At 40.1% G+C, this 68208-nt stretch overlaps 2 protein-coding genes and 1 pseudogene across 19 annotated transcripts; 2 read left to right on the top strand and 1 right to left on the bottom strand.

Annotated features, from left to right (window-relative positions):
- The first annotated feature begins 24231 nt into the window (after positions 1-24231).
- Positions 24232-32468, top strand: LOC114311155 (putative serine/threonine-protein kinase SIS8; annotated as a pseudogene). Its single transcript, XR_014365201.1, has 15 exons — positions 24232-24248; positions 26592-26644; positions 26794-26867; positions 27161-27255; positions 27864-28955; positions 29870-29912; positions 30035-30103; positions 30204-30310; positions 30715-30787; positions 30876-30974; positions 31181-31249; positions 31327-31376; positions 31486-31656; positions 32181-32227; positions 32347-32468. The product of XR_014365201.1 is annotated as a putative serine/threonine-protein kinase SIS8 (transcript).
- A 1266-nt stretch (positions 32469-33734) lies between these two features.
- On the top strand, positions 33735-46710 carry LOC114311888 (protein SIEVE ELEMENT OCCLUSION B-like). Its single transcript, XM_082901216.1, has 8 exons — positions 33735-33997; positions 34107-34217; positions 34340-34366; positions 43788-44227; positions 44328-44437; positions 44556-44698; positions 44790-45281; positions 45908-46710. Exons 1-8 carry the CDS (start codon positions 33785-33787, stop codon positions 46556-46558), a joined length of 2187 nt encoding a protein of 728 aa, XP_082757342.1. The 5' UTR covers positions 33735-33784; the 3' UTR covers positions 46559-46710.
- On the bottom strand, positions 34900-43789 carry LOC114303447 (serine/threonine-protein kinase Nek3-like). 17 transcript variants are annotated; one of them, XM_082901148.1, is made up of 12 exons: positions 43342-43783; positions 43053-43256; positions 40448-40578; positions 39642-40353; positions 38327-38808; positions 37928-38165; positions 37609-37812; positions 36335-36667; positions 36134-36180; positions 35974-36019; positions 35470-35551; positions 34900-35270 (listed from the first exon to the last, which is right to left on the bottom strand). In XM_082901148.1, exons 8-12 carry the CDS (start codon positions 36359-36361, stop codon positions 35119-35121), a joined length of 354 nt encoding a protein of 117 aa, XP_082757274.1. In that variant the 5' UTR covers positions 36362-36667; positions 37609-37812; positions 37928-38165; positions 38327-38808; positions 39642-40353; positions 40448-40578; positions 43053-43256; positions 43342-43783; the 3' UTR covers positions 34900-35118. The 17 variants fall into 17 exon arrangements, 7 of the variants coding, with proteins under 7 accessions (XP_082757274.1, XP_082757273.1, XP_082757263.1 ...); XM_082901147.1 differs by having other exon boundaries at positions 37928-38143; XM_082901137.1 differs by having other exon boundaries at positions 37928-38808.
- Positions 46711-68208: the final 21498 nt, after the last annotated feature.

Raw genomic sequence — 68208 nt, 5'->3', positions numbered from 1 at the left:
TCAACTTATTCCGTTGTTACATTTTCTTGTCAGTATCGCTTCGTGGTGATCTCTTCCTTTGTCCGCTGGTTTATTTCTACCCCAAATATCTCTATTATATTTTTTTTTACTCGCAATCCTTTTTGTGTGTGTGTGTGTGTATGTATGTGTGTGTTTCTGCTCCACTCTATCTTTCCCTCTACTTCAACCTCAAATAGGTTTCTATCTTCAAACCTATTTGACTTTGAGGAGGAGTATTATACCTATATCATAGTGAACATGGTTATACACCATGCAAACCACCTAAGCCGTCCCTGTGGGGCACAACTCAAGCCGTCCCCTATGGCGTACCACCGAAGTCGCCTCCTCTGGCGCATATATCATGGTGAACATTGTTATACACCATACAAACTGCCTAAACCGTCCCTGTGGCGCACAATTCAAGCCGCCTCCTATGGCGTACCACCCAAGTTGCCCCCTAGCGCACTACCCAAGTCACCTTATCTGGTGCACAATCCAAGCCGCCCTTTCTGGCGCATAACCCAAGCCGCCCTTGGAGTACCACCAAAGTCGTCCCCTGGCATACCATCTAAGCCGCCCCCTAGCGCACTCAGTCATCTGTTGTCATCATCGTTCAGCATCATATCATAAGTTATGTATGTGTCACGCTTGCTAGTTCAACATCCAGTCTCTACAACGGTTCGACATGACCCCGTGAACTGTTCTGACATTGATTCCAACCAATTCCTACAACGGTCCGGCATGACCTTAAACTGTCCCGGCATTAGTTTCGGCCAGTTCCTAGAACAGTTCAACACGACCATAAACTATCTCCTAGCATTAGCTCTGGCCTCTAATATATCTCAAGCGCCTTTACGTTCCCGTTTAGACTTTGCAATCTATTTGCCCATTTTATTTTATTTAGTTTTATGTTATGTTTTAGTTTCTCTCTCCAAGCTTAAGATGTTTATCCTCCTTGAGTTTAAGGGGGGATGTTAATGTATATATGGTATTCCTAGATATATTAGGTATTGATTTCTTAGATATATTTGGGAATAGCCATAGTTAAGTTTCTTGTAGAATAATCTTTCTCATAATTAGGTTTTTAGTAGGACACTCTTTTTCAGCTTATATATACAGGCCTTCTATTGTATAGGATAATATTCATTGAATACAATACATATTATTTCATTTCTCTCTCTCTCTCTCTCTCTCTCTCTACTATTCTAACAGATATAAAAGAGACAATTTGATATTTATGGTACAATGTATGTATTGTTTGGAAGGCTGGTGTGAGAACTCGACTATAAAAATAAAGTAAATAATTAAATAATAATAATTTTACAATCTCAAATATTTTGATGGTGAATCCTAAAGTGCAAATTAAATATTTGGAGGGTCTTTTAATTAATTTTAAACATAAAATAAATTTATGGTGAAAGTCTTTAAATTAGAGACAAGATTTATTATTAAAAAATAGAGAAGAGGGTGTGACTTGAACTTTAAATCACAAATTTAATAAATAATGCTCTTACCATTTGAGTTGCTTACTGCATATATAAATATTTTGTATATTATTTATTTATTTGACCTACACATGCTTTTGGTGTGCACTACAACATATAAGAGTTTTAGAGATCAAATGTTTTGGTCTCTAAAAGTGAAAATTTTGTTACAAAAGACATTTAGAAACCAATTTCCATCGTCATGAAGATAGTCACTAAAACGTCATCCCGAAAATTATAAAATAAGGCTTTTAGCGATAAAATTTTGAAAATGTCACTAATAAATAGACTTTTAGGGACAAAATAATTTAGTCTCAAAATAGTTTGTTTTTAGAGACAAAAAATTCGGTCCAAAAAAGATAATAATTCATCGCTAATGTCTAATTTTTATTACTAAAAATATAATAATGACATTTTTCGCAACAAAATTATTTGGTCCCTATAAAAAATAATTTTGTCCCTAATTTTGATCTCTAAAACCTTAATTTTTTGTAGTGGTGCCCACTACTATTATAAAATAAAATAAACACAAACCCTACCCTCTTATTTGTTCACCACAAATAGCAGCAGCAGCAGCCACACTACCACAGGAGAAAGATTGAGAGAGAAGAAAAAAAGAAGAAGTTACAATCAAAGAACTTTTGGGTGTGGTAGGTTTCTAGCTTTCTTTTTTCCTTTTTGTTTTTGTTTTTTTCATCCTTACTCTATTGTTATTTAATTCATTGATGGAGAGGTTGTAGGTGTATGTATTTTGTGTATATATATCCTGTTAAGAAATCTGAGGAGTTAAATTTATGTATAAAGAATATAAGTAATTCTTAGTTTAAAAATTCTGTACAAAATAATAAAAAAAAAACTTTAAAAATCAAGGAATCATATCAAACGGATGAATTTTGAATTGAAAATTTTATGTCAGATTAATTACATATTGAATTGCATACCAGAATTTTCTTATAATTTTTGGGATTCAAAATCTATATTAAATGGTGCGTTCAAATTTGTCTAGAAAATTGGTGTAAAATAGTAACTTTGGAAGTGTCATTCTCTTTGAGTATAAATCTGAAAATTATCAAATCAGCATGTAGACACCCCATTTTTGACCGCCCTTAAGACTTGGGCGTTACTGATGGTTTACTTGGTGGTGAAAGGTGTGCAGGGCAAAGGTTCGGTTTCTTCGGCATGCAGAGGGACAAATCTCAACTTCACACCCCATTTTGGATCAAAGCTATTTTGAATGGTTTTTAGACCTTAAAATCCTCTCTTTCAAAACATTTTTGAAATAAAGTTTCTGCGATGTTCCGAGGCTCGCATTTTGTCAAACGTTGCGCTTTTCGGTAAACCGAGCAAGGACAAAGTGGAAATGAATGGAAGAGATTAAATCTTTGAAAAATCTTTCAAAACAGCTTGCTTAGGGGTTTGAAGTTGAAGAAAGGAGGGGAAGAGAGAAGAAACCAAGTTGGAGAAGAAGATAGGCAAGAATCGCTAAGAGAAAGTCGAGCGGTCCTCGCTAAATCAGGATTATCTGTCTATACACATGGAGTTAAGATATGAGGCCACCACCGTTGGAAAGAAGACTTTCGAGGCTTCATTTTCCACTCAAGAATCTCCTAAAGCCGAGTCCGGATGGGGGAGATATGATTGGTTGAAGTTGGGCATCATCCGTTTGGACCGAAACTGAGCAACCTTTACCAAAACAAGCATAGCTTTTTTGATAGTTTTAATTTTGATGCAAAGCTGGTGCCATTGGAAATCTTACTTCTGGGGCTTCAATTTGGACACAAGAAAGACCTGAAAAGGAGTTCATTTGAAGAGGTTATGCCCGTTTGAAGTTGGACCTGCAGAGCAGATTTTTCCTGCCGACTGACCAGAACAGATGGCCGACCAGCCAAATAGATCGCCGACCAGAACAGATGGCCGACCGACCAAATAGATGGCCGACCAACCATTTTTGCTGGCCGACAACCTTCCGGTGTATTCTGCAGGCTGAGTGGATGCCAGCTGTGCCAGCTGTTTTGCACCAGACCCCTGTCCAAGGATCTGCCCTTTTGGGGGGGAAATTTGAACTTGTTTTTCCCTCCCTTTTCCCTTGCCTCTCTCCCTCTATGTAATACACCCTTAAGCCTCATTTCTAAGGGTTAGAAGACCAGCTGGAGCATACACCCTTCCCTCCTCCATTGCTCCCCATTTTCAAGCTCAAAACACCCTTGGTTCTTGGCCATTTCTACACCACCTCATAGCACCACACCTCCATACTCCATTCCAGCAAATTGGAGGTTATTTCCAGAGGTTAGGAGCACCATTTCTTCAACCAAAAGCTGCTGGTTCATTGGTCTTCAAGGGTGAGTCCTCTTTCTCCCTTTTCTAGTCTTTTCTTGCTCTATATCTAAGCCTTTCTTGCAAGCATTTTTGGGCTCTGACCCAAACTGAAAATAGTCATATTTTGAGCTCATTTTCATGTTTGATCAAGGACCTCTTGCTGTTTGACGTCTCCTACTGCCATTTGCCTCTTTATCTCTCTTTTAGGCCTGTTTTTGCATGGTATTTTAGGCTCATTTGTAAGCTTTTTTGGAATTTTCCATAAACTGTAAAATGCCTTTTTCTGAGCCCCTCTTCAACTTTGTTGAAGGGTTCTCCTCTGTTTGAGGACAGAAGCTACCACTTGCCTCTTTATCCCTCTTTTAGGCCTTTTTCTTGCATGGTGGTTTAGCCCTATTTGTAATTATTTTCGTGGCCCGGTATAAACTGTAAAGTGCCTTATTTTGAGCCCCTCTTAAACTTTTTTGAAGGGATATTTTCCATTTGGGGCCAGATGCTGTCCCTTGTCTCTATTCTCTCTTTTAGGGCCATTTTTGCATGATAGATTAGCCCTATTTATGTTCATTTTTGGGACTTGTTATAAACTGGAAAAAGGCTTGTTTTGACATCATATTCATGTTTCATTGAGGGCATTTTATTATTTGAGGTCACATGCTTCCTTGAATGCTTGATTGTCCTTTGTTTTGAGCCTTACACCTAAGCCCCAATGGCTTGCTTTGTTTGGTCTTCTAGCCATTGGAATCCAGTGGATTTCCAGTGGTTTTGATGCTATTTTGAGCCTCCAAATCAGAGGGGGGTCCCCCCCTCTCACCTTGACTTGTTTGGTGGTCATTTTGGCCTTCCAAAGAGGGCCTATCTTGCATGCTTGTTGATTGATTTCAGGGCCAAATTGGTGAGTTTTAGGGCTACCATATTTAATTTCCAGAGTTAATTTTTCCACGCTAAGTGTCCTTGATGTATGTGCTTAATAATCCATTGCATGGCCCTCTAAAGGAGCTCATCATTTTTGCATGTATTGGTTGCATCTCCATGGTTATTTGGGCATATTTTCACATGTTTTATTCACTGATTTTTGCTGTTTGGTAAAATTCCATCTGCATCCTATACTTTCCATATAACTCATGTTTGCTAGTCAAAGTTGCATGCTACTTTAGTCCAACTTGCTAGCATCTTTTGGCCATGCTTTGAACTAGAAATGTTCATGTTTTGGGACTGCCTTGGTTCTGTCTTCATGCGTCATGATCAAATAATGCATGCTTGGTAGAGCTATAGGTCAATGCATGTGCCTAGTTTTGTGTTTCGGGACCATTCCATGCATCGGGTGCCATGTTTCCATATTTCGGGACCATTTTGCATCACATTTTAGTGCTGGAAATTACATGCTTGTATGCTATATTTCATGCCTTGCCATGCCTTGCTACAGTGGCATTTGATGCCTTAGGTTTGGTCCTCGGTTTGCGTGCATGTGTGCACGCATTTTGAGTGTCTCATTTTCATCTAATGGCCACTGATTTTGGCATGCTTGCGAGCTATCCATGTTAGTTTAAGTCCATCATCGCATGTTGTTGCATGCCATGTTTGCTTACATGTTTAGGTTGTGTGCCTAGTATACAATGCTCATTTGCATGTTCATGTTGCATACTTAGCCTCCATGCCTAGGTCGCATTTCATTGAGCATGTATCCCTTGCCTCTTGATCAATCATGATAGGGGTCGAGGCCCTTTGATGTGTTTTGTGCTTGCATTTCATTTGATATTGAAGTTGCACACTTGACTTTTGGGTCATCATGCATTGAAATGCGTGATTGATGGCCCGAGGGTCGAGGGCCACACTCCCTTGAGTCCATTAGATGATTGGGAGACTGGCCATGCACACATTGCTTTGAAATTCCATACCATACACTGCTTGCCCTCTGCTGCTGTCAACTACAGGATTCTACAGGAAACAATGGCCGACCGGCCACATAAAGTGCCGACCGGCCACCAAAGTCCAGCCAGTGACACCATCTTTAGCCGATAAGCCCATTCCCATGGCCGGTGGTCTCCTGTTCTGGCCGGTGACATCCCAGAGCACTCAGGAGGAAGTTCAAATCCGTTCTGGAGACTTCCATAATTTTCAAAAGGGTGAGGCAGCGTAAACAGAGGCAACAGTGGCATGGTACGGGTTTCCAGGCAAGTTGGATTCGAGCATGCATCATCTGCGCATTCCGAGGCAGGGCTGCGGCCTTTCTGCATTTAATTTGTTAATTAAATTAGAAGTTCTGTAAACAATTAATTTAGTATTATTCACTTGGACTGTAATATTTATTCGGACCCTCCGAGCGAGGGCAATATTGTAATAAGTGTGCGTGTGTGTGATGTATGTCTTCCAACCCCACGTCTTTCTCCCTTTTATTTACCAGCTTATGATGGTTAGATTAGGGCATGTTTCGATTAGCATACTGTATGATAACATGTTTGCATTCATTCATCTGTATTGCATGCACTGGGCTCGGCGCATCATACTAACTGCATTGTATTTTCAATTCCAAGTTGAATACATGTTAACTGTAGCATTTCATATGCCATGTTTAGAATAGCCGAGCCTGCTATAGTTGCATTTTTGCATGTGTTGCATTAGGCATTTCCGTATAGTTAGGATCATGCATGGATTTCTAACCTAGCTTCTGTTTTGGCTTGGAGTACTCGGTAAGTTTTATGCTTTAGCATCCTTCCATGTGTGTGAGTGACTGCCATGATAGCATGCTTACCATGAGGCTAATTGCTTATGTGACATAACTGCCTGAATGCCTGTGGGTGAACGTTGGGTTATTTGGATTGGAACAAATCATCAACTGTGAGTTTTAAGCCCACCAGATAGTGGCAAAACCATGTTTTCTTAAGCCCACCCGAGGGTGGCAAATCCACGTCTTAGCCTACTTGCAGGTAGCACCACCAAACCATCTTTCAAACAAACAAACATGAAATGTTTTGCTCCAATTCAGATGACCCAGTCTATACTTGTATGCTGTGCGCATCACATAGTAAATCTAGGCTAATAACCGGAATAAGAGTACATAATGTTTTCAAGACTAGATATCACGGTTAGTAGAGGCCGATCTTTGATCGGGCGAGCGAGGGTGCTTACGAAGTGACCTTCCCCAATCGTACCCAAGTTCCCGAGCCGAGGCAACTTTGGTGATGACAGACACGTGGCCTTTGGCACCGAGTCAGGGTTTCCTAAATTCCCTCATAAAAAAATATTTAGGTGGCGACTCTGTATCTGGCAAAGCAGTCCATGTTTGGCACTTCTTTTCTAAAAATCTGTTTTCTCAAAATGATTTGCCAGATTTGGACTCTTTGGTTCAGATTAAGAACCGTGACACAAATTGAGTCCTGAATTGTAGTAAGGCCCAAGGGCGCGTCTACAGTTTCTGGCGACTCTGCTAGGGATTAATAGAGAACTTGACTCGAACTCATGATATCTTCTTTTGACTGCACTTATGTGTTTCTTTGCATTGCATGTGCATTGGTGCGCCTAGACACCGTGTTTTCCATCTTCCATTCCTGAACGGTTTGCCAGATGCTTGTCTTGTCAAGGCATGACCATAAGGCTAACCGGTTATGGGCTCTGACAGTATGGGAACACAAACCCCAGTTTTACCAGGGCACCCTTTTTGACCATTCGACCTAGTGTATATTCGGAATCCATAGTGACCATCCCAAAATTAAGACAGGTTGCTTACCCGATCATAGGTTGTTTGAAACCGCTGTGTGCGCAGTGAAACCCTAGCTCCTGACAAAATAGGACAGGGAAACCCTACCCCAACATAAGGGTGTTTTGGCTCTCACTTGTTTGTTATTTGCTTTTAGAGTGCGTCTATATAGGAATTCATGTATCAGTCTACAAGTTTGGGCATCAGGCCTGCGGGCACCAGTTCAGTACTTTGGGATTCAGTTCACCTGAGGGTATCAGTTTACCGGCAGAATTTTGGGCAGAATTCAGTAGAGAGCACACTCATTCAAACTATGCTCATATCTGTTCAGGTGAAATCAGGCTGAGATGCTGTCTGTTTTCTCTTTTGCTAGAGGGGGTAGTCTTGGAACCATAGCTTCAGAAGGCTCACCGAACTTGTATTGATAGACTTTGTCGGGTCAGAGATTCAGTTCAAGGGCAATCAGTGTTCCTTTACCAGAGGCATGGTGAAAAGGTCGGTCAGGCACAGATCACCAGTACAGCAGCTACTAGCTCAGTGGTCTTTGAACAGCCAGGTTGAGATTTCTGAGTCTACTGCAGGGATAGATATACTGGTGGTTCAATCAGATTAACGACAGTATGTCAGGGATAGAGGAAATGATGCGTCAACTCCAAGAGAGCATGAAAACCATGCAGCAGGATGCTGCTCGTCAAGCAGAATTTGCCAAACAGCAGGCTGAGATCATGGCCCAACAGGCAGACTTAATTGCCCAGCTGCAGCAGCAAACAGGAGTATCCGCTTCACATTAGGCTCCTCCCCCACCTACAGTTCCAACACTCGGGGAGACAGCTAATGTTCAGGAAGATACGGACATTCCGACAGGGCTACCTCCGCCCCCGATCCTACCCCAGCTATCTAAAGCACCGATCAATCTACCGGACTCTCCCTTCGAATTCGATGTGGACCCCACGGCATTAAAACTGAACAAGCTTGAAAAGATGTTTAAGAAATCCCAAGGAGTGAAGTCCATCCCGGACATCGAGGATGGGTATACCGACGCAACCGTGACACTGCCAGACAGATTTAAGATGCCGCATATTGACCGATTTGATGGATCTGGGGATCCCATGGTGCACCTGCGGCTGTTTTTAGACATACTAAGGCCGATGGGCCTTACCAGACTACAGAAGCTTTCTTTATTCGGCCGGACCTTGTCAGGTGTAGCGGCCATCTAGTATGCAAAACTGGAAGACAATGTTAAGAGGAATTGGGATGAGATGGCCGAGGCTTTCATTGATCAATACTCCTATAATACACAAATCGAGATTACAACCCGTGATCTCGAGACGACTAGGCAGGAGCCAAAGGAGGGTTTCTCCGATTTTGAAACCCGGTGGAGGGCCAAGGCCTCGATGATGACCATTAGGCCAACTGACAAAGATCAGATTCGGATGGTTGTGCGCAACCTCCAACCCAAGCTCATACAGAAGATGATCGTTCTTTCCTTCCCCACCTTTTTCAGATTTACATGAGATGGGAATATAGATCGAGGATGCTTTGAAACAAGGCCTGATTGACAATGACAGGGAGCAGCCCAAGAGGGCATTTAACCGCAGTTCAAATGCGACCATTAGTGGTGATGCAACTGCAAGATCTTCCGAAGTGGGCATGGTCGTTACCACCGCATCAAAAACAGCTACCCCATTCACCGGTGCGTCCGGAAGTAGCTCACAAAAAACCAAATATCCACCTCGAGTTAAGAGGGTTTTTACCCCACTTTATATGCCTTTGTCAAAGGCTCTAGAGGCCTTAATCCGAAAAGGACATCTGAAACCATTGGAACAACGGCCTCTACCTGATCCTCTCCTTCCAAAGCATGACCAGACTAAGTACTGTGCGTACCATCAACAAACCGGTCATGAGACCGATAGTTGCTTTCGTCTGTGCCATGATGTACAAGATTTGTTTGACAACAAGGTCATTGCCGCACCAGTCTAGCAAAGTCTATCGTCATTGGATCAGTGAACTTATGGGGGATAATGTGATTATGTGATCAGGGGATGAACCACCTGCGGGCGACACTCAGTTTACTCCAGATATGGCGTGTGGCACGCACTGTTTTGAGCATTTGCAAATACTGGTTTTTGTAGCTTCTGACTTGGGTGTTGAGTCAGCTTTGTGGTTTTGTTTTGAGTCTGTCTCTTTGTTTTGAGTCAGTCTTTTTGATTAAGGGTCTGTCTTGTTGTATCGAGTCAGTCCTATTGTACAGAAGCTGGGTGATTCGGGGGGTGTTACTTCGGATATCACTATTTTGCTTTGTGTTTGTCCTTTTGAGTCTATTTCTGCCGGGAAGCCAGTTATATCAGAAGATTTGAATGAAACAGCAGCGATTTTCACATTCTTGTATTCGCTTCTACCTTGTGCCAGTTATGCCAGAAAGTTTGAATGAAGCGACAGTATTTTTCACTTGCTCTTCTGTGCCTTGAAATCACTGTATTGACCTAAGCTTTTCAAAACTTTTTCTAACACTGCGGTGAAAACAAAGAGGAAGGAATTCCTCGGGTTTTGCAAAAATTTGATCAATTAAGAGAAAGGGAGACGTGCTAAGCCCTTAATGAATGAGATCATGTTTGTTAATGTGAGTACTGAGAAGGACCCTGGCTTGATCCAGATTGGTTCTACACTGTCCTCCGCGTGAGCGATTAGTCGCTTTCTTAAAAGATTTCAAAAAATGTTTTGCGCAGTCCTGCGAAGACCTATGTGGAATCGCTCTTGAGATTGTGCAGCCTAGGATCGCTCTCAGCCTCGAGGCTCGACCCCTCACTTTCAAACCTTGAACTTGGATTCAGAATGTTCAACGGTCAACCACCATGTAAAGCCTGTGTGGCCGGATCCGAAGTAGCCCTCGAACCAGGGGCAAGAAAGTCAACGGAAGCTTGCGAAGCTAGATCAAAAACCCTCGAACTAGGGGCAAAAATGTCAGATGTGCTCGAAGAGTCAAAAAAAATTGGGATGTTTCTCAAGCTAACAAAGATCGGCAAGAATGCCAAATCCCAGAAGGGAGGAAGGAAGAAAGTATCGCTGAAGGATAACTGAGTTCCTATCCACAACACTAGGGGAAAATTCACCCTCCATTTGATGGACTTCTACATCGTTAGGGAATGACAGCCATTCTCCTGGATTTAGATGATTTCAGGATCTCAAAACCATTTGACATGGACAAAGCTATACTTTTACCCTTGAGAGGCTCGCTGGGCCGAAAACCCGGAAGGGCGACCTAGGCAAAAGTTAGAGCAAGAAAAAGAAAAAAAGAAAGGAACAAAGAAAAAGAAGAGAAAAGAAAAGAAAAGAAGAAAAAAAAAATGAGAATGAAGAAAATGAAAAGAAAAGATGAGAAAGAAAAGAAAACAACAAAAAGAATTGAAAAGAAGAAAAACAGAGCTCGCAAGGTTGAAAACCCAGAAAGGGCGGCCTTGGCAAAAGTTAGAGCATAAAAGGAGAGGTTAATACCCGAGTGTACCTTAACCCCGAACTACGTAAGGCTATATTCCCATCTTTGGGATACGTAGGCAACTCCATTCTGAAGTCCAACCGTAAAACACTTCAAATTTGACTGTGTCCATGTGATGGTTCTGATCATCGTTGTCTTCTCTGTATCCGAGAGTTCGGTTGCAATCGTCACCTTGAAAACTGGTTACAGTGTGCTGCGGTGCCATTCAAACAAGGGGCAACTTTCCGTTGCAATTCAATGCGCTGCGGTGCCATTCAAACAAGGGGCAACTTTCTGTTGCCATTCAATGCGCCGCGGTGTCATTCAAATAGAGGGTAACTCTCCGTTGCCATGCAGCTCTCTTCAAGCAGGGGGCAATTTTCTTTCGGATCTGAGGTTGTGCATCTCAAGAGTAGGTTCCGTGCTCGTTGAGCAGTGGCCGTTTGCAATTTTTACTGAGGTTGACTAATTTCTCGAAAATTATTTCATTTTCCCAAACTAGACCATTTCTTGGACCCAAAAGAGGAAAATTTTCAGTGCTCATAACCTAACTTGTATGATTTCAAATCAAAAATCGAACAAGTATGTTAATCTAACTCTCATATTGGTCAAAATTGTTTTAGTAGAAAACCAAAAAAAAAAAATGGTCAAAATGATAAACTAGGGGCACAGTTGAGTCAAGTGTTCTGTCTTTCCCCCATTGTCAACGTGCTTGCCAAGAAAGGGCACTTTACCTGCTAGAAACGGCACAGCTGAAGCTATCAGTAAAAAGCTAGAAGCTCTCTCACCCTCCAAGTAGTAAGGTATCAAATCAAGTGCGAAGCAAGAATTGGAATGGATCAAGATAATCCACTCCCTCATCTCGAATATCGACTAGACGTCGCCAGAGGAAGTAGCTGCGAGCTAACAATGTTGGGCACAAACCCACAACTTTCTGTTCATTCATCAACCACCCAGGGGAGGGATGAAAAATGAGAGATTGAAGAATAGAGAGATGTGCGATGAGAGAAAAAGTGAGAAAATAGCTTTTTCAGAAGAATAGAGCCTGAGGGCTGTGTGATGTGAGAATCACAAATTAGAAAGGGTGGGAAATAATACCTAGAGAAACTGGCTCCTCGTGCACTGAGAGGTCTCTCGTCTTTGTAACACGTCTGTGTGTCATATCTTTTGTTTTGTTCGCCTCGATTCCTGCTTTGAGTCGTTCCGAGCATGTCTCGATGTGTTTAGGTTGTTTACCTTTGTTTTCCTTTGTTGAGTCGTGAAGCGCTGTGTCCAGTCGTAGACTCAATACCCAGTTGAGAATTCATTTTCAATTTCGATTTCAAAATGATTTGTTTTATGTTCAGAGTGTTGTGTCATTCTCTACATTTGTGCAAAACAGGATTCGTTCTTTCATAAAAACCGCGGGTTCAACCTAGGTCATGTGAAAACAATAAAACCAGGACCTATTTGAAGCTATATGGGTTCCAGACTACAAAGCAAAAGAAAAGAGGGAAAATGTCGGGTATCTGAGTTTGTTTTAACTTCAGTAAGTTCCGAGACTACATTCCGTATGTACCTCTTCCGGTCTTGCCAATGCTCCGATGTATGAGTGTGCCTCTACCTCAAGCTCAAGATCAAGTCTGCTTCAAGCCAGAATGGCGATCAAAAGTGCTCTCCTCGAGTACCGTTTCGTGCCAGGGACATCTTGGTCGTGTTTGCAATGAGTTCCTAGGAGACCAACTGCGACGGTGGAAGCTAGAGTTCGAATGGCTGATGCCTAGAATGTAAAGGTTCGGGATTTTCGGGACTAAAGTCTGGTTTAAATACCCAGGGGTGTATCCCCGGCTTAAAACCTGTATGGGAGCCCCATAGGTTGAGATAGCGTTTATGCACCTCAATTCTGGATACTGAACCAGCCTAGTCTGTCACCCCGTTGGAGAATAGGGAAAGTTGTGAATATGATTAGGAAGAAAGGTAGCACCCAAAGTGTTCTACGTGAAGAACCCTTGTCAGCATTTCAGAGCCTTTGTACTGCAAGTTGAAGGTAAGTGTTCGAAGAGCACAAGGGGAGATCCCCATCGGAGAAGAGCGATTCACCGCCATTCACCTCATGAGGTGCTTTCTAAAGCGCTGCTTTGTCCATTTATTGCTTTCCTTAAGCTTAATGCATTGTACCTATCAAGTTTCTTTCTCAATCATGCACGATATTGTATGTACGGTTCATTCAAAGAAGTTCCGTTTGAGATCATTTATTTAGTGTATCAATCACACTCCATTCAGTTAGTGTATCGATCACACTTCATTTATTTAGTGTATCAATCACACCTCATTCACCCTTAGCATATCTATCACACTTTCTTATTTCATTCAGTGTATCAATTACGCTCTCATTTATTTAGTGTATCAATCGCACTTCATTCATTTTGTGTATCTATTACACACATTCTCATTTTGTGTATCTATCATGCACATATTCACTTTTCTGTATCTATCACACACATTCTCATTTTCTGTATCTATCACACGTATTCTCATTTTCTGTATCTATCACACATATCCTCATTTTGTGTATCTATCATGCACATATTCACGTCATTATCTTTTGTGTATCAATCACACCTGTTCACTAAGTGCATCTATCACACTTCACCTTTAGTATATCAATCATACTCTATTTGCTAAGTGCATCTATCACACTTTGTGTTCACCTTTAGTATATCAATCATACTCTGTTCGCTAAGTGCATCTATCACACTTTGTGTTCAATCATACTCTGTTCACTAAGTGCATCTATCACACTTCGTGTTCACATTTAGTATATCAATCATACTCTGTTTACTAAGTGCATCTATCACACTTTGTGTTCACCTTTAGTATATCAATCATACTTTGTTCACTAAGTGCATCTATCACACTTCGTGTTCACATTTAGTATATCAATCATACTCTGTTTACTAAGTGCATCTATCACACTTCGTGTTCACTTTTAGTATATCAATCATACTCTGTTCACTAAGTGCATCTATCACACTTCGGGTTCACATTTAGTATATCAATCATACTCTGTTCACTAAGTGCATCTATCACACTTCGTGTTCACTTTTAGTATATCAATCATACTCTGTTCACTAAGTGCATCTATCACACTTCGTGTTCACATTTACTATATCAATCATACTTGCTCACTAAGTGCATCTATCACACTTCGTGTTCACCTTTAGTATATCTATCATACTTGTTCGCTAAGTGCATCTATCACACTTCGTGTTCACCTTTAGTATATCTATCATACTTGTTCGCTAAGTGCGTCTATCACACTTCGTATTCACTTTTAGTATATCAATTATACTCTGTTCACTAAGTGCATCTATCACACTTCGTGTTCACATTTAGTATATCAATCATACTCTGTTCACTAAGTGCATCTATCACACTTCGTGTTCACATTTAGTATATCTATCATACTTGTTCACTAAGTGCATCTATCACACTTTGTGTTCACTTTTAGTATATCAATCATACTCTGTTCACTAAGTGCATCTATCACACTTCGTGTTCACATTTAGTATGTCAATCGTACTTTGTTCGCTAAGTGCATCTATCACACTTTGTGTTCACATTTAGTATATCAATCATACTTTGTTCACTAAGTGCATCTATCACACTTTGTGTTCACCTTTAGTGTATCCATCACGCTTGTTCACTAAGTGCATCTATCACACTTCATGTTCACCTATTATGTATCCATCACACTTGTTCACTTAGTGCATCTATCACACTTTGTGTTCGCCTCATCACACTTTGCTCACTTCACCCTTTGTGTATCTATCACACGCTCACCTAGTGTATACATCGCACTTTGCTTCATATAGTGTATCCATCACACTCGCTTCACTTTGTGTATCTATCACACGCTTACCTAATGTATCTATTACACTTTGTTCACTTTGTGTATCTATCACACGTACTCACTTTAGTGTATATATCACACGCTCGCTTTGTGTATCTATCACACTTTACTTGCTTTGTGTATCTATCACACGCTCGCTTTGTGTATCTTCACAGTATGCTCACTTAGTGTATCTATCGCACATGCTTACTCACTTTGCGTATCTATCGCACATATTCGTGAAGATTTCACAATTTTCAAACCGGCTTCGCGTAGCGTATAAGTCCAATTATCAAAATTTTCCTGCATTTCATTTGCATCCTGCCCCTGAACTACGTTGGTTTGACTCCTTGCAAAGGGATACGTAGGCAGCCTGCGGGCACAACCATTTATTTACATTTGTATTTTGTTTGTTTGTCCAAGTCTTCGGCTTCGCCATAAATGGGTCGTCTCTGGGCTTTGACATTCACTCACGTCATTTCATGACTCACAAGTTCTGTCAAAGAGGGGCAACTGTAGACACCCCATTTTTGACCGCCCTTAAGACTTGGGCGTTACTGATGGTTTACTTGGTGGTGAAAGGTGTGCAGGGCAAAGGTTCAGTTTCTTCGGCAAGCAGAGAGACAAATCTCAACTTCACACCCCATTTTGGATCAAAGCTATTTTGAATGGTTTTTAGACCTTAAAATCCTCTCTTTCAAAACATTTTTGAAATAAAGTTTATGCGATGTTCCGAGGCTCGCATTTTGTCAAACGTTGCGCTTTTCGGTAAACCAAGCAAGGACAAAGTGGAAATGAATGAAAGAGATTAAATCTTTGAAAAATCTTTCAAAACAGCTTGCTTAGGGGTTTGAAGTTGAAGAAAGGAGGGGAAGAGAGAAGAAACCAAGTTGGAGAAGAAGATAGGCAAGAATCGTTAAGAGAAAGTCGAGCGGTCCTTGCTAAATCAGGCTTATCTGTCTATACACATGGAGTTAAGCTATGAGGCCACCACCGTTGGAAAGAAGACTTTCGGGGCTTTATTTTTCACTCAAGAATCTCCTAAAGCCAAGTACGGATGGGGGAGATATGATTGGTTGAAGTTGGGCATCATCCCGATTGGACCGAAACTGAGCAACCTTTACCAAAATAAGCATAACTTTTTTGTACAGTTGGAATTTTGATGCAAGGCTGGTGCCATTGGAAAGAATACTTCTGGGGCTTCAATTTGGACACAAGAAATACCTGAAAAGGAGTTCATTTGAAGAAGTTATGCCCGTTTGAAGTTGGACCTGCAGAGTAGATTTTTCCTGCCGACCGACCAGAATAGATGGCCGACCGGCCAAATATATGGCCGACCGGCCAAATAGATGGCCGACCAGAACAGATGGCCGACCGGCCAAATAGATGGCTGACCGACCAAATAGATGGCCGACCAACCATTTTTGCTGGCTGACGACCTTCCGGTGTATTCTGCAGGCTGAGTGGATGCCAGCTGTGCCAGCTGTTTTGCACCAGACCCCTGCCCGAGGATCTGCCCTTTTGGAGGGGAAATTTGAACTTGTTTTTCCCCCCCTTTTTCCTTGCCTCTCTCCCTCTATATAATACACCCTTAAGCCTCATTTCTAAGGGTTAGAAGACCAGCTGGAGCATACACCCTTCCCTCCTCCATTGCTCTCCATTTTCAAGCTCAAAACACCCTTGGTTCTTGGCCATTTCTACACCACCTCATAGCACCACACCTCCATACTCCATTCCAGCAACTTGGAGGTTATTTCCAGAGGTTAGGAGCACCATTTCTTCAACCAAAAGCTGCTGGTTCATTGGTCTTCAAGGGTGAGTCCTCTTTCTCCCTTTTCTAGTCTTTTCTTGCTCTATATCTAAGCCTTGCTTGGAAGCATTTTTGGGTTCGGACCCAAACTGAAAATAGTCATATTTTGAGCTTCTTTTCATGTTTGATCAAGGACCTCTTACTGTTTGAGGTCTGCTACTGCCACTTGCCTCTTTATCTCTCTTTTAGGCCTGTTTTTGCATGGTATTTTAGGCTCATTTTTAAGCTGTTTTGGACTTTGCCATAAACTGTAAAATGCCTTTTTTTGAGCCCCTATTCAAATTTGTTGAAGGGCTCTCCTCTGTTTGAGGACAGAAGCTACCACTTGCCTCTTTATCCCTCTTTTAGGCCTTTTTCTTGCATGGTGGTTTAGCCTATTTGTAATTATTTTCGTGGCTTAGTATAAATTGTAAAGTGCCTTATTTTGAGCCCCTCTTAAACTTTGTTGAAGGGCTCTTTGCCATTTGGGGCCAGCTGCTATCCCTTGTCTCTATTCTCTCTTTTAGAGCCATTTTTGCATGATAGATTAGCCCTATTTATGTTCATTTTTGGGACTTGTTATAAACTGGAAAAAGGCTTTTTTTGACATCATCTTCATGTTTCATTAAGGGAATTTTCTTATTTGAGGTCACATGCTTCCTTGAATGCTTGATTGTCCCTTGTTTTGAGCCTTACACCTAAGCCCCAATGGCTTGCTTTGTTTGGTCTTCTAGCCATTGGAATCCAGTAGATTTCCAGTGCTTTTGATGCTGTTTTGAGCCTCCAAATCAGAGGGGGGTCCCCCCCTCTCACCTTGACTTGTTTGGTGGTCATTTTGGCCTTCCAAAGAGGCCCTATCTTGCATGCTTGTTGATTGATTTCAGGGCCAAATTGGTGAGTTTTAGGGCTACCATATTTGATTTCCAGGGTTAAGTTTGCCATGCTAAGTGTCCTTGATGTATGTGCTTAATAATCCATTGCATGGCCCTCTAAAGGAGCTCATCATTTTTGCATGTATTGGTTGCATCTCCATGGTTATTTGGGCATATTTTCACATGTTTTATTCACTGATTTTTGCTGGTTTGGTAAGATTCTATCTGCATCCTATACTTTCCAAATAACTCATGTTTGCTAGTCAAAGTTGCATGCTACTTTAGTCCATCTTGCTAGCATCTTTTGGCCATGCTTTGAACTAGAAATGTTCATGTTTTGGGACTGACTTGGTACTATCTTCATGCTTCATGATCAAATAATGCATGCTTGGTAGAGCTATAGGTCAATGCATGTGCCTAGTTTTGTGTTTCGGGACCATTCCATGCATCGGGTGCCATGTTTCCATGTTTCGGGACCATTTTGCATCACATTTTAGTGCTGAAAATTACATGCTTGTATGCCATATTTCATGCCTTGCCATGCCTTACTAGAGTGGCATTTGATGCCTTAGGTTTAGTCCTCGGTTTGCGTGCATGTGTGCACGCATTTCGAGTGTCTCATTTTCATCTAATGGACACTGATTTTGGCATGCTTGCGAGCTATCCATGTTAGTTTAAGTCCATCATCGCATGTTGTTGCATGCCATGTTTGCTTACATGTTTAGGTTGTGTGCCTAGTATACAATGCTCATTTGCATGTTCATGTTGCATACTTAGCCTCCATGCATAAGTCGCATTTTATTGAGCATGCATCCCTTGCCTCTGGATCAATCTTTGTGCTTGCATTTCATTTGATATTGAAGTTGTACACTTGACTTTTGGGTCATCATGCATTGAAATGCGTGATTGATGGCCTGAGGGTCGAGGGCCACACTCCCTTGAGTCCATTACATGATTGGGAGAGTGGCCATGCACACATTGCTTTGAAATTCCATACCATACACTGCTTGCCCTCTGCTGCTGTCAACTACAGGATTCTACAGGAAGCAATGGCCGACCAGCCACATAAAGTGCCGACCGGCCACCAAAGTCTAGCCGGTGACACCATCTTTAGCCGATAAGCCCATTCCCATGGCCGGTGGTCTCCTGTTCTGGCCGGTGACATCCCAGAGCACTCAGGAGGAAGTTCAAATTCGTTCTGGAGACTTCCATAATTTTCAGAAGGGTGAGGCAGCGTAAACAGAGGCAACAGTGGCATGGTACGGGTTTTCGGGCAAGATGGATTCGAGCATGCATCATCCTCGCATTCTGAGGCAGGGCTGCGGCCTTTCTGTATTTAATTTGTTAATTAAATTAGAAGTTCTGTAAATAATTAATTTAGTATTATTCATTTGGATTGTAATATTTATTCGGACCCTCCGAGCGAGGGCAATATTGTAATAAGTGTGCGTGTGTGTGATGTATGTCTTCTAACCTCACGTCTTTCTCCCTTTTATTTACCAACTTATTATGGTTAGATTAGGGCATGTTTCAATTAGCATACAATATGATAGCATGTTTGCATTCATTCATCTGTATTGCATGCACTGGGCTCGACGCATCATACTAACTGCATTGTATTTCAATTCCAAGCTGAATACATGTTAGCTATAGCATTTCATATGCCATGTTTAGAATAGCCAAGCCTGCTGTAGTTGCATTTTTGCATGTGTTGCATTAGGCATTTCCGTATAGTTAGGATCATGCATGGATTTCTAACCTAGCTTCTGTTTTGGCTTGGAGTACTCGGTAAGTTTTGTGCTTTATCATCTTTGCATACGTGTGAGTGACTGCCATGATAGCATGCTTACCATGAGGCTAATTGCTTATGTGACATAACTGCGTAAATGCCTGTGGGTGAAGGTTGGGTTATTTGGATTGGAACAAATCATCAATTGTGAGTTTTAAGCCCACTAGATAATGGCAAAACCATGTTTTCTTAAGCCCACCCGAGGGTGGCAAATCCACGTCTTAGCCTACTTGCGGGTAGCACCATCAAACCATCTTTCAAACAAACAAACATGAAATGTTTTGCTCCAATTCAAACGACCCATTCTATACTTGTATGCTGTGCGCATCACATAGTAAATCTAGGCTAATAACCGGAATAAGAGTACATAATGTTTTCAAAACTAGATATCACGGTTAGTAGAGGCCGATCTTTGATCGGGCGAGCGGGGGTGCTCACGAAGTGACCTTCCCCAATCGTACCCAAGTTCCCGAGCCGAGGCAACTTTGGTGATGACGGACACGTGGCCATTGGCACTGAGTCAGGGTTTCCTAAATTCCCCCATAAAAAAATATTTAGGTGGCGACTTTGTATCTGGCAAAGCAGTCCATGTTTGGCACTTCTTTTCTAAAAATCTATTTTCTCAAAATGATTTGTCGAATTTGGACTCTTTGGTTCAGATTAAGAACCGTGACACAAATTGAGTCATGAACTGTAGTAAAGCCCAAGGGCACGTCTACACAGCGTCATTAGAACCAGTTACGAGTCTAGTTTTTAAAATTTTTGGCCTTGCATTGATTGCTCGTGTATACTAAGAGAACTATTAATTTCTTTAAAGTGCTACAGAAAACAACTTGTTTGGATATAATTAATTGTAAATAATTATTTTAATAAGCAAATCAAGTGAAACCAATTGGGTTTAAAACGTCGGATATATTAGTTGATATTTGGAGGGTTTTGGAATTTTTCGAATAGCGTGAAGTGGGTTTTTAATTTTCAAATTTAGCGAATAGATTGGAAAAATTTGTTTAAAATTCTGTTTTATCTTTAAGTTACTTTTAATTAAGTTTCGATCTGAACCAATGTCTTGGGTAATTGGAAACCTTGAAAATATGAACTTAGGTATTATTTAAGAGTAACGGTGAGTGGGGTTGAGCTGTATTAGTGCCCTTTAGTGTGGGGTATTTATTTATTTTTAAATTAGTAGTGACGTGTAGTTTTCATATTTGGTTCAGAGCACTAGTTGGACTTTCATACTCTATTTGAGGATTATATCATTTCGTTTTCAGGTGAGTAGTTGATGCTACATATTTTTATAAATGTTCCCCTACCCTGAACTATTGGAAAATTAAATTGTTATTTCAGGACTAAACTGTTTTGATAAATTATTATATTATCAATGGAATTAAATTATTTCTGAAACATGTGTAAAATTGGCATACTATAAACTATTTGTTTTGGTCTCATGTTATAATGGTGAATTACCATGTTTTGCGAAACTAAATTGTATTGATCATTGGGACCATCTGTATATTTAGTCCAAGGAAATTATTCCACTGTGTGTGGTGACTCTGGCCACTATGTAACAGATCCGGATTAGGCAGTGATGACTCTAGTGCTCAACGATTGTAAAGAAAAGACCTAGGCTAGGCTAGGTGACCTACAATCGGATCGTCTTAGAGAAAAGGCCCGGGTTGCCACCCCGAGGATGACTCTTGGTTCGATATTGGATCCAATAGGCTTATTGCCTTGAGAATTTAGTGGCATGTTACTTGTTATTCTTGGTACCTAGAAAATTATTTAGTGATCATGTTATAATCTGTTTTAAGTGGAGAATGTCATTTATCATGTTCTTGAAACATGAGTATTTTAATTGTTGAACTGTGGAACCTTCTTTTTGAAATAGAATATCTTTATCAAAGCTGTATACCAATCTAGTTTCTGTGATATATATCTTATCTTGGAATCGAACCCTATTTTCAAAATTATATTTACTATCTATGTTGCTACTCACTGAGCTATCAGCTGACTTAGTTGTTTATCACTTCCAGGTGTTATAAAGACTTAGTGTGGACTCATGGTGTAGTGGGGACTCAATCGCATGGACCTCTAAGACATTCATTTTTTTTGTTTTAGCTTGTTATGTTGGGTTTTGTGCATATTGTGGTTGGATTTGATTTAGAATTAATTTATGTTGTGGGCGGTTTGTGTCCCATTTAGTATATATTTTTGGAAGTTGGTTATGGCTGGTTTTACCATTTATACTTGTGACATGTCAATGGATTGGGTTTTGATTTATTTATTTCTATGCTATCGTCACATTTATTATTTGTGATTTTGGATTCATGTTTAGGCTTATGTGTGGCTTGGGCTTAGTCCCTGTGGGCCACGGCCGGTCATGCCTGGATTTGGGATGTAACAAATGGCACTGTGGGTGTTGGCGTGTTACAATGGGGAAGGGAAGAGAGAGATAGGAGGAGAGGAGGGAAAGAAGATAACCTCAAAAAATTATAGAAAAAGGTGTAAAAAAAAAATTTGATAGCGAGGGTAACTTATAGCATCTCTAACTCTTCACTAAATTTTTTTGAGCATTTTTTGATGAACATTTGAGGAAAGGATTGATGATGATTTTTGAGCACTTGTTTATGAAAAAGAAAAGGTGAAAGATTAGAGATGCTTCTAGTAGTGTAATTATCTATTGGTCAATGTAATTTGTTTTAACACTAAATAAAAAGGGAGCCACTGTTTCTACTCTATGTTACTTCAAATACATTAGCTTTGTTGCTTAAAATACATTAATACCCTTGGAATAGTGATTTTTTCAAAGAGTGTATTTTGTGTGAAAGGTATTAATATAACTATGTATAATATAAAAGGCAAAAAAATTAGAAATGAGATAAGAGTAGGTGGTTAGGAATAGCGACTCCCAATATAAAGTATAAAAGTGCAAAAGTAGAATTTACCTTGAAAGTTTCTTATAGTTCTAGTTGCACCCATTTTCATAAAATTCCTATCAACATGTGGATTAATCGGATGATGACATGTGACAGTGAAGTCAAAATGAAGTCTTTCAACAGTCAAGGGGTAGGTGGCATTAGAGAGGTTGATCACATGCATTGGATGGTTCAAATGATGGAGCAATTATCAGGCTAGGTCTAGATGATAGAGCAGTTATTAGGCTAAGTCATGGGCTTAGTAGGCAACTTGCAAGAAGAGTCATGTGCAGAATGGAAGTTTTTCTCTGTCGATGGAAGGTCCAAAGTACTGAGGAACACGTGGCAACATGAAGGAGAGGTGGTTCGACAAATAGAAATGAAGAATTGGTCAGAAAGTAATTGTAGGATTTAGGGGAATCATGCAATCATGGGCCAGAGAAAAATAGGAAGGTATAAAAGCAGAAGTTGCCAAAGGGGAATGGACATCAACAACAATACAACAACTTAGCTTTTAGACTTAGCATAATCTAGGAGTAGCTTTCTTAGTTTAGGAGTAGTTTTTCTTTGTAATTTGTAATCTTTGTAAGCATTGGTGGTTTCATCTTGAAATCATCTTTAGTTTGTTTTGTTTACTTTGTTTGATCTTACTGATTGTAACTTTTGTTCTAAAGAAGTCCTTGTACTTTCAAGACATTTGAATAAAAAACACAATTGCTTGATTGCTCTTGCTTGATTGTTTAGTCAAAATTGTTGTTTAATTCCTATCGATTGGGAGTTAGTATAATTTATACTAACAATTTTTGGCACGCCCAGTGGGACAACATCTTAATTTGGAACAATGGAAAAAACGAGGTGTCAAAGCCAAATGAGTGACCCTTCTATACTGCCTATTAGCATTTTGGTTTCACAATTGAATAAGGCTCTTGCATCTCTTTCAGTTAAGGAAAAACAGGTGCTGGTTTGTGAGTTAAGAAGTGTTATTGATGATTTTTCTAGAGGGCAGTGTCAAACAAGGGTGGAGGTCTACAAGACACCTTCAAATGTTGGTGTTGTTACTCCATCAATTGTCATGGTTGCAAAAATAAAAGGCCATGAGAATCAAAATTCCATCGCAATGGGGCATGGGGCAATTTCACAATGAGGAAATATTTTATGGGTTTTCAAAAAAATATTTCTAACCCATTAATGTGTGAAACAAAAAATCAGCCATTTGTTGCAACTCTTAGTCCTGAGAGTAATGCAAACAATTTGGTTAAAAAGTGTGATCTTAAGCCAACTATTGGTAAAAATTATGAACAATCAAATGTTCATGAGTTTGAAATCTTTGACATTGTTCAAGATATGAAGTGCTTACATCAAAGTTTGTTCTTTATGAAATGGCTAATAAGAGAACAAGTTCAGAAAGTTATAGAAATGTATTACCAATTGTGATTTCTTGATTAGCCAATTTCGAAGTACCAATAACAAAAACAATCTGATGTCCCAAATATTTGCTTTATGGTTTAGAGTGTCTGTTGACATTGGAAGGTTATTGTGCTCCAACTAATAGGCCAATTCTTGTTGAAGTATTTCTATGGTTTAAAACACTTGGTTCATGCATTGCTCTGTCGATTGTGTACATACACTGTCGATTGAAATAATCCATTACCAATTTAAAAACTCATTTATGGCCTACATTGGACTACATTTGTGAAGGATGCACAACATATTTATTATGGCCTTTGGTGGCTATCTTATTGACATGTGCTTATAATAATCATTTTTTGTTAGTTAGTAAAAAAGATTTATTTTGGGGATTGTTTTTTCACAAATCAATTTTATATACAACACTTCAAAAATTCGAGCCTTCTCATTCTTAAAGAATTGGGGGGGGGGGGGCATTGTTTGCACCCATTTTCATAAAATTCCTATCGACAAGTGGATTAATTGGATGATGGCACATGGCAGTGAAGTCAAAATGATGTCTTTTATCAGTCAAGGGGCAGGTGGCATTAGAGAGGTTGATCACATGCATTGGATGGTTTAGATGATGGAGCAGTTATCAAGGTAAGTCATGGGCTTAGTAGGCAACTTGCAAGAAAAGTCATGTGCAAAATGGAAGTTTTTCTCTGTTAATGGAAGGTCCAAAGTACTGAGGGACACATGGCAACATAAAGAAGAGGTGGTTCGACAAATAGAAATGAAGAATTGGTGAGAGAGCAGTTATAGGATTTAGGGAAATCATGCAATCATGGGCTAGAGAAAAATGGGGAGGTATAAAAGCAGAAGTTGCCAAAGGGAAATGGACATCAACAACAATACAACAACTTAGCTTTCAGACTTAGCATAATCTAGGAGTAGCTGTTTTAGTTTAAGAGTAGTTTCTCCATGTAATTTGTAATCTTTATAAACATTAGTGGTTTCATCTTGAAATCATTTTAAGTTTGCTTTGTTTACTTTGTTTGATCTTATTGATTGTAACTTTTATTCTAAAGAAGTCCTTGTACTTTCAAGGCATTTGAATAAAAAAATACAGTCTCTTGATTTCTCTTGTTTGATTGTTTAGTCAAAATTGTTATTTAATTCCTGTTGATTGGGAGTCAGCATAATTTTTACAAACAAGTTCTTATATCAACCTTTGCCCTGTGCAGGGCTCTGAAGGACATGCTGAAGCCTTGAAGGCTAAGACTTTTTTTTTTTTGATCAGCAAAGAAAAATTTCATTAACGGCATGAAATTAAAGGTACAGGAAGATGACATGCATCGAGAGAAATTCGGAAAGTACAAATTTCATTGGAGGATAAGACTTACCTTACTCTTTCTTTCTCTCTCCATAAAATCTGAGAGTAAATTTGGTTTAAAGTTTGATATGATATGTAGCATTCCAATCCTTAATTATTTTTTTTCATCAAATCCTTTTGAAAAATCCTAGCTAACTAAAATGAATCTCTCATGAAAGAGAACCATTTTTTATGATAGGTGCTAATTCCAAAAACTATTTTAACCATTTTTTATAGGAAAGAAAACTATCTCAATTTCTTACTTTCAAAAAAAAAAAACCTAAAGATTACCAAACATGCCCCTAGAGTTTCATGTTACTTGGGCCTAAAGAAAAGACATCCCATACAGAACATGCTTTATTCATACATATGTAAAATCTTTACTTTTGTTGTACCGTTGCCTTGATTATTGTTCATAACTTCTCTGAGTGTTTTTATTAGGTAGCATAATTAGAAACTTGGCTCATGTTGTTCTCTCTCGTTTTAATTCTGTGTCGGTGTTTTAACTGAATTATCTTCAGATTAAGGAAATAGAAGCAAGGAATTAAACGTTTCTGGTTTTGATTCTTTCACTTTCGCTTTGGGAACTAAAAGAACATAGTGAAAGAAATTCTGAATGATGTTAAAATGACCATAAAGTGTTGCCGGCACACTTCATTTTTGTTGCTGATATTCCACGGTAAGGACCGTGGAATCAATTGGTACAATAAAGTTTCTCTTTTGGACCATTTGTTGTTTGCGAACCACTAAAATCATCTCCGACAGATTGTAGTATTTTAATCGCGTAAATATTATATCTTAGTATATTATAGTTTCAATTAGTGCATATGTTATTCTTTTTTTAACACGATCACAATATAATTTAATTTTTATCATACGATGTAATTATCTATATATGTTTTAAAATTTAAATTTAAATTAAATTAAACTTCAAATTAAAAAAAAATGAGAAAAAGATGTGGGTGTTTATAAAGATGAGTTTCACATACATATATGAGAGAGAGATATACACTAGGATACACTACAGGAAATCAAGGATTTAATGGCGTTTAATTAACGGCGTTTTATTAAACGTCACGTTTTCTAATTTTTAACGACGTTTTTTAACCGCCACATATTTTTTTAACCAAAACGGCGCCGTTTTCTAATTAAAGGCGTTTAAAAGCGCCTCCAAAGGCGGTGGATACACGCGCCCCTTTTTTTGAAGCCCTTATTTTTAAATCTGAGCCCACTCTCTTATACACACGCATCTCTCGTACCTTGTACGCAGACATCTCTCTCTCTCTCTCAGCGACGAAGAAGACGGAGGAGATAACTCAAGGAAGAAGCTTCGTCTCTCGAAAGATCAATCGGCTGTTCTTGAAGAGAGCTTCAAAGAACACGAGCTCCATTGGCTGTTCAGAGGGATTTCGAAGCGATTTCGAAGATTCATATCGATATCAATCGGCTGTTTCGAGCGATTTCGAAGATTCAGATCGATTTCGGGATTCAGAGCGATTTCGAAGCTCCGTCGCCACCGTCATCTGCACCGGCAAGGTAGTGTGCTCCACCGTCTCTCTCTCTCTCTCTCTCTCTCTAGATCTCATACTGATTGTACCTTTATAAGGGTTTCTGGTTCTGAGTTGGTTCAGACGTATATTGGTGAGGGCTCTCGAATGGATAGATAACTTTTTGTTATGGCCAGGTTTGTTCGACTTCACTGATAACATTGTTATTGCAAAAAAATTATAATATCTTGTATATCAGGTTAATAAATCTTTTTAGTCTACAGAAGTGTTATATAGTTCCTCTTACATGTTTTATGTGTGATTTATTTTTGTTTTTGTTGCACAGGGAGCATGTTCCATCAATCATCTTTATGGATGAAATTGACAGCATTGGATCTGCTTGAATGGAATCTGGATCTGGTAATGGTGATAGTGAAGTGCGGGGGACGATGCTGGAGCTTCTCAATCAACTGGATGGATTTGAGCATCTAACAAAATCAAAGTACTGATTTCTTGTTTCATTCTCTTAAACTAGCAAAATGTATGTGCACCTATGTTAGTTATCTGTTCTTTTATTCTTATGTTGACTCTAAGAAACAAATGAGTTAGCCTTGGTTTATTTAATGTTAAATGCCCTGGAATCCTAGTACCATCATGTTTATTCCTCCTATTTTTTTAATTTATTTTTAAAATTTTTAATTTTTTAATACTAGAAATTAGAGATAGCATGGATAAAGGAAACTAAATTGTTTTTTAAGGTTGCTGGCTGGATTCATACTCCACTTGTTGCATTGGATATATATATCAAGTGATTAATTCATATTCATGACTCTCAAATTGTTTTTGTATTGAAAAAATGGAAACAGAAATGACTATTACCATAAAATACTGCCAGTATTTGGAAAATCATATACATGCACAAATTTTCTCTACAAGTTGTAGGATTCAGCATTAGCTGCCACTAACAAGTTCATTATTTTCAAATGATAGTCACTCACAGATTTGCAAATGATAAAGATTTATTTTGTGAGCTGTGAAAGCTCTTCCATAGCATGAATTATATTTGAATTGTGAATCTGAAGTCATTATAGCCTTATTGGCAGCTGCTACACTATATATATGATATTTTTCAAACAGATTTACAAATGACAACAATTTCCTCTGTGGGACTGTTATAATTCTTTCAGAGCAGCGTGTATGCAGTCAAGTCATTTATTGTCAGATATATGTTGTTCTTTAGTAGCTGGATTTTTATTTAGAAATGGAGTTGATCTTCATGGTGAATGCTGTGTGTTTTTTGCTCTTTCATCTTTCCTTCAATTTGTTTTCAGTGTCTTACAGAAAGAATTATTATGGCTTTAAATGTTTTGAACAGAACACTTAGTAATGATATGGCTGATTATTGATTTGATGCAGTGAATACATTATTGATCTAATGGGTGCTCCGAGCACACTAATTCCTGCTGAGGTTCCCAGTGATCATCTTCAAAATTCTGGGTTAGATACGAGTAGCAGTGCAGATTATGCTGAAACTATCAACAATTTCTGTCCGATGCTTGAAGAAGGAACTGGGACGGTGGCAGTTTCACCTGATCTTGGTGGACTAGTCAAAGGTGGCAGTTCAGATTCAGTAGAAGCATCTACTTTAGGCATTCAGCCAAAACGTGGTGAAGGGAATCTTAATAAAGAAAATCAAACCCAGATGTTTGAGAATGAGTTTGGGAAGCTTCTTCCTGCACTATGTAGATCACGTGCAGAATCGTCAGGCACTAGTGGGAAGGGGTCACAAGCACAAAAGATGTAAGTTAAAGATGTTTCCAAGTACGTCATCAGTGCAACAAAAAACCCACAATTTGCTCAGAAACTTCATGCAGTTTTGTTGGAGAGTGGTGCATCACAACCTCCCGATTTTCTTCTGGATATGAATCCTCGTGATCTCAGAGAAGTGGAAATGCATGAAAAAATATGTCTGTTAAATGGGGAAAAAGTGGGTGATGGGGCTCAAGATTATCCATATATGTTCTTGTCAAACAATAAACTGTTGATTATACCCTCAACTGGAGTGGAGTCCTGTAATGGTGCTCATTATGACAGCAAACAAAAGCACTCTGTTGAGGATTTGACGGCAGAACAACTGGAGTTGGGTTCTACAGTCATTAATACGACACATCCATTACTTTTTGATGCTACAAGTGAAGGATCTGTTTTGCTTGTTAATTGTGGAACTCACACAATTAGTACTGATGATGATGCTTCTGTGCCTTCTGCAACCGGCAATTACGAAGGACAACCTAAAAGAGCCCTCATTTGTGATGGTGGATGGTTTGTTAAAGATAAAGTAAGAAACGTACTTGATAATGTTGAAGCTGTGAGATTGATGGAAATGGCCAATAGTAGCCTGCCTAGTGCTTGCAGTATTCAGAATGAGAAGATTAACCCAGTACTTGGTGAAGTTGCGGAGTGGGAAATTCCATGGGAGGATCTTCAAATTGGAGAACGCATTGGCATTGGTAAGAATTGATGTTACATAAATTTGTGCACTCATCCAAGAACTAAAATCTGTTCCCAACTTAAACACTTGGCTTGTTAGTATATGATTAAGAAAGGGCTCTTATTGTCTTGTGCTTCTCACCTTTTATACTACTTTGATATTTATTTTACTGTAGGTTTACATTGTGCTGGATCTTGAGTTTTACATGTGGATTGTGTTTTCCCAGCTTTATAGTGAAAGGGTTTAGAATCTTTAACATGGGAACAAGATTTCATAACACCTTATTGGTTTGATTGTATAATTGGACACCACTGTTAGAAAGGGTAGCTTGGCCCAATGGATTTGCACACCTCTGTTACCTCTAAATTTTCTGAATTACACAAATGCTTTTTATCCACTGTATGCCCTAATATTGTTTTGTGCTGTAGTCTGAGTTGGGGAATCCTTGTAGTACATGTTTCAAGTTTTTCTTATGTATATTGTTTAAAGTTCCAGGATTTCATAACACCACATTCCATATTAGCCGACATTTATTTTCCAAAGAAAAGTACACGTAATATTCAAACTCCTATGGTTTACTGTGTGTGTTTGGTGGGGGGGGTCGTGGGGGAGGTTGGGAATTAGAAGAAAAGATGCAGCCAATTGATAAATGGGTATTGTCTTTAATTTTTATTAGCATTGCTGCATTGGCTCAATTCAGGCATCCATATTGAATTCAAGTTTATCCTACTGGTCACTTGCATCCTCCGGACATAGATTTCAATCACTATTGATGTTGGAAGTTAACTACGATGGAACTGATCTTTTGGATGTAGTTAGACTTAGATCTATGTATTGGTTTCTTTTTATTTTCTAGAATGTAAGAGAATCTATGCATTGGGAGAGTTTGATATTTGCTTGAATATTGAATTGCTGCAATTTCCTACCTTGCTGGTTCATATGGTGAGGTTTATCATGCAGATTGGAATGGCACTGTAAGTTATATTTTAGATGCATTAGTGAATTTGATCGAACCTTTTGTCAATAGTTGCTTACAGAAATTATAGTTTACGACTCTCTAACGGTTTATCTGGTGTAAAATGTGATTCCATGACAGGAAGTTGCTGTGAAGAAGTTCATGGACCAAGATATATCAGGCGATGCACTTGTTCAATTCAAATGTGAAGTACCAAATCTGACATCTTGCATCATGTGCTGTTATTAATGATCCAAGTGGTTTTCTTTTTAAGAATTGAACTAGACGACTGCTTGTTTGCTTTGTGTAGGTTGAAATCATGTTGAGGTTGAGACATCCTAATGTTGTTCCTTTCATGGGAGCAGTCACTCATCCACCAAATCTTTCTATACTGACAGAGTATCTTCCAAGGTTGATGTTTACTTTAAAGTCTTGTTAGAACTTATCGTTTCAAGAATTGATGCTTTTGTTCCATTTTCATCAAATGTTTGCCTCCATATTTTTAATGGTAACATAGTTTCAGACTATCATTCTTACATAATAATAAGAAATGACAACTGGGTATAAATATTGCCAAGCTTTTATGTCTAAAGAAGAAAATAATTTGTTTTAATTTAAGTTTTTTGTGGGTTGATTTTTAGAAGAAGATATTTCACCTGAAAAAAATTTCAGTTAATTTTATCATTGTCCATGCAGGAAAATAGAATTTGATTTCAGCCTCAATTAACTATTTGTTTGTTCAATTTGGTGTTTCTCAGCCCTGTTTATTTGTATGCACGGGAAGTTTATACAAGCTGCTGCATCGACGTATGCACGGGAAGTTTATACAAGCTGCTGCATCGACCAAATAATCAACTCGATGAAAAGAAGCAACTGCGGATGGCTCTTGATGTGGTATGAGTTGGAGAATGTTGAATGTTGTTGCCTTTCGTTTCTGCTATCTAGTTTGGTTGGTTTAAGTAAGTTTACTAATTGCTTGCAGGCCAAGGGGATGAATTATTTGCACACACGCCATCCTATTATTGTGCATCGAGATCTTAAGACTCCAAACCTTCTTGTTGATAAAAACTGGGTTGTTAAGGTTTGCTGAAATTAGAACTTGGCATTTGAAATCTCCCATTCCTTCCTTGATTATCCAATTGTTGCTGTATTTAATGTAATCTAGAAAATGCGTAGTTAACAATGCCGTGACTCACCATGGACTTCGTCTCTTTTACTAAGATCTAGACTTTTTCATGCTTAAGGATGTTTTTTTGAAGCTTCTCTAATTTATTGTTGTCTCTACAGGTTTGTGATTTTGGCTTATCATGAATGAAGCACAATACTTTCCTGTCTTCAAAATCTACTACTGGAACGGTAATTGATGTCAGGATAGAATGTTATAGAATGTTATATTATATCAATTATACTGAAGCTGTGCCATTGAACTACAGGCGGAATGGATGGCCCCTGAGGTTTTGAAAAATGAACCATCCAATGAGAAGTAGGTTTATTTTTTGTATTAGACTTGAAAGCCATGCTAGAGAGTTTAATTCATTTTTTAATGTTTCATTCAAGTCTTGCTGATAAAATAATTGCGGACTGGTTTGCAGGTCCGATGTGTACAGCTTTGGCGTGATATTGTGGGAGTTGGCAACTTTACGTGTGCCATGGACTCTGCCCATATGCATTGGTTCAGTTTGTTCCTTGCATTGTAATTCCGATAATGGCTATCTTGTTGCCTCCAATGTACACACATTCCACAAACTGGCTTTGGGCTGCAGGTTTGTATATTTCATCACGTGGGCTCTTCTGTTTACTAAATCTGTTAGTTTTTTGTGCCATTCTGAGTAACATTTAATTGCATAACATGTAGGATTTTATCTTTTAGCTAAGGTTGAAGAAGCTGCAGATAAACCAATTTATAAATGGACATATCATATTGTCAGTGGGCACACTCTTAAGCATTTGTGCGCTGCAATGGTTCCAGTCTTCTAAACAGAGAGGTATTCTTTTTTTTTATTCTTCAACTTTGTTTGACTTCCTTCTATGACACTTGGTTTTGAAGAGATTTTTAATAGGATAATTATGTTTATTCTCTAATATTTTTGGGCACAATAATTAGGGACATTAAACTACTTAAAGATCATCTTGTTTGAAAACTATTTTTCATTCAATTATACGTCCTTAAAACATATCAAGTTTCTGTGGATCCTCAGTAAAGATCACCTTTCATTGATTTGATGCATGGATGTTTATTTTTCTTGCACACTGCTTGATCATACCTGCAAATTTATCTATATTACAGGACTGATGTTCACAAGATAATGTCAGCGTCATCATTGTTGATTTGGGGTATGCATTTGTATGCATTAAGTTAATTTAATCTAATGTTTTCCATTCTAATCTAATGTGTCAATCTATTGTACTGATATTAACCTTTCTAATTTAGTCATGGCTGTGACTTTTTGCAGGACAGATTGGCAAAGTTTGCCTTGTTCAGAAAGAAATTTTTGTTTATGAACTGGGCCAAGCTTTTGCTACTATTGGTATTGTGTCATTAGGAGTATGGATGTCTTCTCTGCTTTCTGCATGAGTTCTCAAGCCTGACTTTGTAAATAAATCTTCACGAATTTCTAATATATTGTGTTTAGATATATTATGTAATTATACATGTATCACATCTTATTGCATTGTTTTTTATTTTTAATTTTGTTATCAAACTTAGTTTATTTATTATTTTAATAAACATCAATTATTAGTTCTTAATAATTGTTTATGACAGTTATTTTTTTCAACCATATAAAATTAGCACAACTTTAAAAATAAAAAAAAATAAAAATAATGGCTATGGCGGCGTTTTTTGAACGTCACTATATCCCTACCTTAACGGTTAGATTTTTAAAATATATAAATGTCTTTAACGGCGTTTCTAAAACGTCGCTAAATGTCATAGTGACGTCATAGTACAATTAGGATAGGGCATTTGGCGGCGTTTGTAAAAACGCCGCCTATACTAATATATCGGCGTTTTCAAACGCCATAAAGCTATAGCGACGGCCGCGTCGTCGGCGTTTGGTACTAAACGTCACCAAAAGAATTAGCGACGTTTTCAATACCTATAGCGGCGTTTTTAAAATGCCGTTAAAAGTTGATTTTCCAGCAGTGATAGTATACTGATTACACAAAATAACACTTTCCATTTGACGATTGGATTCGGCCTATGCTTTATCTAATTCTGATGGTTATAAAAAGCAATGAAGCTGGCAGATTAGAAGAACACTAACACAACCTCTCCTCTATTCTTCTCTCCTTTTCTTTTTCTCAGCTCCAAAAGCCTAGAGAGTTCTGCAATCAAAACAAAGAACATTGTTAGTAAAAATTATGCTCACTCTCAATCGACAGGATTTGAACAACAATTTAAATAAACAATTGAACAAACTAATCAAGCGACTGTTTTTTTTATTCAAATGCCTTGAAAGTACAAGGACTTTTTTGAAACAAAAATTACAATCAACAAGATCAAACAAAGTAAACAAAACAAACTATAGATGACTTCAAGATGAAACCACCAATGTTTACAAAGATTACAAATTACAAAGAGAAACTAATCAAGATTTGAAAATATGTCCGGCTGGCACCTCGGCTGGCACTTCGATGACACATCGGCCACGTGTTGTCATTCCAAAAAAATATGTCCCCACAGCAGACATGAACTTCACGTTGGGGAATTTTAATTTCATTGGTAGCAAGCAAGGAAGTTGATTCAGCATCTGCTTTTCTTTTTGTTTTTTGTTCCATTTCTCATAGCTATATAAAGGGCAAGGCAGATTGCAAGAAGAACACACAACACAAGCCTTCCTATTTCTCTCCTCTCTCTTAAGAGTTTTTGCATTGTATTGCTTTGAAAACATGGCCGCGAGCAAGGTGACACCAGGTTCCATGACGCAACTGATCAAAGGCGACCGAAGCATGCTCATGATGTCCGATGACAATGTTATGATGAAGCAAATTCAGGGTACCCATAACCCAGATGGCCGCGAAATCGACGTCAAACTCATTCTCCATATCGTCGCGGACATCCTCAGCCGCGCCACCATGCCAGCCGAAACCAGCATTGTCCTGGTATAACCAATTCTACCTTATAATCATCCTCGATCCTGTCCCCAAATCATTCTGTTTTCTAAGTTTTTTTGTTGATAAAATTAATTTAGTTGCGATTTGAATACTGTAGGGCATGGGAGTCCAAGGACACATGGAGCATTTCGAGGAGAAAGGCCAACAAGGTGGTGTCATTAACATGCTTGAGGCACTGTCCCTCACAATTCGTCAACTTTCCAGCGAGGTTATTACTTTAAGCACATACATAACTACTATATTTTGTAACACATTTTATCCAATTCATTGCATCTATTGATTTTTATTTTTTAATAATTTTAAAAATCTAATTATAATTTACATTATCAGCTAGCATACAAGTGTCAAATTGGCACTGTTGGAAATTAGGCTTTTAGCGGCGTTTAAAAAACGCCGCTATAGGTATCAAAAACGTCACCAATTCTTTTTGTGACGTTTAGTACCAAACGCCGACGACGCGGCCGTCGCTATAACTTTATGGCGTTTGGAAAACGTCGCTATATTACTATAGGCGGCGTTTTTAAAAACGCCGCCAAATGCCCTGCCCTGACAATACTGTGACGTCAGTATGATTTTAGCGACGTTTTTAAAACGCCTTCATAGGTTTTTTTAATTTTAAAAATTCCAACCATTATAGTGGCATTTGAAAAACGCCGTCTTATCTTTCTTTTTTTTTTTGGTTTGAAAATTGTGCTAATTTTATGTGATTGAACTAAAAGAACACCAATAATAAAACTAAATAACACTAATATAAAATAATAACTCCCATTATATATCAAATATAGTATTAATTCACTTTCCCATTCAATTTAATATAGCATTAATTTTTCCACAAAATAACATATTCAAAAATTGAATTCACAATTCTCAATCAAAAAATTACTACCTTATATACAAAGCCACAAAAGTTAAATCCAATTGAAACATAAAACCAATAAGTACCTTGAAAATGTCTTGGCTTCGAATTTTGGAAGATACATTACAGGGATTTAAAATTATTAGAGAAACTTACTAGAAAAGGCTTATGCCGATGACTATGAATGGCAATATATTAGCTAGAACAACCACAACTAGCTGAGTCCTAATTAATGAATTAGGAATCATTTAGATTATCTAAGGCAATGGCAAATCATTGGTATGCTTATATTAATGCTTCTCCTACGTAAAACATTTTCGGAAAGTGTAAAAAAAAGAATAAAGAACAGGAAATAAACTCGGCCGAAGTTCTGGGTTTTCTCCGCAGCATGCTTTTGATGAGGGCCTGATTGGAAAACAAAAATAGAGCAAGGATTAGATTAAGACACTAATTAAAGGCCACAATATACAAATAAGAACACAATTCCTCACGAGTAAAAATCTAAATTTTCATAGGCATCAAAAATATGCCAAGTTGCAACTTGCATTCATGATTGCATTATAACTTATATATGTATTTATGTGACATTTGTGTATACACTTACCCAAGGACCAAATGTCTGACTTAGAGCCATAAGGTATGTCAGCAAGAAGCTCAGGGCACATATAACTTGGAGTTCCTACAACCTGAGTTACGAAAAAGAAATCTTGAACAATAAAACTAATGCAAATGTTGAAACTTGAAAAATGAACCAGTTAACCACAAGACTTGCAGAGGATGCAAGATCATCTGATGTCAACATCTTAGCAAGTCCAAAATCACCTGCAACAGGATTAATCAATGGTGATTCAGCAAAATACTGACACCTCTCAAGACTATTAAAGAAAGAAAACAATTGAACAAGCTATAAGCAATTGAACAAGCTATTTACACAGCTTCTATAAACAATTTAACATCAATGTATCAGTGAACAAAGAAATTGTGAGCTGATACAAACTGAAAACTGCAGAGGTGGGAGGTAGAATGCAGTACAATCTAGATTGCGACAACAGGAAAGAAAACGAAACAATATAAATGTGATGCTAAGATACTAGAAATATAAAACAACCTCATCGGAAAAAAGAACACCATTTGCTTTCTTTATAGCTTCTGCCCTGTAAAAGACAAAGTAGCAAAAAAGATGACATCATATAGATTGCATGTAAAGTTTCAGCCCAAGTAAATGGATTAAGCCAAGTATTGCAGTTTTAGCCAGAAAAGTCACTCACATGTCTCCTCCTTCACAATAACCAATAATGATGCATACATAGCAGCCCTGAGAGCAATATCAGCATGACAGGAAGAAAGGAACAAAAACAAATAGAATAGACATTCAGGTAGCCTATTAGACCATCAAAAAACAAAGGATGAAAGAAAATACCAATGTCAATTGAACAACATCAATAATACGAGATATAACATCTACTGACCTTCTCTACCCAAGAAGCTTCGCACATTCAATTACATCCAAACATAGGAAAGTTTTGACCAAATCTAACTCTAGGACTTCATCAAAACCAGTCCCCAAAAGCTCATATAACATAGGAAAGTTCAACTTTGGGCCTACACTGGTCTGACCAGAATTGTCGCCCAATACTTCAATAATTGCAGTAAAAGAATGATAAAACGTATTCCTATACCTGTAGAAACAAAGGAAGCCGGACTACGGGTTTGTTCCCTTGATTCTGATGTGTTGTTATCAAGAATATAAGGAAGTTCTAGAAACTGCAAGAAAGCTTCTGTTTGAGGGTTCCTACTATATCCTGCAAGATAGCAAAAATGAATTATAACATATATTTTCCTAAGCATTTGATTCTTACACTGAAAGTAGTATGATACCAGTTAAAACATAATGACTCTGAATATCCACAGCATTGTTTCTCAAGCTACCATGGTAGTAAGATTCCGGTAAGATATTATGCAAGGTGAAAAAAAACAAATATCAAACAATACAAGATATTTTGAATTCATTTAGATACAACATCTGCAGACACAACACCAATTTCGTAGAAATAATTTCAAAAGCAAAATTTAAATGTAAATCTATAAGCACTCTGATTTGTGGAATTATAGACTGAGCAGTTAACCATAAAAACCATCACTTAATAGAGCATAGCAAGATGAGATGGCATGTTAGATTTTCTTAATCGGTGTAGTAAGTGCATGACCATGGTTCGATCCCAAGTTGCTGACAAGCTTGCAGAGACTTTAAACCACCTTTAACAAGATTTTCTTTATAAGTAACTTAGGAAGCTATTTATGTCAAGTAAAATAGAGCAAATAGTCCTAATATATTCAGGTAAGAAATGAGCAACTAAAATGAGTGGGAGCCATGAGAGTGAAAGTTCAAAGTCAGTATCAACAGCCAAAAATCAGGATGAACTCTGCCAAAAACCTTCATAATTTTTTCCACCTACATCATACTCGGAGCAATATTCTGTACAAACCTCGTAAGGTTTTAAATGCTAATGAGATTTCAAAAATTTTGTCATTCCATTTCAAATGGAGTAATAGATCCAAAACCATGCATGGTGGCAAATGTTTGATTGATTATAATCATTATCAATTCAACACAGGAAGTCCCAAAATTTGTAATAAAATTCTAAGGAGCATTCAGAATTTTGGTAAGATCAATTCAATTGTAACTGGAACTAGATTCCAAATTTATTTGGCAGATGAATGCTGGAGAGACAAAAGTTCTAACCTTCCCAAGGTTGTCAATAGAAGGAGAGAAGCGGAGAGCATAATGAATGAGTTAATCAAAGTTCATGCAGTTCAGAGAAGCATGACATTCTGTTCCCAATCTCCCAGATACAGATTGATAAGATTGCAAATAGAAACAATTGGTGGAAATGGATCCCTTTAGTTAACCCGAAGTAATTGGGACAAAGACTTTTGTTGAGTTTAGCTGCATTCCAAAGTTGAAAATATATGTGCAAATAACATTTAAGAAAATGAATTAAGTTACGCATGACACACAATGTGAAATATATAATTACGTAACCAAAAATAACTAATCATACCATTCCAACCAAACGGAGCAGGCTCTTTTTAACCCCTATGGACTAGCATATATATGCCTTAGTCATATCCAAACCATTCGAATCCAAAAGCTTGCCAATTTTTTTCTTCCTCTCCTCAATCCATTTTTGTTTAGAAACACCCTTAGACTCTGGCGGAGCTTCCATTCTCTTCTTCTCTGCCACCATGGCAGTTTGATTGGCTTTTCTAGCCTCATTCTGCATGCAGAGAACCATAGACCTATATGGGATTAGGAAAATGATAATGAACAAAAGATCGCTTCATACTATGCTCATATATATAACAGAGGTTTTATGCTGAATGCAAATTCAGGTGTCATGTCCATAGGAACTGCCACTGCCACAGGAAGGAGGCCAAGATCAAGGAGTCGAAGGTTTTACATGGGAAGGAATTGGATTTCCACTCAGCTTCTTGTTGTCAATATCAATCATATATATGTTGCTCACTATTTGGTCCCAACAAAACTGCCAAATTGCCTCAGCTTCCGTCAAGGGAGAATATCAATTAATAAAACTATTCTGATATTACAGCAGAGAAGGAATGATAAAATAAATAAATAAATAAGGAAAAAAGAAGAAAAGATTAACAAGTAGTGCGGTTTTCATTCTTGGTAGAAGAATCAACATGGCTGTATAAAGAAACAATAGCCTCTCTTTCTTACAAAGGGATCCCATCCCAAGTCTCAGCCAAATCAAACTGTTGTCGTAGAAAAATTCTTAAATTTGAGAGCAGAGGACCCGCAGCAAAGAATATATATATCTGAAGATGCAACAAGTAACTTGTTTTTCTGGTTAAGCAGCGTCAAAGAATTATACAAACACAGCTTCTATTCTCATGTTTGTTGTTGGTGTCTCTTGTATCACTGTTGACAAAATGAAGCCAAAAAAGGCTTGGAGATTTCTACTAACAAACTTCACCACCATTATTCAATACCCTTGTCATGCTTCTTTCTTTCATCAGTCAAAATATTCTTCTTCAGCTGTAAATATTTTCTATTTTTGCTTCTTTTGTTTAGGACTAGTTTTGAAGAGATTCAAATTTCTAACTAATGCTCCAACAACCTCTATGGTAAAGTGTTTACTCAGTATTACTGCTAGAAGAACTCACTCCACTTGACCAATCATATTACCCCATTTTCAATTGCATAATTTCCATAAATAACTCATTAATTTGTTTTCTATGTATGGCTACCAAGCTATCTCAGATGTATTACAATTTCCCACTCAGTAATATCCAACACATGAAATCCGAGATTTCAAATTAAGCAAGCATCTTCACAGTAGGATTTCTATCCCACTTTGCCGGCATGTGTTTCTGCTGGGTTCTCTAGCATTTGACATTTACAAATTAGCTAGCTCTCTCTCTCTCTCTCTCTTGCAGGCAATGTGAGTTGTCTTATAATTTAATTCATTATCTTTCCTTTTTCCCAATTTCTGGATGTCAATTCTTATGTATCTTTCCTAATGAATCTTTCTTCTTCTTTTTCAATTTGCCTACATCCTACCTATATATTGCAACTGAAGACAGACAATTATAAGGTGAGATTAATTTATTGACTTAATCTAAAATCACTAACTCCATGGGCATGAGTCACAATTAGTGCAGAAATAAATCCCAATTGACCAAAAGAAGAATAAATACAAAGAAACAGAAATGTCAGAAACCAAATTGAGAGAGAGAGAGAGACCACCTCACCTGGATTCAAATTCTTTGATCTCAACAAGTTCTTTCCCCATATTGTCAATCCATTGTACTTCCTTCTTTTCAACCTCTTTGGGTTCGGCACACGGCTTCCTGATACAGCTTTTGAGAGGATTCTCAGCTTGTTGTTGTTGTTGATGATTCCCATCTGATTCTGAACTGGCTTCCTTAACCTCAGTGGCCTCACCACCACCACCAGATAGATGACGAGAGGTGGTATCATGATGAGTAACAACAGACACAAGTGTTGAAGTAACATGTGGAAGTGGGGTGTTTTCCAATTTCAATGGCCCAGGAGGAGTGTACAGATGAGCAGCAGCAGGGGAGGGTTTGCAAAAGCAAATGAATGGAGGACAGTGGATATTGCACAACAATGGAGCTTCGAAACCGCTTCAATGGAGCTTCAATGGAGCTTCGAAATCGCTTCAATGGAGCTTCGAAATCGCGTCTTCGACTCCATGAAGATAACATGCAAACACTAGCTCATATTAGATATAGCAGAAGCCAAGTTCAAACACACTAATAACACAAATAAAAACACTTATGCATGCCTTCGACTCCATGAAGATTGTATTCATCCTGGGATAGCATGATTCCACCTGATGGAGAATGTATGAGCATGGAAGTGTCATCCCATGGAGAATATACAGGTGTAACGGAATTCAACAAGGAAGGATAACCATGAAAGCTTGTAATGGTGCTAAAACTGCCAATTTTTAAAAGAAATAGCATGTCAGAATGACCAAAATTCAAACAAAATCCTCTGCCATATGTACTTTCATTGTCATCACAGGCCAAACCATTTTTTGGTTCCTTTCGAGGTGGTGGCACATGTGCTATAGTATCATTTTTTGGACCTTCAAAAGTATTTTGGGCACGACTTCGGGTCTGCTAATGGAATTATTTAGCCAAGATATATAAAGAGCCTGCACTGATAAATTGCATAAATGAACATTCTTCAGATGTTTGGAATTGAAAATATCCAAAAGCTAATAACAGATGTTAGGCAACAAAAAGAACAATGGTTACACAGAACAATGACAGAAAAAAAAAAAAAAAGACAGGGAGAAGAACAATAACATCCAACCACAAAAGAGTAGAAGAAAGAAAGTAATGAAGTTCCTCATCGAGGATAATTAAGTTTTAGGGACTGATAAGTTCTGAAAATCAAATGATTTAAAAGCAGTTTCAGATCATTTGGTCACGCTGATTCTTGGACTGAAGCTTCCCACTTAAGAACTAATCAGTTGATGGACAGAAAAACTTTAAATGTGGGGGAAATATCAGATAAATGGGAATTGGAGAAAGTAATTGCAAATCAGTTTGCACTAGGCATGTCTCACTTGCACTCTTTTGCATTCCACATATCAATTACTTTCCCCATTTCCCATTTCTTCGATATTTACTCTTAAATGTGTCTTATCTATACCACTGTAATTAGAATGCTAAAGCCACCCCCAACCAAACAACACAGCATGGTGGCAACTATTTACTTTATTGCCCGGACTGTCCAGTAGACCCATGCAACAATAAGCTACCACAACTTGCACCATGCTAAGGTACCATTGTCTAACCCTATACCGGGACAGGCCATAACTGGTTGCCTAATACCTACATAAGCTATCAATAATCCAGAACGGCAAGGAAACACCTAAACTGTACCAGAGGCAACACACAAGCATAGACTAAAAGTTACTGAGTAAACCTCATTCAAAGAGAAAAACTAAATTACTAATGTGAGTTGTTCTATTGCACGACATAAAAGCACTTACACATGCAGCCTATTCAAAGTTGTTAAGGACATAAATAAATAATACAGTAAGGTCTGTAAAGATAAACAAGTGCAAAGTACCAAACACAAATAAATAAACAAAGAAAATGCACTAATTGTGGCATGAGGCAATAGATGAAGTATAATAGAGAAACCGCAATCACCGACTGTCTAGCTTGAATGGAAAGCTGTCAATATTGGCAAAGCTCATGCATAGGAATAAGAAATACAGGGTAAAGATAAAGATAGTCAATGAAGCTTAGTTCCATTAATATAGAGGATGCCAACATGTGAGTCGATAAAGATTAGAAGGAAAAAAAAATCAAATTAACGCAAGGATGATGCGAACTAAATGTGCAATATATTGAGTCGACCAATTACCTAAAAGCAAAAAGAAAAAAAAAAAAAAACAAAGAAGAAGAAAGAAACAGATAAAAAAAAAAAACCCCAGAACATTTCAAAGAGAGTCATGAGCTTCATTAATACTCAATCAGATCCCAACAATTTTTACATTAACCGGATACTCAACAAATTCATATAATGACATCTTCAATTTAAAAATAAGAAAGTCCTTATAGACTTCACAACATGATGATATAAGCACCGAAATCACTGTCTTTGAACCAACAAAATCTTCAATTTTTTTCCAGTCACGGTCAAACCTGAATAACCCAAACGATATGTCAAATAATTGAATTCAAAACATAATTTATGCAGTAAAGGTTCTAATAGCCCAAGAAAAACAAAGGACATATAGGTCATGTTTCTTTCAAGTTCCCACAAATTATAAAACAGCAACAATTCACCCCATTATAATCGTAACAACAATGGCCAAAGCAAAGGAGAAATTGGAAGTGAACCTTGCACTACAATGGTTCCCAACAGAACTAATCAACCCAATGGATGCCTCATGTACCAATTAGTTCAAATAATAGTGCACCAGACTTTGTGAGTTGTGTGACAATCAACTTTTAATTTATTCAAAGCCGCAAACACTTTGAAGGCGACATTTTATTCAATTTCTACTGATCTAATAAAATTTATCTCTGATTCAAAACTATGAATGATATGAATGCAACATTTTATTCAATTTCCAATGACCCAATAAAAATTCATTATTTAGCCAAGACATCCAATCCAAATTTACTGAACAACCTGTACCAAATTCACAAAATTGATGTTCAAACAATCCAAATTAGAGTGGTCAAGACTAAAATCATCTACACCACTCGCCATTTAATCCCTCTCAATGTACAAACAACCAAACAGAACAACTAAATTATGAAATCAACCAAAAGAAACACATATATATACTAATATATAAAGGCAGCAATCCAATTTGATGTAGACCTCATTTTGAAGCTATGTCATGCTAAAAATGAATCCATATTAATTACTTTGGAAAAATTAACATCATCCTGAAAACTACACCCACCCCACCCATAAATCTCTAATGTCTCATATAACTCCTTCCAATTACACTGTCCAAAAAAATAAAAATAAACAACTCCTTTCAGTTATAACTTCATCAATCCAAACTGATGCTAATTTAGGGTAATAAAAAAACAGAGATTAAAATTCAACATGCTAATTTAGGAAAAAAAAACAAGCGAATCTGAAGCGATGGTGCTCACCTTGGTAGATGATGGTGCTCACTTTCCTCACTGAACGAATCTGAGATTGAATCACCGAGCTTTGAAATCGAGAGAGAACTTCGAAATCGCCGAACGAATCTGAGATTGAATCACCGAGCTGAAGAAGGTTGAACTTCGAAATTACGTTCAATCAATCAATAGATCTTCAATCGATCGATCTGATCTAGATAAAACCTAGCAAACCTGAATCGAATGATTCCATCAGTAAGTATCATCTTCAATCGAGCTTGACTGTGAGAAGATAGAGATAAGACTGATCAACACATACCATGAAGAAAGACCTGCGAACTCGAACATGAACTAGAGGTAGAGATAAGACTGATCTGCGAATCGAGAGAAACGAAAGGGTTTGAAGCAAGAGAGAGTGATTTAAGCTTCGATGGATCTGAATCAGGTTTTGTTCAGATCGGGGCTTCGATCTGAATCTTATTTGATTTAAGTTTCGATGGAGCTTCGATGGAGAGGGTTGAGAGAGAGAGATCTGTGCGCATGTGTTAAGGGTTGAGAGCTCTGATTCAAAATAAGGTTTTCACAGAAAGGGGCGCGTGTGGGTCACCACATTCGGAGGCGTTTTTAAACGCCTCCCATTATAAAACGGTGTCGTTTTGTTTAATAGAATACGCAGCGTTTTTAAAACGCCGTTAAATACTAATAACTGTGACGTTTACAGAAACGTCGTTAAAAAAACGCCACCAAATCGCCCTTTTCCTGTAGTGTGGCATGGACGGCCATCAAATAACAATCTCTCTGTTCACCGTGCTATCAAACTATTCATGGGATGCCAAGCTGGTGCTAGCACTAGCAGCTTACGCTTCGTACTACGGAGCATTCCGGCTCCTGGCTCAGATGTACACATCAAACCAACTCGCAAAATCAATGGCACTCCTGAGGCGATTACAGGTCACTGTGGAACACTCTGGCCCAGTGAAATCCCGGTTTGATGCAATTAACACTCTGATCACGGCCATGTTGGATTTGACCAGGTGCATTGTGGCATTGAAGGATCTACCCTCTTCATATGTCACGCAGGAGGTGCCTGCCTTGTCCGCGGCCATAGCCACTATCCCAACTGCTGTCTACTGGACTGTTAGAGGCATCGTCGCTTGCGCTACCCAGATCACTAGCCTCACTAGCCTCACTAGCATGGGCTATGAGTACGTTTAATGATTTGTTACAATGTTAACTCATTTAAGTATCAAATCTTTATGTATGAATATCTAGTTTTCCAGATAATAATATGAAATATGTTTGCAGATTCATAACTTTTGCTGCAGAGGCATGGGAGCTATCGAGCTTGGCTCACAAGATCAACAGCATACATGACCATCTTAAGAAGCAACTCAAACTCTGCTACCAACTCGCAGGTCATTAAGCACTAACCATTTCAAAAAAGTTTAAATCTACACTATCCATTTCACCTTGGCTATAAAAATTCATGATTCATAACGATTGTAAACTAAACGTCACGATTGTTTGATGCAGAGGAGAAAAGGAACCTTGAAGCTTATGAGTCACTGGTGCGTCTAATGGAAATGATACACTTAGACAACATGAAAGTTCTCAGGGCGCTGATTTATGCCAAGGATGATCTGCTGCCGCTCTTTGATGGTTCTGCTAAGAGAACGGTACGTTGTAACATCGGCTGTAACGGTTATGAACATTTGTAGCTATTATTGCATGTTTATTAATTTCTTTCATCTCCATGGCCAAAAACAGGTCAATCTGGAAGTTCTGAGGAGAAAGAATGTTTTACTGTTGATATCAGGCCTCGACTTCTCTATGGATGAGCTTTCAATTCTGGAACAGATTTATAACGATTCTCGTCATCAAGGAACAAGGTTGGATAATCTGTATGAGATGGTGTGGATCCCAGTTGTGGATCGGTCGGTGCAATGGACTGACCCGATGCAAAAGCAGTTTGAGAGCTTGCAATCCACTATGCCATGGTACACGGTGCACCACCCTTCGTTGATTGATCGAGTGGTGATTAGGTTCATAAGGGAGAAGTGGCACTTCAGGAACAAGGCAATCCTAGTGGCGCTGGACCCACAAGGTAAGGTTATGAGCCCCAATGCCATCCACATGATGTGGATATGGGGAAGCAATGCATTCCCTTTTACTAGCGCGAGAGAGGAAGCTCTTTGGAGGGAAGAGACTTGGAAGATTGAGTTGCTCGTGAATGGTATTAACCAAACAATTCTCAATTGGGTAAACTTCATCTTTCTATATCTTAATAATCATTGTCACACAAAAATGATGAGGCAGTAATATTTTTTTATAATTAAATGTAATTTAAATAAATATTTTATTTTAAAATGATAGGTCATCCCAAGTAATAACATCATTCAATATGCAAATTTTATATATTTTACGACTCATAAATTAAACATACATATATATAATTTCTTTACATAGTGGTTGTAAATTAAACATACATATATATAATTTCTTCACATAGTAGTTGTATTATAATAATGAAATTGGTATTATAATAATGAAATTGATATTACTACACACATATTAGAATTTGGCTTGATTTTGACTTTATTAGTAAGGAAAATGATTGGTGGCCCTAAAAAATTTGCCCCTAATGCCCCTAATTTCTATTTTTAGAAACTGTTTTCTTTTTTTCTTTCTTTTTTCCTTTTTTTTTTTTTTTTTTTACCTAAAGTGGAAATTTCGGGGCATTCGAGCCCCGAAATTCGGGCCCTCAAGCAGCGCCGTATTAGTAATGCCCCAACTTCATGATTTTTTTACTATTTATCGACTCTTACATATCGAAATTTTAGACTTTCAATTGATATTCATCAATACATCGATGTCTTTTATTATAGGTTAGAGATGGAAAATACATATTCTTGTATGGAGGGGATGACCTTGAGTGGATACGAAGATTCACAACCAGAGCAACAGCGGTTGCACGTGACGCGCGCATCCCTCTGGAGATGGTCTATGTGGGAAAGAGTAGCAAAAGGGAACAAGTTAGGAGAGTAATTCAAACCATCAACAACGATAAAATGGGGATTGCCTGGCAAGAGCCTATGATATGGTTCTTCTGGACTCGGCTAGAGAGCATGCTCTTCTCCAAGATTCAACTTGGCAGGGTTGACGATTACGACCCCATGATGCAAGAAATCAAGAAACTACTTAGCTACGACAAGAGTGGAGGATGGGCCGTGCTTTGCAGAGGATCAGAAGTAGTGGTTAATGGGCACGGGACCACGGTGTTGCCTACCTTGGTGGAGTACGAGGACATATGGAAAATAAATGTGCCCACCAATGGGTTCGATAAATCGTTTAAGGATCACCATGACAAGCTTCACGGGATTACGCACCCGTGTTGTCGATTTGAGTTCCCGAGCGTGGCAGGAAGGATCCCGGAGAGCATGAAATGCCCGGAGTGTCTCCGTGTCATGGAGAAGCACATCACCTTCATATGCTGCCATGATGAGAGTGCTACCACCAACACCAACGTACTCTACTGAAATAAGAATCAACCATGTTGAATAATGATGCTATGAATAATGCTTTGTGTGTATTATATATCTACTTTTTGTTTTTTCTTCTTTCTTGTGTAATAAGATTTAAGTGTCAAATGTAATTGTCAAGGTCACTCATGTGGGTGGGCCTTGATATAATCGGTTGTCTAATGTTGTTAAATAAGAGATACTTCCATGTTTTATGGTATAATATTAATGATAACATATGTATTATTTCGTTTACATTTCTTCACTTAAAATTGCTCATGATAGTATTTTCTTTTTTAATCATTCTTTCACTAATCAAAAGAGAATTTTTTGTCACCTTGTTATACATATCACTTTCAATGTACTACCTCATATATTAGCATATCATTTGATATTAACATGAGTGGTGGGACTCATTGAATCAATAATTGTTTAACACGTGAGGTGATACATTAAAAATGGTATAAAAAGATGATAATTATAACATTATTGTTGCAATTATACGTGCTATATACCTTTTTTATCAACTCTGTGTGTGGAGGGGATAAGAAGGGTTTATATTTCAACAAATGGTTAAAAGTTCATTAACTTATGATTTGAAGATGGGGGAATAGATTTTAGGGATTTATGAGTTTCTCATAATAGTTTTATGAAGGAATTACTTATCAATTGGACAAACTAAAAAATAGAAAAAACAAAAAAAAAAACAAATCCAAATATGCTCACTTGCACCATCTATAGTTTTTCAGTTGCACCTCATTATAGAATCACTTGTACTCTCAGGATTCGTTTGAGAAGTGGGTTGGCTTTTTGATTTTTTGACTTTTTGGCTATTTTAGCCTGGGGCTAAAAAACCTTGTTTGAGAAAGACTTTTTGGTTTTTTTGACTTTTTGTGAGAGAAAGAATGTAATGATTATGAGTTTGATGTGATGTTTTGTCTTATTGGGCTAAAAAGCTTCTTTTTTTTTTTGGGAACTGACCCAAAGGTCCAAGCCCAACATATCATACCCCATTTAGGCCCAAAACAAATTTAATAATCCATTAAGTCCTCAAATTATTAATAAGACGAAAACACCCACAATATATCGTCCAATTTACACGCGCGCAACCATCACCCACGATCATCTCAGTTTGATCAGTACACTGTTACATCTCCGCCGCTCGAAATTGAATTCTCAGTCCTCCATCTTTCCTCCGTTCGACTCCATTCCCTCTGAAACCCTACCCTAACCACAAAACGAAACCGTTCATCTTCATCACCCACGATCATCTCAGTCTGATCAGTACACTGTTACATCTCTGCCGCTCGAAATCACATTCTTAGTCCTCCATCTCTCCTCCGTTCGACTCCATTCCCTCTAAACCCTACCCTAACCACAAAACGAAACCGTTCATCTTCAAACACAACACCAAGCCGTTCATATTCTCCGATCGGCGACTCTCAACAACACGAAGAACCATCACCACTCTGAAGAAATTTCATAGTTCCTGACTTCCGATTCACAGAAATGGGGAAAAAAAGTAACATCTCTCTTCACTTATTCATTATTTTTCATTCAAATTTGTACATTATTCTTTCATATTTCATATATACACATTTTACATACTTCAAAATGTATAAACCCTCTTTTATATATAATCCCCTGTTTTAAAACATTCTAGTCCGTTGTTTTTAAACATTCTAATCCACTGTTTTTACACATAAATCCTTATTTTTACACATTCAACACCTTATTCTTATTCTTGTTGTTCAATATTGGCTTTTCTTATTGTTATTGTTGAATACTTAATCTTCTCATTGTTATTGTTGCTGTTTACAAAATACAATGGGCTGTTCTTATTGTTGATACTGTTTATAAAAATTGTAACATCATACAGTTTCATTTCATCACTCTACAAGTAACATATCTAAATTTATTCAAACTGCAAATGAAACTGTAAAATTACACAGTTTAATCACTACTCAAAACAAATAGGTAACTTATTATAAAATGCAAATCAAACTGTCAAATTATACAGTTTCGTAACTGTTGTCAACAAATACATATAATGTAACGCCCTCAAAATAATAACATTAAACCCATTAAATAAGACATGCATTGATATTCAAAAGTCCCACATTCTTTCATTTATCAGAGTTTCATTACAATAAGTATTACATGTTAATAACAAAAGCAAATGCCCTAAGGGCTTACAGCTTTCCAAGTTAACACTTGGTTACAACAAAAGAGTACTAACTCATACACATTAAGCCCTTGGCTTGAATTTACATGTAATACATCAAAAAGTAAAACGACAATAGTATGTCCGCCTCTAGCCTCCCAAGCTATGTCCTTGGAGGTGGCATGCTACCTGTACCTGAAAATGATATTCCCATATAGGGTGAGCCACAGCCCAGTAGAAATATACTAAACTAACCATGAACAATGACTAAAAGATTAGCAATTGATAGATGGCCAACACTGATACATTCACATAAATCACATATTTATGTCACACGACTTATGAGTCCAAGTTACCTTTCATTTTCCCTTTTTCAACGGATAGGCATATAAGCACTAACCACATTCTCAACAGATATGTATAACAACAATATCCACATTCTCAGATAAGCAAATAAGCTATATCCACATTCTACAACAGATATGTATAACAACAATATCCACAGACAAGCATATAAGCTATATTCACACTTCACAAAGATAAGCATATGAGCTCTATCTTCAGTTCTCTAGACAAGCATAAGAGCTGTATCTACGGAGTTCATCCCCTATCTTCTCCCAACACTATCCGGTTTAGAGGTACATCCCCTATCTTCCCCTAAACCGTGGAGTACATCCCCCATCTCCTCCTCTACACATAACGTATACAAACACATTGGTTCTATATACAATCACTCAATACATGTAGTTAATGTATTCTATCAATCGTCAAATTCCATGACACATTCCATTGATTAGTTTTCGTTTGCCTAATCATCATGCATTGTCTACAACAATCACGACTATCCTCCACCGATAGCCCCAAGCAGTTATTTCTAAACAGAAAATAAATGCACAATGGATATTCAGTCAACATTTCATTTCCTCATTCCTCATAACTAATTATCCCAATTAATTAAACAATGTAATTAGGTCAATTCCCATAATTAACATTTCAACCCTTAGGTCCCATTTTCATCAATGATTTAACATTTATTCCATTTCTCTATGCCAAACATGCATCTAGGTTTATTATGAATAAAACCCGAACTTTTGTAAAATTACACAAAAGCCCCAAACTTCCACAAAATTACCAAACCAACCCCAACATCTCAAAATACCAAAATTTAAAGACAAAATCCATAGAGAGGAGTAGGATATCCCTACCTCGAAGTTTGAGCCAAAAAGGAGATGAAGACTCGGAGATCAACGTGCTCCAAATCCAAACTTTTTTCAGATTAAATCAAAGCTCTCAACGCCCTCTATCTTTTTAACAAAAGCCCTAGGCTAGATTCACACTCTAGGGAGATCAATTCTTAGAGAGAGTGTAAGTTTAGAGAGAGAGAGTCTCGGATCTAGGGTTTGAAAGAAAAAGAAAGTGAAAAAGTGATGTTCAAAAACGCTACTGTCCGCTGATATAAAACACGCTCGCTCGAGCGAAGCCTTTGTCGCTCGAGCTACCAGACACAGAAAACTCTCGCTCGAGCCAAGAAGTCCTCGCTCGAGCCAAAAACTCAAAAGTGCGCTCGAGCGAAAGAATGCTCGCTCGAGCCAACAACTCAAACCCTCAGGTCTGCAACCAGAAGCACGCTCGAGCGACAGACCTCTCGCTCGAGCGAAGAACAAACCAGACCGCTCGAGCCAAGAAAATCTCGCTCGAGCCAAGAAATACAACTCTCAGGTCCAGAACCAGACGCCATCGCTCGCTCGAGCGAAGCCACTCTGGCTTGACCCACCAGACACGAACTCAACTCTCGCTTGAGCAACTAACTCCTCGCTCGAGCGAAGGTCCAAAAATCTGGGCAGCAACACTAGGCTCCCAAACACAACCAACCTGAAACAAACCTGCCCAACACATCCTATAACTCAATATACCAGTAAAGAGGATACAAACAAGATAATAAACAACTACCAACATCCACGGACACATGTCCGGATCACTGTACAACAAGGGTAAACCCGGGATTGCTATATATAATTTCATATCAAACTGCATATAAAACTTCAAAATTATACAGTTTTGTCACTATATCACTCATACCCTGCTATCGCTTTCATTTTTTTCAGAAATAGCTGTTGGAATATATTGGAAGAAACAAACCCATATGTCCAAAAATCCAATCAGGGATTTAAGTATCTCCCCTTTTGAAAGTCCTTCTCCTGTATCCACTGAAATGCCACCAACATCTCTCCCTCCACCAAAAACCCAACCACCACAACCAAACACCACAGACCCCACCAAGAAACCCACAAAACAACCACACTATCTACAAGAAAAGCCCAAGAACTACACCATAGACCCCACCCACACAACAAACACCAACCACACCTCGAACCACAACAAAAACAACCAAAAGAAAGCCAACAAAAAAACAAGAAGCTCCTCTAACCAAAAAAAAGAAAGCTCCAAGAAAGCCAATCAACTCCTAAAACAAAAACCAATGCATCAAAAGGGAAAAAAGCAACAGTCCCTACAAAGAGAGTCCAACAATTTAATTACCGTTCCAACATCGGAACAGTAATCAAACTGTTGAAGGGGGTCAAATTCACAAATGCCCAACAGACAGAGCTGGAAAAAATCCCTTTTTGGCCCATTATAAATGCTCTCTCCTCAACACAACTGAAGGCCTCTTGGTACAGATGCTACAATTCCATTGTAGGAGGAATAACAACACTCTACAACAAAAGAAAAAGAGCATTTATACTTGGCAAAAAGGAAATGAAACTCAGAAATAGTGATGTCAAGCTCATTTTTGGTATCGACTGTGGAGAAGACAGCATCACCACCAAATCCTATGCAAGACCAAAGGATTTTGAGCTTCCATTTTACAAACGAAGATACAAATCAGTAAAGAGATTGGATGGGAAGTCTTTGACCAAAATGTTTTAACAAACAAAAAAAGGAAAATCAACCAATGACCATCAAGATCTTGCAAGGGTCATCACCCTTTACTTGTGCTTGAAACTTCTCATGCCTATAACAGGCCATACACTCAGTTGGAGTTTCCTCAACTATGTTGACAATCTCAACAACATCAAGAAGTACAATTGGGTTGAGGCCATAAAAGACACACTGATGAATTTAATGGCAAATGCAAACAACAACCCAAGGCATGTCACTGGATGCGTCATTTTACTCTTGGTAAACACATTACTCAACTACTTCACACAAAAATACCAGACATCCACGTATTTCTAACTATCTAACATATTTCAATTTTTTTTTTTTTTTGCAGTACTGGTACTGTGAGCACAGTAAACTCCTCCGACCATCCAACAAAGAAGGCTTCCCAAGGTTTATGAAATGGAACCTTAGCAAAATATACTCCAAGTGGAAACACATCAGCCTTGCTCACTTTGAAAAGTTATTCAAACTCTTCTATACTATCATAGCACAAATCTATTCAACACTCCTTTCACAGTTATTATAGTAAAAATCAAGTTATGGAACTATCAAATTCTTCAGTTTCAAATAACATATCGTAGACGTGCCTGAACGTCCCAGGCTTCGCGCGCGAGATGGCGCGAACATCCGGTTTGTTCATTAGCATACTACAGTTCGGACTCAAATGTCACGGTTTTGAATCTAATCCCGCAAAGTGCAATGCAAGACCGATAAATCACCAAAGAGCCCAAATCCGGCAAATCGTTTTAGAAAACTGATTTTTGTAAAGAAGTGTCAAACATGGACTGCTTTTTCAGATACAGAGTCGCCACCTAAATATTTTATTTTGAAAAAATTTAGGAAACCCTGACTCGTGTCTAAGGCCACGTGTCCGTCATCACCAAAGTTGCCTCAACTCGGGAACTTGGATACGAGAGGGGAAGGTCATGCAATGAACACCCCCGCTCGCCCGATCAAAGGATCGACCTTTACTAATATGATATCTTGTTTTCGAAAACACATGTGTTCTTATTCCGATTATTAGCTAGAATTACTATGTGATGCGCACAACACACAAGTATCGACGATCAACACAACTTTTGTAAAGGCCCAAAGTGAGAAAACAACTCCTACTAGATCAAATCTAAGAGAGAAGGGCCGGTTTTAGAGTGAGAAGCTCTGAAAATGGCTTTTTGGAAAAGTAAGAGAGAGAAAAGATCTTGAAAAAGTGATCCAAAAGTCGGATCTCGGATTTATATAAAAGTCGCCCCGCTCGAGCGTCAAACTCCCCGCTCGAGCGTCACTCACAGACTCCCGCTCGAGCGTCAACAATCCCGCTCGAGCGGCGGATACACACTGTAGACACCCCATTTTTGACCGACCTTAAGACTCAGACGTCACTGATTGAGCGCTTGGTGATGTTGCATAACATTCTCGTTCAGAAGTTTCAGAGTCACGGCCGTGAGCCCTGCCTCCGGACTTCCGAACCCTTTTCTGTGCCTTGTCTCGGTTTGCGAGCCAGACTCGGTTTCCTCTCTTTCTTTTCCTGAGGGGAGGGAGAAGTCCCGTAGACCATCTCTCAATGTCCGTAGGCTACATTTGGTGGCCGTAGGCCACTTTGCCCATTTCGGAGTCCGGTTCCCGGTTTTCGGGACCGTTGGCCGTGTGCCTCGGTTCGGGACCGCCTAACCATCTCCATTTACTCTGATTTTTGGCATACTTCCTATTTACTCCCTTTTGAGGAACACTGGGGTCTGAGAAACCCACTTCGTGGCCGAAAGCCACTTTCGGTGCTTAACAGCCCATTTTCGGGACTCCGAATTGCGCGTTTTGGTCCCCGAGCATTCGTTTTGCAACGGTTTTCGTTCATTTTTGGCAGGTACCTCTGTTTTATCACCAGGGAGGTCACTGGAGGGTGGGAGGCCACCAATTGTCGCAGCAACCAGTTATACATCCTCCGACGCCCTCCGACGCCCTCCGGCGCCCGTTTTTCGCACTTCCGGGCTAATGTTGAACCCCTTGGACCTTTTTTCTCAAACTTTGAACCACATATTTGTGATGTGCACACATGAGAGGACCCTAAAAGTTCATGGCCGGCCAGTAATTCAACTTGACCCTTTTGACCCCCTCCTTCCGGGCTAATGTTGAACCCCTTTGACCTTTTTTCTTGAACTTTGAACCACATATTTGTGATGTGCACACATGAGAGGACCCTAAAAGTTCATGGCCGGCCAGTAATTCAACTTGACCCTTTTGACCCCCTCTTTCCGGGCTAATGTTGAACCCCTTGGACCCACTTTCTCGAACTTTGAACCACATGGTTATGTTGTACACACATAGGAGTACCCCACCAGTTGGTGGCCGGCCAGAAAATATGATTGAACCTTTTGACCCCTATCCGGCCGGCTAGGGGGTGTGGCCGGCCGGCCACCTGGAGCAAAAGTAATAGGCCGGCCGTGTTCCTTGCACTGTGCACTTTACAGCTGTGGGGCAATATCCCCCAGAAAAGATATTTATCCGGGGGATATTTTGTGGGGGAATTTTGCTCTCCTTTTCCCCCACCTTTACACCCCCTTTTGAACCCTTATAACCAGCTGGTGGCTTCACTTACAAGGGTTAGAAAAAATGTTCTTCAAGTCTCCATACACAACTCCATCTCCATAGCTCTCATTTCTTTAAAAAACCCTAAGTCCCTAACCACCATTTCTTCTACACCACCAAGCTCTACCACCACCACCTCATTTCCAGCAACAAGGAAGGTTTCTCAAAGGCCAAGGAAGCTGCAAATTGGTCCAAGAAGCAACCAAAGCCTTAGTCTTCAAGGGTAAGTAACACTTCTTCTCTTTTGACCCTTTTTCTTGATTCATTTGTAAGCCTCACTTTCTTTTTGTTTCAAGCTCCGGCCCCAACTGAAAAGGGCCCTCTTTTGAGCTCATCTTCACTTTTCATCAAGGGCTCAACCCTGTTTGAGCCCTCCATAATACACTTGCTTCATTGATCCTCTTATATGTCATGATTTTGCATGCTATTTTTGGCCCGTGAGTAATCTGTTTTTGAGCATGTTGTAAACTGATATTAGGCTTATTTTGAGCCCCTATTCAACATTGAAGAAGGGCTCAACACCATTTGGGACTTCCATGTTGTACCTACCTTTATACCCCTCTTTTCTTCCCCATTATTGCATGCAATGGCAGCCTACCATACTTTTGTTTTTGGCCATTTTACAGTTCTGAAAAAGTCCTTATTTTGGTCCATACTTCATGTTTCATTTAGGTCCTTTCATGGTTTGGGCACGCACTTCGAGGCATCTCATTTTCTCGGTTTGCGTGCCCGTGTGCACGCACTTCGAGGCATGTCATTCCATAGCATTGTATATGTTAGAATTGTATCTTAGTTGCATTTCATGCATATCATGCGTATTGCATCGTGTCTGGAATAGGAGTTAGCCCGGGCACGGGAAACGAGGTACATTTCGTACTCCGAGTGACGGAATGTGTCTCAATTCCCCAGTCACCGACACTCCGGATTACCCATGATGGAGTTAGGTTTTAGCTGTAGCTTCATGTGCATTCATTCTATATTGAGTTGTGCATTTCGACTCCTCGGCCATCATGCCTCGGTATGCGTGATTGGTGGCACGAGGATCGAGACATGCATATATCTGTGCAAATACATTGCTATGCCCCTTTCCTGCTCTCTGTTGCAGCAAAACAAAGAATCAGCAATCTTTTGGGGATTGGCACGCATTTCAGGAACAGGTGTAAACAGAGGCTAATCGGGGCATTCCGGTAGATTTCCGCGCAAGACAACCCGGACATGCATCACCCATCAGAAGCAAGGCAGTCCCTGGCTTGCACGCCAGTTTTATTTATTTTCTTAGTTAATTTGTTAATTAATTAGATTTTTGTAAATATTTTGGACTGTAATATTCTTTCATTCGAGACTGTAATATTTGGACTGTATTATTTATTCGGACCCTCTGCGCGAGGGCACAACTGTAATAAGTGTGGGTGAGTGTGATGTATGTCTTCCAACCCCACGTCTTTCTCCCTTTTATTTATCCGCTTATGATGGTTAGATTAGGGCATATTTAAATTAGCATACAGTATGACAGCATGTTTGCATCATTCATCTGTTTTGCATGCACCGGGCTCGGCGCACCATACTAACTGCATCGTACTTTCAATTCCAAATTGAATATATGGTAGTTGTAGCATCTCATATACCATCTTAGAATAGCCGAGCCTGCTATAGTTGCATTTCGCATGTGTTGCATTAGACATTTCTGTATACTTAGGATTCATGCATGATTTCTAATAAGTGTCTATTTTGGCTTGGAGTACTCAGTAAGTTTTTACGCTTTAGCATCCTTGCATGCGTGTGAGTGCTGCCATGAATAGCATGTTCACCATGAGGCTATGTGCTTATCTGATATAACTGCCTGAATGCCTGTGGGTGAAGGTTGGGTTATTTAGATTGGAATAAATCATCAAATGTTTCAAGCCTACCTGCGGGTAGCAAAACTATTTTCAAACAAACAAACATGAAATGTTTTGTTCCAATTCAGGCGATCCAGTCTATACTTATATGCTGTGCGCATCACATAGTAACCTAGGCCAATAAACCGGAATAAGAACTTGCAATGTTTTCAAAAATTGATATCATGGTTAGTAGAGGCTGGTCTATGACCGGGCGAGCGGGGGTGCTCACGAAGTGACCTTCCCCAATCGTACCCAAGTTCCGAGCCGAGGCAACTTTGGTGATGACGGACACGTGGCCTTTTGGCACCGAGTCAAGGTTTCCTAAATTTCCCAAATAAAATATTTAGGTGGCGACTCTGTATCTGGCAAAGCTGTCCATGTTTGGCACTTCTTTCAAAAAATTAGTTTTCCTAAAACGATTTGCCGGATTTGGACTCTTTGGTTCAGATTTAGAACCGTGACTAACGAAAGTCGAGTCCGAGCTGTAGCGAGGTCCCCCGCGGGCTTGTTACAGTTTCTGGCGACTCTGCTGGGGATTTAGAGAGCTTGACTCGAACTCATGATATCTGTTTTTGACTACACTTGCGTGCTTCTTTGCATTGCATTTGCATTGGTGCGCCTAGGACACCGTGTTTGCCATCTGCTATTCCTGAACGGATTGCCGGAGGCTTGTCTTGTCAAGGCATGACCATAAGGCTGACCGGTTGTGGGCTCTGCCAGTATGGGAACACAAACCCCGGTTTTACCGGGGCACCCTCTGTCACGACCCGAACCCGCCCCCGTGGGTTAAGGACGTAACCGGCCAGTAATCATGGGATTACCTACGGCCTCAAACTGTTCTAAACGTATTTTAACAGAGTTAATGGGGGCCAAACGGAAGCAAAATTAAAAACTTTGTCCATAGAGCCGTGCTTATATGCACATCAAACAAACCATACTCAGATACGTTAATAACTCACATCAAAAGTACAGCTTCACAAAATTCATTACAGACAGGATCGTCCAAAACGAGTCAACCTATAACAGACTATGTACAGACATGCACTGGGTCCTTGCCAACAAGACAAAACATAGGTACATAATAAAAGGGCAAGGATGGTCTCATGCGCGAGGCACAAGGCTGACTCTCCCAAAACTCCTGTTGTTCCTAGCAGACTTCACTGGGGCTGGGTTTGGACTTCCCTTGGCTCACCTACAAATACATGAATGAGCGTGAGCGATAGCCCAGTGAATAATATCAAATATAACAGTTACATAACAATATGTAGATCAACATGCTCCAAACGGCCTTGGGCCCAATTCATACTTCTGTTTAACAGCAAAATATATATATAACTATACGAAATGCAAGTCAAGTAACTGTAGTTCCAAACATTCTGGCCTTTGGCCCATCCGGGTTTCCATTCATGGCAAAACGGCCTTCGGCCCATTCGTTCATGTCAAACGGCCTTTGGCCCATTCATTCATGTCAAACGGCCTTTGGCCCATTCATTCATGTCAAACGGCCTTTGGCCCATTCATTTATGTCAAACGGCCTTTGGCCCATTCATTCATGTCAAACGGCCTTTGGCCCATTCATTCATGTCAAACGGCCTTTGGCCCATTCATTCATGTCAAACGGCCTTTGGCCCATTCATTCACGTCAAACGGCCTTTGGCCCATTCATTCATGTCAAACGGCCTTTGGCCCATTCATTCATGCCAAACGGCCTTTGGCCCATTCATTCATGTCAAACGGCCTTTGGCCCATTCATTTATGTCAAACGGCCTTTGGCCCATTCATTTATGTCAAACGGCCTTTGGCCCATTCATTCATGTCAAACTTTTGTCCACAATCCCAATTAACAACTCATAATATTTATAGGGGAATAACAATTGGACATTGACAAGTTTTCAAATATTGATGTTACTCACAGTGATCGGCTTGTGGATGCGCCCTGGAGCTTGACCCTACACATTTCGTGAATACAAAAGGGTCACTAACAGTTCAATCCGTTCTTTAATTCACATATTCCTCTTTAGGCTTTGTTCTTATCTCATTAACTCATTTACAATGCTTAACACATGCCTAGGAGTGCTTACAAGTGAAAGAGAACGGAAAACGAATCACAAAATGCATGAACAAAATTCCAGGAAACAGGGTCCCCGCTCGAGCGTAAGATTCTCCGCTCGAGCGGACCCTTAAGGCCTGCAAGGTACTGGTTGCACAAAAGATGCGCTCGAGCTGAAGGTCCGTCTACAAAAATCCACGCTCGAGCGTGAAATGTCCCGCTCGAGCGGGCATCCAACTCTGCAAAAATGCTGGGAGCACGATTTTCCCGCTCGAGCGGCCATTACCCCGCTCGAGCGGACCTCAAAAATCTGGGTTTCCCAGATCGTGTTCTTGAGCTCCAAATCAGTTTTCCATCTACATTTCTTGCATGCAATGGTTCAAATTACACATTTACACATGCTAACATGCTACTAATGCAGATTACAACATTAGGAAGCTCAATTACATGAATTATCTACATGCATGTCCCAAATTGTCTCAAACCCATCATCAACATGCTCAAATTCAACATTCAAGACTTATACTCCCATGATTTGTACATGCATGTGGGAGATGCTCATCATTCTCAACTTAGATGGTACAAATGGTGACTACAATATGAGCTTTACCCAAAACTCCACATGAATCATGTGTTTCAAGCTCAAACATGCAAATTCAAAGTAATTTCTTACATGCATGAGTTCTAAGACTTCAATCTCAATAAAAATCAACTCATTACATGTTCTTGATCACAAACAACCCTTGAACTTACAAATTACAAGTAAGATTTCATGAAATCACTTACCTAAGAGCTTCAACACTCAAGCCCTAGCCAAATCTTGAGCTAGATCTTCAAATTCCCAAGTCTTGAGCCCAAATTACACAAATCTCCCCCTTTTTCTCTCCATGGCCGGCCTCTCTCTCCCTCTCAATTGTCTAACTCAGATTTTGAGTTTTAAGAGAGCTAAAGGGGAGTGCAATGCAAATATAAAACAAGCCCCACTAATAAATATTTTAATATAAAATAATGGGGTACTTAATTTATCAATTTAATCAGTTTAAATTGGCCAGAATCAAATTTCAATTAAATTTCACCGTAGGCCCTAAAAATTATGCCAACCACAATGGCGTAATCAATTTCGGGTTCCGTGGCCGATAAGGCCCTCAATTAAATTTCCAAAACAGACTACTCAAACAGATATTCCTACGGTGAACAGATAAAATTTCAAACCACATATTTTCACATAGTGGAACACAAAATCATATCAAAATACATAATCACATCATGTTAAGGACTAATTAACATACTACGGAACAGGGGTGTCACACCCTCTTTGACCATTCGACCTAGTGCATATTCGGATCCATAGTGACCATTCCAAATTAGGACAGGTTGCTTACCCGTTCATAGGTTGTTTGAAACCGCTGCGTGCGTAGTGAAACCCTAGCTCCTGACACAATAGGACAGGGAAACCCTACCCCAACATAGGGGTATTTTGGCTCTCACTTATCTGTTATGTGCTTTAGAGTGCGTCTCTACAGGAATGCATGTATCAGTATATGAGTTTGGGCATCAGGCCTGCGGGCATCAGTTCAGTATTGTCAGTATCAGGCCTGCGGGAATCAGACCAGTATATGAGTTTGAGTATCAAGCCTGCGGGCATCAATTCAGTATTGTTGGCATCAGGCCTGCAGGCATCAGTTCAGTATTATGGGTATCAGGCCTGCGGGCATCAGCCAGTATTTGAGGATTAGTTATCCGCGGATATCAGATTCTGTTCTAGGGGACAGTGATACAGGGATAAATATCAGTGTTTGAGGACAGTGTGTTATTCATCTTATTGACTGTGTGTTGATTATGCCCGACTGTGTGTCATGCATTTTATTTTAAGCTGTTATGATGTCCGTTTATCTGTTTATTTATTTCCTTTTCGCTTTATTTATCTTTTGCTAGGGTCAGTTTTAGCACGATTGCTTCCAACCCAGCAGGCATTCCCCAAGCACTTTGGACACGAGGTCGTCGACTCCATCGATCTGAGGATCTAATCGACGGACAGCCAGTGTTTTATTCTCTACCCCCTGTTACCAGAAGGAAGCCGAAAAGGCGCAGTGTGTCAGAAAAGAGGTTGTCAGAGCAGTGGGTTACTTCATCAGAGGACTATAGGACTGAGGTCTCAATTACTGTCGTAAAAATAGACATACCAGTTAGACAGATGGAGCAACAGAATACATCAGGGATGGAGGCTCTAATGCGCCAGATGCAGGAGACCATGAGACAGATGCATGATGATGCCGCCCGTCAAACGGAGTTCTCCAAACAGCAGGCCGTGATCATGGCCCAACAGGCCGAACTAATCACCAGATTGCAACAGCAGAATACAGCATCTGCTTCACACCAAATCCCTCCTCCGGCAGGGGCTCCGTTACCTGAGCAGGCACCTACTATTCAAAACGCCCCACCAAATGCCCAGAATACCCTACAAAATGTCCAAAACTTACAAAAGGACACGAGTCTTCCAACGGGGCCAGCTCCGCCCCCGCTTCCACCACAACTGTCCAAGGTCCATACATCCAATCACCCGGACTCTCCCTTCGAGGTCGAGGTTGATCTTACAGCTCTGAAATTGAGCAAACTGGAGAAGCTCTTCAAGAAATCCCAAGGGGTCAAGGCTATGCCGGATATCGAAGATGGATATACCGAGGAGGCCGTAACACTCCCTGATAGGTTCAAAATGCCACAAATCGACCGTTTTGACGGGACCGGCGACCCCATGGTCCATATCCGACTGTTTGCGGATGTCTTGCGGCCAATGGGCCTTACACGACCATAGAAGCTCTCACTATTCGGCCGAACCCTGTCAGGTGTGGCCTCCCATTGGTACGCAAGATTACAAGATGAAGTGAAAAAGAATTGGGATGAAATGGCTGAGGCCTTTGTCACGCAATATTCATACAACACTCAGATCGAGATCATAACCCGTGATCTTGAAACGACAAGGCAAGAGCCCAAGGAATCTTTTTCGGACTTTGTGATCTGATGGAGGGCAAAGGCGTCGACGATGACTCTAAGGCCCACTGACAAAGATCAAATTCGGATGATTGTGCGTAATCTCCACCCGAAGTTAATGCAAAGAATGATTGTAGTCCCCTTCCCTACTTTCGCAGATTTACATGATATGGGGGTGCAAATCGAAGATGCAATGAAACAAGGTCTGTTTGACCACGATAGGGAACAACCGAGGAGGACCTTCAACCGCAACAACAATGCAGGCCCGAGTGGCGCTGCAAATACGAGAGCCTCGGAAGTTAGTATGGTCACCACCACTCCCCCTCCCCCTCCAAGGCCCATGACTGCCACACCACTCTCCGGTGCGTCCGGAAGCAACACACAAAACAACCGATTCCAACCACGAGGCCAAATAACCTTTACCCCACTATATATGCCTTTGACCAAGGTTCTGGGAATATTAATCAGAAAAAATCATTTAAAACCCCTGGAACCAAAGCCATTACCGAATCCACTCCCCCCCTCTTACGACCCGTCAAAATACTGTGCGTATCACCAACAACACGGTCATGACACCGACCGTTGTTACAGATTGCGTCATGAGATCCAGGATCTTATTGACAAACAGGTGATCGCACCTCCTGATAAACCCAATGTCACAACCAATCCTCTCCCACCACATAACCAAGCTCCTCCTCCCAAAAGAATTAACTTTATCCAGACTGGGGTCGCATCTTACGATCCTAGCATCTATATTACGCCCACCCACCTACCCAAGCCGGAGGTGCTCCTCCCCGATTGCACTGATTTCTTGTGCATGTTGGACATCTCCAAAACCCAACCAGAACCGATGGTGGTGACTGTCGAAGACAGGGCAGGGCAAATTTTGGGGGAGAATGAGATTGTTGAATCTGGGACTGGACAGAATTTTGCTAAGGGAGCCTATGATCCAAGCAAGCATATCCTATCAACAAGCCGAATTGGGCTAAGTGTAGAATTACCAAAGACAGGAGAGCTATGCATGATCCGGGGGGATGGATCTGGGCTATGGGCAGATGAGCTGACAGCCGTGGAGGAGGACTTTGCTAACTTGCAATTTCTCGACGACCAGGAACTGGGGGATGCGTCGATTAACTGGTACGATTATGAGGGATCAGAGGAGGCCACTGGATGGCTCAAGGATCAACCGGATGCAGTGGGGGAAGCCCAACCAGAACAGAGCCCGGCAGGGGCAGAAATATCAGTTGTGGCCGGAATGCCCGAAAGTCAAGTTGTATCGCCGGAGAGCGCCGGTGTTAAGAATTCCGCTCAAAACATGGGCATTGTAGATACAGGAATTGTTAAACAACCAGCTGTACCGGTGCAGTTGGAACAAGAAAAGTTCGAGGCTACTGAGAGAGCCAGGAAGGCAAAGGGCCCTGAGGGGACTGAAAGTGCTGTGTGCACGAAGACAGACAATGCTGCGAGCATATGGACAGAGAGCACTGAGAGTGCGAGTGGACCGGAGCCAGACAGGTGTCTGTTGGCTGCCAGCGGAATGTGGTGGGAAGATGACGATTTGTGTCTTGCCCACACCGATGAAGACTGGGGAAGTGGCCAGCCGGATGATACTTGGTACCTCGATGAGGTTGACCATATGACAAGAAGTGGGCGGTACTTTAAGCCCCCACACCTAGACCAACCCGAAGCATCCGGGAAGGATAGAGAGGCGGAGAAACAGAAGGAGAAGCAGATTGAAGATGAAGCTGTGCTGAAACAGTTAAAAAAGATACAAGCAGACATCTCCATCTGGGGACTGCTAATGGCATCACGAGTGCACAGAGAAGCTGTCCTATCTGCTATGGACAAGTCCAAACTCTCCATAGACACCACGCCTGAACAGCTGGTTGGGCTGGTTTTTCCGGGAGGAGGTTCCCCGGCATTAACCTTTTCGGACAAGGAGCTACCGCCTGCGGGCACAAGTCATAACAAACCTCTCTATATCTCTGTGGAATGTAGAGATAAGTGGATACCGATGGTACTTGTTGATACCGGGTCTGCGATTAATGTCTGCCCGACCAGAACGGCATATGCAATCGGGTTGAAACCCGCGGACTTCGTCCCAACCACCCAAGTGATCAGAGCATAAGACAATACCAGTAGAGAAGTGATGGGGACTGTTAAAATTCAAACCAAGGTTGGTCCAGGACAACACAGTATCGAATTTCATATCTTGGACGTTCCCGCAACCTTTAACCTACTTTTGGGGCGACCGTGGTTGCACCAGGTCAAAGCAGTCTCTTCCACTCTACATCAAATGCTAAAGTACCCCCACGGGAAAGGGGTAGCGATCGTTTTTGGGAATTCATCAATCCATCCCCCGCCGGAAGTGTCCACACCTGTCTTGGAGATCGAGCACGGCACGAAGGATGTGTTTCTATCGGGGTTCACTCTGGCCGAGGCTCAAGTGGTGCAGAATGTCATGGCTGTGAATGAAGGTATGTACGTTAGTGCTCAATCTATCTACCTCATGAACAAGCTAAAACATATCCCCGGGATGGGATTAGGGAGAAGCGGCCGGAAGGGCGTCTCAGTGTTGGCCGAAGTGCCACATAACCCCCACGCCTTTGGACTGGGTTATCTGCCAACCAAGGAGGATTGGATAAGGAAAGGGAAGGAAATGGCCGGAAGGGCCAGAGCAAAGAAGGCCGGGAAGCCATTTGAGTTAATGCATAGGCCCATCTGGGGTACCCTAAACGGACGCTTCGTCCGGGAGGGGGAAGATTTTCCATTCTGCGGCTTCCCGGAGCCATGGCTAAACGCGGAGGGGACGCGCGTGCCTGGTTTTGAAATCTTCTTCGACATACAATTATCTGGGGATGACGTTGCCGAAGTGCAGACAGACCCACCAACTGAGACTGAGCAGTGTGAAGCAGTGAATCCTGAGAGCATGGAGCTTGAAATGGGGGTAGCACTGGCGAGTCTACTATCAGATCCTCCGATCGGCCAAGAGTGCTTGGGGGATAACTCTTCGGTTTCTGTGATTGGAGATGAAATAGCTGCGGGCTTTCCAGCGTCGATCTTGGATACATCTATCGCACCTTCTCTCATCTGGCAATATGAAGAAGGCTTTTTATCTAGCAGTTCCGGGTCAGGTAGTGAGCCGGAATCTGATTCTACCGAATCTTGTGCGTCGGAATCAGATTCCAGCTCGACTGAGTCTGAGTCCGGTATTCCTGGGGGTGATAACCCGGATGCCACAGTCCTGTCTAGGTCGTCTTTTTCATTTTCTTTTGAGTCTGTTGTAACAGAGGAATCTGACAGATTGGAAGTATTTAATGAGAATGATGTGGATGTGGTTTCCGAGTATTTTTCTGTGCCTTTGATTTATTGCTTAAATCAGGATTTTCAAAATTTTGATGAAAATAGCAAGGAAGAAATTCCCCCAGTTTTGCAACGATTAATTGATCAAGAGCAGGAAAGATTTGTTAAACCTTTAATGGATGAAATCACTACTGTGAATGTTGGTACTGAGAAGGACCCGCGGCTGGTCCAGATCGGGTCCACGTTGTCTTCGGAGGAGCGCGAGCGCTTAGTCGCTTTATTAAAAGATTTCAAAGATGTTTTCGCGTGGTCCTACGACGACATGCTTGGAATCGATCCTGAGATTGTACAGCACCGGATCCCTCTTGATCCCGAGGCCCGCCCTGTCAAACAGAAACTCAGAAGGATTCGCCCGGACTGGGCTCTCAAAATTAAGGAAGAGGTCACCAAGCAAATTGATGCAGGGTTCCTGCTGGTATCTGAATATCCAACTTGGTTGGCCAACATTGTTCCGGTGCCAAAGAAGGACGGCAGAATTCGGGTCTGTGTAGACTTCAGAGATTTGAACAGGGCCAGTCCAAAGGACGACTTCCCCTTGCCGCACATTGATGAATTGGTGGATTTCACGGCAGGACATGCCTTGCTTTCGTTTATGGATGGTTTCTCAGGCTATAATCAGATAGTGATGGCACCCGAAGACCGGGAGAAGACTGCGTTCACTACCCCGTGGGGTACATATTGTTATAGAGTGATGCCATTCGAGTTGAAAAATGCTGGAGCTACGTATCAACGGGCAGCAACTACAATATTGCATGATATGATCCATAAAGAGGTCGAGGTGTATGTAGACGACATGATTGTCAAGTCCAAAGATAGAAAGGGCCACTACACCGCCTTACAAAAATTCTTTCAAAGGATCAAGGAGTTTCGGCTGCGACTGAATCCCCAGAAATGCACGTTTGGTGTTACAGCGGGGAAGATGCTAGGGTTTCTGATCACACAAAGGGGCATCGAGGTCGACCCTTCCAAAATCAAGGCCATCTTAGAAATGCCACCACCAAGGACTGAAAAGGAGGTGCGAGGCTTTCTGGGTAAAGTTCAATTCATAAGACGGTTTATTTCTAAATTAACCTTGACTTGTGAACCACTTTTTGGTCTCCTGAAGAAAGGAAAGAAATTCCAGTGGGACGGCCGATGTCAAGCAGCTTTTGAGCAGATCAAAGAGTATCTACAGAACCCACCCGTGTTGTCACCACCAGAGCCGGGGAGGCCGTTGATATTGTATCTTTTGGTAACTGAGACTACCATGGGCTGCATGCTCGCGCAGGAGTCAGAAGACAAAGTGGAAAGAGCCATCTACTATCTGAGCAAAAAGATGCTGGATTACGAAACCCGCTACACACCGCTGGAGAAGGCTTGTTTGGCCTTGGTATGGGAAACCAGGAAGCTGCGACACTACCTGTTAGCCCACTCAGTAATGTTGGTTTCGCGTTTGGATCCCATCAAATATCTTTTCGAGAAACCAGCACTTACGGGTAGGCTAGCTCGTTGGCTGCTGTTGCTCTCCGAATTTGATTTGAAGTATGTAACGCGCAAGTCAGTAAAAGGGAGAGCGGTAGCGGAGTTCCTTGCCGACCACCCGGTTGAGGGGGATGAAGTGGTTGAGTATCTATTCCCAGATGAAGCCATTCTGCACGTCGAAGATGAAACTTGGACGATGTACTTTGACGGAGCGTCAAACCAGTATGGGTATGGGATAGGGGTGTTGCTGATAGCGCCTGATGATTCCCGTATCCCTCTAGCATTCAAGCTCTGATTCAAAGTTTCCAACAATGAAGCAGAGTATGAGGCATGTATTGCTGGCCTGGAAGCAGCCCTAGAACTAGGGGCAAGACGGTTGGACGTCATTGGGGACTCAAACCTCGTTGTGTCTCAAGCGAAAGGAGATTGGAAAGTCAAGGAGGAAAGGATGATAATCTACCACCAAACCTTGGATCTGCTAATTCCTCGGTTTGAGAAACTAAATTTCACCCACCTCGTAAGAGAGAACAACAGGTTTGCAGATTCATTAGCAACTCTATCTTCTATGATAGACATCCCGTCCGGAGTCCGGATGCGTCCAGTCCTTATTGATCAGAAGTTCGTGCCAGCATACGAGTCAATTTCCGCCATAGATGAGGTTCAAGACGGCAACCCCTGGTATTACGACATCTGGAACTTCTTGGAAAATGAGGCACATCCACTAGGGGCAAATGCCAAAGATAAGAGGGCTGTTAGAAGAATGGCTGCTCAGTTCGTTATCTGCGGGGGAAATTTGTACAAAAAGGGTCATCTGGGAATGCATAAGCTCTGTGTAGAAGCTGAAGAGTCGAAACGCCTGATGGAAGCCATCCATGGGGGGGAGTGCGGTGCACACATGAATGGAGTGATGCTGGCCAGAAAGATCCTCAGACAGGGTTACTACTGGTCAACCATGGAGGAGGATTGTATTAGTTTTGTTCGGCGATGCCATAAGTGTCAAATTCATGCAAATCGCATGAACATCCCGCCGTCGAAACTGTACAACATGACTTCGCCGTGGCCTTTTTCAGTCTGGGGAATTGATGTGATCGGAGCTGTTACCCCGAAGGGGTCAAACGGGCATGAGTTTATCCTGGTAGCGATAGATTATTTCACAAAGTGGGTCGAGGCCCAATCATACGCGGTGTTGAAGGCGTCGTACGTCGCAAAGTTCATCAGAAACAACATCATCTGTCGCTACGGGGTGCCAAATGAGATAATTTCAGATAATGGTTCCCACTTCAAGAAAGAAGTGATAGACTTGTTGGAGAAATACAATGTGGCTTTCCATAAGTCATCTACATACCGACCGCAGACCAACGGAGCGGTTGAGGCTGCCAACAAGAATATCAAGCATATACTACAGAAGATGGTGGGAACCTATCGGGATTGGCCAGACAAGCTGCCATTTGCTCTGTGGGGCTACAGGACTTCGATCAGAACTTCTACTGGAGCAACTCCATATTCATTGGTCTATGGAATAGAGGCTGTTCTACCCATTGAGATTGAGGTTCCGTCGTTACGAGTATTGGCTGAATGCCAGATAGCCGAAGCAGATTGGCAGCAAAGCAGATTCGAAGAACTCATGCTCTTTGATGAAAGAAGACTGAAAGCACTGTACCACATCCAAGGCTATCAACGCAGAATTGCCCAGGGATGCAAGCAAAGTACTATGTCATAAGCTAAACTGCATGTTCAAGCATAGCAAAGGTGCGAAATGAAAAATACAGAAAACGAAGTAAATACCTCTCGGGCCTCATGAGAGAGGTGCTGCTCCGGCTCTCTGAGAAGCAGATCCCCGGGTGCTCGCTCATCAAAGCTAGTAAAGTGACGGAAGACAGCACGAGGGAGAACGTGTGCTACGGACGGTACCTCCCGGGAATAAAAGGTCGGGTCCTCGGGGGTAGAGTCATGGGATCGAAATCATCTCCGGCACCTGGAAAACCTCCACCGTGGGGAGAATTGCCCGCCATTTTCAGAGAATCTGCAAAAGGGAGCAAAAATGAGCAAAATGGGCCAAAACTGGAAAAAGTCAACAAAAGTCAACTCTCGGGAAATGAAAAGTCAACGAAAGTCAACTCCCGAGAAAATATTCCAAATATTGAGACAAACTTACCTCAAGTGGCGAAAACGCAAAAAGAAGCTTCGAAACCGAAATTTAATCGCTCCAAAGTGCTTAAAACTGAATGTTTTTGCGAAA

This window comes from Camellia sinensis, chromosome 1 (genome assembly GCF_055761805.1).
Source record: "Camellia sinensis isolate YWXY chromosome 1, ASM5576180v1, whole genome shotgun sequence".
Lineage (NCBI taxonomy): Eukaryota > Viridiplantae > Streptophyta > Magnoliopsida > Ericales > Theaceae > Camellia > Camellia sinensis.
Note: the sequence above shows the minus strand (reverse complement) of the source record. Positions and strands in the feature narration are given on the sequence as shown.

Coding starts and splice junctions, on each gene's coding strand:
- LOC114311888 (XM_082901216.1), top strand. CDS start 33,785: ATGGCCGCGAGCAAGGTGACACCAGGTTCCATGACGCAACTGATCAAA. Junction 34,218..34,339: donor TTCGTCAACTTTCCAGCGAG/GTTATTACTTTA, acceptor TTACATTATCAG/CTAGCATACAAGTGTCAAAT. Junction 44,438..44,555: donor ACTCTGCTACCAACTCGCAG/GTCATTAAGCAC, acceptor TGTTTGATGCAG/AGGAGAAAAGGAACCTTGAA.
- LOC114303447 (XM_082901137.1), bottom strand. CDS start 36,361: ATGTGCGAAGCTTCTTGGGTAGAGAAG. Junction 35,552..35,973: donor GTGTTCTTTTTTCCGATGAG/GTTGTTTTATAT, acceptor TTCGTAACTCAG/GTTGTAGGAACTCCAAGTTA. Junction 35,271..35,469: donor GTCAGACATTTGGTCCTTGG/GTAAGTGTATAC, acceptor TTTTCCAATCAG/GCCCTCATCAAAAGCATGCT.